The sequence below is a fragment of the Cannabis sativa genome, chromosome 1, assembly GCF_029168945.1.
Source record: "Cannabis sativa cultivar Pink pepper isolate KNU-18-1 chromosome 1, ASM2916894v1, whole genome shotgun sequence".
Lineage (NCBI taxonomy): Eukaryota > Viridiplantae > Streptophyta > Magnoliopsida > Rosales > Cannabaceae > Cannabis > Cannabis sativa.
In genome coordinates, this window is record NC_083601.1 from 20872507 (window position 1) to 20944595 (window position 72089).

General features: G+C 34.8%; 2 protein-coding genes, 1 long non-coding RNA gene and 1 other non-coding gene across 4 annotated transcripts; all 4 read right to left on the reverse strand.

The window, feature by feature from the left end:
• Window positions 1–7109: 7109 nt before the first annotated feature.
• Window positions 7110–8785, reverse strand: LOC115704873 (MOB kinase activator-like 1A). The gene is made up of 7 exons (XM_030632085.2): window positions 8548–8785; window positions 8355–8403; window positions 8174–8282; window positions 7986–8079; window positions 7769–7902; window positions 7530–7693; window positions 7110–7444 (listed from the first exon to the last, which is right to left on the reverse strand). Exons 1-7 carry the CDS (start codon window positions 8571–8573, stop codon window positions 7334–7336), a joined length of 687 nt encoding a protein of 228 aa, XP_030487945.1. The 5' UTR covers window positions 8574–8785; the 3' UTR covers window positions 7110–7333.
• Window positions 8786–19619: 10834 nt separating this feature from the next.
• On the reverse strand, window positions 19620–21316 carry LOC115704951 (uncharacterized). The gene is made up of 2 exons (XR_004009360.2): window positions 20891–21316; window positions 19620–20412 (listed from the first exon to the last, which is right to left on the reverse strand). It is a non-coding gene; the product is annotated as an uncharacterized LOC115704951 (long non-coding RNA).
• Window positions 21317–35553: 14237 nt separating this feature from the next.
• LOC115711785 (small nucleolar RNA R71) lies at window positions 35554–35660 on the reverse strand. The gene has a single exon (XR_004010660.2). It is a non-coding gene; the product is annotated as a small nucleolar RNA R71 (small nucleolar RNA).
• A 25050-nt stretch (window positions 35661–60710) lies between these two features.
• On the reverse strand, window positions 60711–61729 carry LOC115704500 (germin-like protein). Its single transcript, XM_030631704.2, has one exon. The coding sequence runs from the start codon at window positions 61560–61562 to the stop codon at window positions 60924–60926; it is 639 nt and encodes a 212-aa protein (XP_030487564.1). The 5' UTR covers window positions 61563–61729; the 3' UTR covers window positions 60711–60923.
• Window positions 61730–72089: the final 10360 nt, after the last annotated feature.

The following is a 72089-nucleotide window of genomic DNA, read 5'->3' on the forward strand; positions in this document are numbered from 1 at the left end:
CCAGAAACATCAACAGGAGGAAGAATTTTAGCTAGAAGGAATCGATCATTTTTGTTTAGAAATATGACCCGATATATCGTGCCATAATAATAAGGATGTTATTTTAATATAAGATTTCTTACCCACAATATTCACAGCATTGAAAAAGGAAGCTAAGGAAATCAATGATAATTTGAGAAGAATATCAGAGTAAAAACATTTTCCAATTATTCGGAGTCAAACATAATGTTAACACTATAATTGGTAAAACGAAAAAGAAAATTATTGTTTAACTAAACGCGGAAGCGAAACTGAATTACTTTAAAAGTAAGAATCAAGAAAGTACTGTTCAAAACAATCTGAACACTAAACTGTAATTCAAGAATAAATATGCCAACATAGATAACATCATTGCTAACATAAGTGCCACTTTAAGCTTTGACTCCTTCTCACTTATCTCTTGAAATCCCTTAGCCTCTGGTTGTGGTTGTTTCTCTTCATATTTTCTTTATCCTTTGTTGGGCTTGAGTTGAGAAACAAAGTGAGAAGACTCATTCTTTTCATTTTGTTAGCTTGCTTGTTTCAGCTACACACTGAGAATTTAGATCACTAAAACTCCATGTTTTATTATAAGTGTTGTAGGCTGTCTTGATAAGGCTGAAAGAGGCAGGAAGTTCATGAAGAACTTGAAGAATAGTGTAAAAGTCGGGATGAGAAATATTATGATCTTTCAACTCGGACTGAACATGAATAATTTTCAGATTAAAACCTCGCACTCCTTTGATTTTTCATACTTAATGGTTGCCATTTCATCCATAAAATGTCCAGCTTTAGCGATTTCACTAGTGTGAAATAGTTTTTCTACTACTTTGAAAAACTCATTAGTATTTGAGGTGTTTGGCAAACCATCAAAAGAATGTTATGGAATTGAACTTTCATAGCAATGAGACTAAGATGATTTGAATTTTTCCAATGTGCATGAAGAATTTTTTGGGCAACAATTCTGATATTAGAATAAGATCAGCAGATTTTTCTTCTCGAAGGCATAAGTCCAATCTATTATGCCTAAAGTAATTTTCACATCTCGTTTCCATATCTTAAAGTTGGAAGCATTCAGAATTCAGATGAAAACGTTATTGTTGTTCGCAGAAAGGAGACCAAAAAATCTAAAAATTAAAACTTGATCAAGCCATATGAGCCAAGCAATTAGAAAATATTGTAGAGTCAACTGGTCATTATAAACTCCCCTTTGGGGTGAGAATATAACACACACATGATCTACCTTCATGAAGTTAACAATAAAGAAAAAAATACATATCAATTAAGAATTTATTACCTTTGGGCAAATAAATTTCTTAAATAATATATATTAATTCAATCAAAAAATAATAATAAATATATATATTTAAATTATTACCTTTGGGCAAATAATTAAAATATACACATTTAATATTAACTCACTTCATGGAATGTGAACTAATATGTATAACTACTACCTTTGGGCAAGTAATTACACATATAGCCAACCAAAATAAATATTTTCTATAACATATGAAATTTGGTAATAAAATAATCATTAAAAATTTAATAATTTTCAACCAAATTTCCAAAAAGTTATATATAAATTGCTTGTAATATATTGATAATAAAAAAAATAAAGTGTCCACCATAACACATTATTTTTACATCAAACAATCAAGTTTTAAAATTTTAGAACAACAAATAATGGAAAAATGTGAAAGAAAGAATATTGGTGGAGATTACATAGTCAAGATAAATCAAGTAAGAGAGTGACTATGTCCTATGTAACGAGAAGAAACCCAAAAAATTTTCTATGATCGACAGATTTCGAAAAATCATCAAAAAATATTTTTAATAATTTTTTAACTACATAATTATTATTAAAATAATAATAATTATTAAAAGAAGTCAAAAAATTAATTAAAAATCATAGAAAAATCAGAAATTTAATTTTAAGCACGTTGGAAAAAAAAACGTCGAAAAACGACACCCGAGAGTGCCGCACGCGCCCCCACGCGCGGGCTGTGCGAGTGGGCATTGCGGCTGGGAGTCATCTTCAAGCTCCAGCCGGATCTCCAGGCGGGTCGCGCGATCTTCGGCCGCGAGCGTCTGGACGAATTCCGGCCAAAAAACACCACGAAAACTTGCAATTTTTGATGGGTTTTGTTCGGGACACGATTTCTCATCAATCTATGGTATTAATTTCGGGTATTAAAGATGATAAGGGTCTCGATCGGATTGTGTTCAATCCGAAAACTAAGAACAAAAAAAAATGGCCGATTTTGATATTTGTTGCACGCCGAATTCAAATTAAATGTTGTAGAAACATTGTAAATTAGTTGGTAATGAGATTTGTACCATCAATTTTAGTATATAAACAATAGAATCAAAAAACCTAAATTTAATTTCATAAAGAAAAAAAAATAAATAAATAAATGAATATATATATAAACCCTAAAACTTTAAACTTAAAATTCTCATAATATATATAATGATTTCATGCATATAATATATCAATTGAAAGAGAATTTAACGATGAATGAAACCTCTAAAGTTTTAAGATTTATAAACAAAAAATTTAACATAAAATAATAACGAAATTAATATGTAATTATGAATAATTAACATATACAAATTAATTATATTAATTATAGGTTCTAAATCATATACAATAGGCAATCTGATACCACATGTTAGATAAATTAACAATTAACCCAAGATCTATTTGTATATAACATAGAACACAATAGTAGTATATGATAATTGAGTATGTGTACCTGATTGATCCATAGCAATTATCTCTGTTTGATCCACAGCAGTTACTCCACTTTGATAGTACAATACTATCAACTAAGTCTTCCTCCCTAGATCTCTAAATCAGAAGCAGTTTATTTTATCTGATTATCAAAAGGTATACAATTGTGATGAGACAATATGTATTTATAGAGTTAGGGAGGGAACTTTGCTACAAAACCCTAGTTGGGTCTCGCTCATCAAAGGCTTCAGTCAACTAGAAAAGCCCACACTTCTGCTTCACCTAGACTTTACTCACAGATGCTAAGCCCATTAACAATTGATCACCAACAACATGGGCTAACACAGCAAAGAACTATCCAATCAACCCAAGTTTTAATAAAACCAATAAAACTTAATGTAAGCCCAAATAAAAAGTCTAACATTTACTTCTTCGGACGACCTACATGTTTCTTCTCAACATGCACTCCCGATGTGATATTTTTGATGTCTTCAAATAATTCCCAATTATCCTCTTCACCAAGTAAAATAATTATTCATTCATATGTGCTCCTCCAATACTCTGTTGTGTAATACTGAGAGCATAGTGCATACATACTAATGTCTCATTCTTGGGCTGCAACACATGCATGAGAATTGGGAATCTTCATGATTTGGAACAGAATGCAAGTGCTTGTTCGTTCCTGCAAGTTTACTACAACACCCTTCTCTACCAGTCCTCCAAAGTGAACATTGAACGTATAAGGTCCACATGTATCGAAGTTCAAATACTTAGATTTCTCAAGCTACAATGCCATGTCCTGCTCCATTTTTGGTGATAAAGTCTTTGTACACTTATTAGCTATTTCCTTTCGCATAGCAAACCACTCTTGAACTTTAAACCTAAAGAATTCAACAAAAGCAGTTATCGAGAAGGCTCTTGAGTCCTTAGTTGTGTTGTTGAAGCTTTCAGCCCAGTTGCTTATCATTACATTGTAACAATCCCCTTCAAATTACGACCGAGCTCACCTTTCAAATTTAATGCCCTCAAGATTTAATGCAATAGCAACATCCATTACTTTTATCTTCTTAAATTCTCTATGAAACTTTTTAATTTTATCATAAAATAGGTCAAAGAGTCGTGATTCTCCTTGTCAGCTATCGCGAAAGCAATCAGAAAAATATGGTCGTTTGAATCCAATGTCACTGCACACAACATGTGCTCACCATACCTAGTCTTCAGGAATGAGCCATCAACGCATACAACAGGTCAACAAAACCTAAATCCACGCCTACAAGGGCCCATAAAAAAACAATACTTGAAGTGACCATCCTCTAGCACAAAATTTGTAATGGTACCTAGATTTTTCAATTGTAGCATGTGCAAGTAACCAAGTAATTTTGAGTACAAAGCTTCAAGTGTACCCCAAACTAGGTGTAGTGTCTTTTCTATGCACCCCCAAGCCTTTTCATAACTTATTTTGATCTCATAATTGTTGTGCATATCTTTTTTTTTTTTTTTTTTTTTTTTTTATATTAGAGGCTTAATGATCCTAGCCGTCACTTGCAAATTTATCCTTAATTAGGTGGGCAATTATCAAAGGTGATGCTTGACGATTATCTTTTCTTCAAACATCAAGGGATGTGTGTAAATTTTGAAATGTAGTCACCTCAAACATGTCAGAAAGTACGTTCTTCTTCCCTCTTACTCTCCACTCGCAATCTAAATTTTGTATTAATGTACCAAACAGTGGTACCAGACTACTCAACGATGAAGTCAAACCCTTTATTCATTGCATACAAGCTAACGACCATATTCAAATGCTCTTTGTTTCTAAAAAACTTTCCTAAATGTCACTCCCCACTCAGTGTGCCACCCATAGATGTATAATGACTATTATCCTCAATGTCTTCTTTTGTATATATTTTTTCTTTGAATTAACCGTAATTTATCAAAGAAGAGAATGAATAACTAAATCCTCCAGCATCACTGGTTCCTCTAGCATTAATGGTTTCGTTTATACAACTACTACTAGTACCAGATGTTTGTCAATCTTCTCTATGGGGTCTTCTTCTACGTGTTGTTTGCCTAAGTATTTGGTACAATAATCGAGTCAAGTTCAAAGCTACAACATGGACCTATGTCTCTTGATTCTCTCTTACATCATCATTGCCATTAAAATAAGCTTCAGGGTTTGGACCATCACCAAACTTATCATGAAAGGGAATTTGTGCTACATGGTCAACTGTCGCCATGATAGTATTTAATTCAGGTAACACATCTGCTACCAACACCTGTGAATTTATTTATGGAACATAAGTTCCAACCTCACTACGAGTATCCTTAACAGTACTTGGTAGATAACCACGATCGATACATACATTATTCTTCACCAAAGTCACAAAAAGGGAAACAAATTCATATGGCTTCTTCAAAAGCATTGACAAATAGAAACTTAGACGATTATCATTACTTCTAATTTCAAGTTATATTGCACTTTGTCAACCACCAGCCTTGTACACAAATCCAGAAGCAAAAAAAAAAAAACACAAAATTTTAGAAGAACAACGATTCACATAAAAAAATCAGCAAAAAATACCAGCAACCCATAGATCAAACATCTAAACAATATTCTAAAAAAAAAAAAAATAACAACCAATAATAAAAAAAATATAAAAAAAATCATTTACCCATTACTCAAAACAATGATTCCCGTGGTTGCTGAAAAAAATTATCCTACCTCCAATCCGGCCACCTCCGATATGAGCTTGGAATTAAGTCTTCACTTTTAGTAAGATGTACAATGTGATTTGGTTAAGAGAAACAGAGAAAATGAGTGGGATAGTGACATGAGAAAAGAGAGAAAAGAGAAACGAAAGAGAAAATGATATTAACTTTTGGGAGTAGTATTTTGGGAGCAAAATAAAAAAGTTAGCCTAAAATACATATGGTGTTCAACATGAGTTAATTGTATTTTTTTTAGTCTAATGCATGCATATAAGATCAAATTTCTCATTTTTTAACCATTTTTTTTTTATATATAATTACAACAGAATAGTCATTCTAATAAAAATTTAGAAAATTACCACATATACTATTTTTTCAACTTTTTTTTTTTTAAAAAATTTACGGTTTGGGTTTCTAAAGTGGTTGCAGCGCTAGTTGCAATAGGGGTTTCTATACGATTTTTTATTGTAATTTAAGTTGCAGCGCTAGTTGCAATAGGAATTTCTATGTAGAATTTCGTAAAAAAAAAAAAAAAACTGTTTTGAAGTGTAAAAATAAAAAAAAACCCTAAAAATTTATATCTATAAAAGTATTTAAGAAAATGAATAAAGTAATTAATTTCATTTTTCATATTAAATTAATTAATTTATCAAACATAATTCAAAATAAAATAATATCTTATGTTTTATTTAAATAAAAAGTTAGAAACATACAAATTATTAAATAAATAAACAAATAATAGACAATTTTCATAAATCTAAATGGTATGTGATCACTACCAACCAGGGCCGGCCCTGAAATGTAGTGGGCTATAGGGTAAAAATTATTTTTTGGGCCCTTATTTAGAAAAAAAAAATGGTATTTTCCAAAATCAGCAAAAAAATTGTGTAATTTTAAAATGGCAAAATTTTTTTTTGGGCCCTTGGACTAGGTGGGCCCTAGGCACAGGCCTAGCCCGCCTATGCCCAGGGCCGGCCCTGCTACCAACAATAATGAAATAGGATTGCTTAGCAAAAATAACTTTTTTTTTTTTTTTTTTTAAATATTATTGTGCACAATATATAGATATTTGATAATTTTTTTTTTTTTTTTTTTTTTTGAGAAAAATAGATATTTGATAATTCAATGCAATGACATTTCAGATACACTCAATATTCTAATCTATAACTTTGTTTCATCAAAAAAAAAATCTATAACTTTGTAAAAAATAATTAAATAAAAAACGAACTTTTTTCACTGATTGTATAGGTCAAATTTAAAGTAACCACGTTACAAATAAATTATCAACTAAAAGAAGAAAAATAAGAAGAAACAAATGCAAAAGTTGGTCATTTTATTTTGAACAAATAAGTAGGACAAATTTTGATATTAAAGTACATAGCAATCTTGTATATATTGTAATGTAAGTTGCTATCGTTTTACATTATTTTTTCTTTGATTTTAGAAGTGTTCTACCACTACAATCAACAATATTGATAGCCACGTTTTACAATTATAATAATTTGTTGGTTTGGTCCATAATTCTTTGTTGTTGTTTGTTTGACTTATTATATATATTGGCGGTTATTTTTGTATTTTTAAAACATGGCTCTCTCGTGAACAAGTAAACTATTAGAATATACACACCATCACATCACCAATACCATACTTTGTAATCTAAAAACTTGTGCGACTTTGTATTTATTTTTATTATTCTGATCATGTCTAACTCCCAAAAAAAACTGCAAGTGATGAGTTGTTGGTGCTGGAGAGAAGAAGAAAATATATTTCACTCACACACTCCAACAAAAAATCACATATATATTGTGTTCCCAAATTGCAAAACTAAATAAAATAAATTAAAAAAAAAGTCCACAAAATTTGAGGGTGATCTCATTCCCATTCCCATTCCCATTCATCCATGCTGGTATTATATTGTCGAAGAATAGACTCCACAAGTTCGTGAAGAGGCTCAAGCTGTCGTTTGTCAATTAACTTGAACTCCTGCATTAATTAAATATAAATAAAAACAATTAATAAAAATATGAAAAGAAATAAGAATATAATGAAACACTTAATTATAACTTACCCTAGTAAAGAGAATAAAGTGCTTAAAGCAAGTATTGAGATGAGCTTCTTCTTTCAAACTCAGTATCTTCTCAAAATGGCTATGGTAAATGTGTGCATACACACGAAACATTCTCTTGAAGATTGTCTTCACCACTTCTTTGAAATTGGGTGGAAAAGGAACACCTATAAAGGAAAAATCATTGATGTAAACAAGAAGAAAAAGAGGTTTTCTAACTTTAAGGCAAATAGTTTACTAACCCAATCTTTGAGGGAATGTTGACTCATCATCAAGTTGAACTTCAATCCAATCCATTAACAGCTCAACATATTTTGGAGCAGAGACCTTTATTGGCTCTTTTATGGTCACCCCATCAGCCCACTTATATGAGTATCTATATACCAAGAATGAAAAGTACAAAAATAAGGATGAAATCCAGTTGTATTAATATATATGTAAATAGCTCTGAGTACTTACACTGGTCCAGCATTCATGACTGGACAATTGGTTTCAGTGCAGAACTCAGTGAGAGTACCATACAGGATGTTCACTTGGTTAAAAAAGTCCACAGCTACAGTAATAAACACAAACAAAACAAAGTTGTTAAAACAAAACAAAATACATATATGAATAATACTTTTTTTAAATTCTATCTTAAATCTTACTGTTCACAGCTAGCCATTCATTACTATCTTCACCAGGAGGAAGTCTAATGACTTCCCTTAAATTCCCATTTCCCAAAGTTGAATCAATGTGTTTCTGAAGTTGAGCTCCCTGTTAAATTTCATTAATGGTTATTACATATAACACATAAAAACAAAAATAAATAACAGTTGTAAAGGTGACCTTAGTCCTTGGGGTAGCATTCTTCTTAGGACGAAACGTTTTCTGGTTTCTGTGAGGACCAAAACAATTGTTCAATCAAGAATAATACTAAAGGGTTTAACTCAGAATCACTAATCCATGAAGATTGAAACTAAAAAACAAATATAGCTAAGGTTTGATTGAGAATAAATCCAAAGAAGACAACAAAAAGTACCTGCTTCCAAGACCAAATAGACTCATTGTGTCTCTATCTGAATGAGAATCTGGTGAAGCTAGAATACAGGGCACAAATTTGGAGAAAGAAAGAAAATTTATACCGACATACTTACAATTTTATTAATATTATTTATATAGAATAGAGTAGAGAGAGGGAGAAGGATAAAGAGAGAGTCTTTTTCTGTTGTTGTTCTTGACTTGGCTATTGCCAGTCTGTCACCTATCTATCTCTTTCAGAGCCAGCCAAGAACCTTACTCCTTTTCTTTCTATATTGACTGTATGCTGACCTGTTTTTTTCCTCATTTTCCATTTCTAATTAATATGAAATATTTACCGTTATCTTTTCGCCGAGCGAGAGTTACAAAAATAAGTCACGAGATACTCGTTTTATTCATATGAAACCTATTGTGAGAGAGTAAATTTGTAGTTATCTTTTATGAATATATATGATGTATCATTGACCGACGGACTCAAATTTGATTTTACGACATGATTTAAAGAAGTTATAAAATGAGTCACGAGTTATTCGTTTTTTTTCAAATGAAACATACTGTGAGAGTAAATTTGTAGCTATCTTTTATGAATATATATGATGTATCAGTGATTGACGGACTCAAATTTGATTTTACGATATGATTTAAATATATTGGAGAACACTGTCCCACTTGGATTAAATGTAAAAGTATTGAGCTATATATAAGAACATGAGCTACTCCACTCATTACCAATTGGTTTTGAAATGGAACCCCATGATTCTGATGGTATCAGAGCTATATCCCTAGTATTCAAGATTGCGAGCAAAAATAACCACCATCTTGAAGGGAGATATTGGAGAACATTGTCCCACATGCATTACATGTAAAAGTATTGAACCATATATAAGAACATGAGATACTTCACTCATTACCAATTAATTTTGAGATGAGACCCCACAAATCTCATCAAAATAAATTATAAAAAATGAGTCACGAGTTAATTGTTTTATATATAAAACGTATTATAAGAAAATAAATTATATGTTACTTTTTATGAATAATATATATAATGTAATAGCGATTGACTGATACAATTTAATTTTATGATATGATTTAAGTAAGTAAATGAATCGTGAGTTACTCGTTATATATACACAAGGTATTATCTTCTTAAATATATATAATGTATTAGTAATTGAATAATTTAATTTGATTTTACAATATGATTTAAGTAAGTTATAAAAATAAGTCACGAGTTACTCGTTAAAATATATTATAAGAATGTAAATTTATTCACTATCTTTTATAATTATATATGACGTATTAGTAATATCCTAACTTAATTTAACTTTACAATATGACTTGAGTAAATTATAAAAAAAAATGTATTACTCATTTTACATAATTATAATATATATTTATATCATAATTTTAAAATAATAAATGAGTCAAAAAAGACTTACATGTCAAATATTTTTCTTATAATAATTAAATAAATGAGTCACTTATGCTTCAATAATTTAAGATTAATGAGCATAAATAGCTATTATCTTAAAACCATAAAAAGATATTAAGTATCCATAACATATTTATAACAAGAGTTATTTTATTCATCACTAATTAGTTATGAAATATAATTTATATTACTTAGTATATCTTTCATGACTATTTTTTTTCTTACATTTACAATATTATTTACATTTTAAATTATTATATATGTAAAATAATTATAGTACCGAATAAAATTACAATGACTAGTTAGAATTGAACATTCTTGGTTACTAAAACTAATTGTATCAACTACAATAATATGTCACACATGTTAGATAATATTACTTAGGATTATGTATAATAGCTACAAACATAATATAGTTTATGTATCTAATACCTATTATATGATTTTGTATACTTAATTAATGATAGAATTTCTTTCTCGTGCTAATTATGTTGAAATGTCTCTAAATGAAAGAAAAATGGGAAAAAAAAACTTTGATCCAATTGCTAAGAAGAGACTAGCATACCAAAAGAAACTGATTTCTTTCTTTTTTTTTTCCTTTTTTATAAATGATTTTTTTTTTTTTTAAAAAAAAAATTGTAGGGATAGAGAATTTGATACCGTATATGACTAGTGTCCTAAGGTGGGACCAACAAAATGATATGTATCTTAGCTGTATTTTCACAAATGAAAAAAAAAAAAAATTGAAAGAACGGAAGCAGTATTATAATTTTGTTCCAATGTTTTTTTTAGTACTAGTGGGGATTTTAATTTTGCTATAGTAGAATAGTGGGGTTGTGGGGAATATAATGCTATTCGAACTTCTGTTGCATAATTGCTCCTTTTCTTTATTTTAATTTGAAATAAAGTCCTTTTTATTTTTATTTTTTAAGTGGAACATTTCAAGTCAACTCATAAACATGTTGCATACATATTGTATTGAAATGCATATCTTTCTGTCCTTTTGAATTGTGGAGCAAAAGAAGAAAACAAAAAAAAAAAAATCATAAAAACGTAAGGGAAATTTGATTTTCTATACTTATTAAACTTTAATTTTTTTTTAAACCAATACATTTTACACTATAAAAAATATGCCAATTTTTTGAAAACCCCAAAAATACTCCCTCATAACTCAAACCCTTTCTCTCTCCCTGAAACCGAATGAAAAAAATAAATAAATAAATAAATAAAGCCCAGGTCCGATGGTCGGACCATGGGGTCCGATGGGTCCGATTGGTCGGACCCATCAGACCCCATGGTATGACCATCGGGCCACTATCTCTCTTCCTCTCTCTGAAAACGATTCAAAACAAAAAAAAAGGCCCTGGTCATGGGGTCCGACCATCAGACCAGGCTCCTTTTTTTCAATCGTTTTCAGAGAGAAAGAGAGAGAAGGGGACTGGGGCTGGGGCTTCGACCGCGGTGGAGAAGAAGGCTTGGGCGGCGATTCGTGGGTGCCGTGGGTTGAGCGGGGGTTGGGATTTTCGTGGGTGCCGTGGGTTGAGCGTGGGTGAGGGTCGTCGGGGTTGGGGTTTTCGTGGGTGAGGGTGGTGGCTGCCGTGGGTTGCTCGTGGGTGAGGGTGGTAGGTGTCGTGGGTGGTGGGTTGGTGAGTTGAGAGAGTCGGCTGAGAGTGAGGGAGGAGAGAGAAAGGGTTTGAGTTATGAGGGGGGTATTTTTGGGGTTTTCGAAAAATTGGCATATTTTTTATAGTTTAAAATGTATTGGTTTAATTATTTATTTTTTTTTTTTAAAGTTTAATAAGTATAGAAAATCAAATTTTCCCAAACATAAACATGCTCCATACATATTAATTGTATAGAATTTCTCATCTATGTTTTTTTAATGATTAATATTTGAACTAATAGCAAAGACTAATTTCAGTCCATAAATCCTTGTTATAAAAGTAATTTTAGAATAGGCTATTCATGACTTTGTCCCGTAAACTATAACGTGTCTTCTGTATTTTCCAATCCGTTAAAAATAATTCTCAAACTATTTACAATATTATAAAGTGATTTTCTTTTGTAAAGTGATCCATGTGTGACAAGATTTAACAAAAAGACTACTTTACAACACTGTGTGTTGACTCAAAATCTCGACTAAACTTCTAAGCCACACCCGCTCGTTAGATTGGCGGTAATGAAATAGTTGTTAAATAACTGCAAGAGAGACAAAATAAATTTATAGTAGTTCACTCCCTATAACGCGACAGTAATAGAACTACGTGTACTTCCAGTTTTTATTTCTCACAAGATCGTATTACAGAAATAGGCTAAGTATCAGAAGCTCCAATTTCTAGAGAGAGAAACTAGATAGACAAGCTCTGACCATGTAGGTAGTTTTCTGACAGTGAAAAATGAGCTAAGGGTGGTCTCCTTTTATAGGTGAAGGAGACCCACAAAAATAAGAAAAAAATAAAAATCAAATATTTTTGACTGTAGATGATTGTTACGAAAAATATGAACAATACGCAAGTGCACGTAATCAAATAGTAAACTCACACAGGTGAGGTCGAACTACATGAAATTGAACTGAATACCACTAAACTAGATTTATGATTCTATTTAGCAGATTAAAATAATTTTGATAAAGTTCAAAATAAAGATAAACAAGAAAATTAAAGAAAGCAATAAAGTTGTTTAATCAAAGATGAGAAATTAAGGAAAAGAATCATGTTGATTTAATTACCCAATTATTAATGCTAATTACTACTCTCTTTCTCAATGTGAATGACAAATTATAAAATTAACCTAACTCTTTTCAAATCATTTAGGCCCTAAATTACATGTTATCTAATCATCTCTGAATTAGACTAACATATAATCAGCATTACGCAATAATCTAATTGTCACAAAGGATATGTAAATACTCTCGTTTCACATCAAAACCTAGTTTATCCAATTTTAGCATTCTCAATTCTCACTTTTCAGATTTTGAATTGAGATCATAAAGCATGTAAAAGGTGATCAATCTTAACATGTAATTAAACACAAATATGGATAAATTTCACAATCAAGAAAGGAAAAAGAACAATTATCATTAACTAAAGATAATGTCAATCAACAATCATCATCTCCCTAAATAAGAGTTTAGTTCATAACATCCATAATCAAATCCATAATTAAAATTGAAACAGAAAATAGCATAGAAAATTTAAAGAGAAGAGAAAGAACTAGTTGAATCAATTGATCTGGGTCGCCACAAGCCGCTCTTCAACTCTCCTCCTTTGTTTCTAGGGCTCCAAATCTGAATGAATATCAATTTTCACGAACTTCCCACTCTTTAAACCAAGTCTAATCTTTAAAATTCGTGAAATTATGAAACTGTCCAAAAATCCTGTCATCGGAGCTTCGTTGTGGCGAAGGATTTGCCCGTCGCGGCGAAGCTTTTTCCAAAATTTTCCAAAGCTCTCTGCCAATCCCCGTCGCGGCGAAGGATTTTCCCCGTCGCGACGAAGGATTTATTTTTTTCTGCTTCGACCTCTTTCAGTAAAATAGGCATAACTTTCTCATACGAACTCCAAATGAACTAATTCAAGATGCGTTGGAAAGACAAAAAAAAAAAGATCTAAAACTTTTATGCTTTGACTTTGTCCAAAATCGGATCAGAACATAGTCGAATTTAGGCTTGAAGTTTCAGCTTTATTCTCTTTCAAAATTTTCTCTATTTTCTAGATCACTGTTTTCCGAAATTTGTCCAATTTATACATTCCAAGCGTAGAAACCTGAAATCAAAGAAAACAAGTGTAAAATAGCCCTAAAACTAGAAACAAAGTGTAAAAACTACCTGAAAATACGACCCGAAACTTAGACTAAAATTAGCCGAACAATGATGATAATAAAAATCAACTTCTGATGGTGATAGTCATTTTTCGAAGCTCCATGGGACCCGCTGTGGGTAACTCGAAGCTTATTTTTGTAACTCCCTTAGGGGTGAAATTTGGTGCCGATAGCTTCAGAAGTACGATTAAAGTGTGAGACATGACTTGATAGAGCATGAATTAACTTCAAAACGCAAGTTGAATTGCGTCAATTGAATTAATATTGAGTGAGTTATAGCTGTTTTACTAAAACGAGTTCATGACGGCCAACACATAGGTTGACATATGACGTCAACCTGAACACTGGATAAGTGTGAAAATGTTCAAGGGATGCTCTTTAAGATGCCTAAGTAATATTTTGACATCACTTAGTCTATTTTTATGTTCTGGCAAAGCTAGTCACCAATTCTCAAAGATGTTGCTGTTTTGTAGAAAGGAGAGACTCGAAACTCTTTATTTTCGAGTGACTTTCTTATCTTGGAAATGAGAAATGCGAAGTTGTGAATTTGACTTCTCTAACTTCATGGATCTTAGTTATTGTGAAAAATTAGACAGGCAGTCGAAATAGAATCAGAATCGGATAAGCAAAACCCAGCACACCAGGTTATTTGTCAACCTGGGCACTGGGTACTCATTCCCGAACTCACGGGATCTCGTTTTGATACCAAGGTTCTTGAACTCGAGGACAAGGTCTCCTATCCTATTTTTGACCATTCCGAATTCATTGGTCGAAATAGATTTGACATTTGAGCAATCAAAAGCAGCACCCCAGGTTGATTGTCAACCTGGGCATTGAGCCCTATTTCCAAGGGCTCGACTCGAGTTTATGGTTTTCTACCCGAATTTACTTAAATCTTCATTATTTCTGATGACAGAAAAAATGCATAGAACACTTTTTTGAGAACTTGATAGAAAATAGCCCAAGTTGATAGTATGTCAACCTAGGCACTAGGCCCAGTTTCAGGTGTCAACTTGGCCGCTGGGTCGCAGTTATGACCCTTAGAAAGTTTTGGATGGTCCTCGAAAATAGTTAAAACTTAATCTTTTTTAAAAACAGAGAAGATGCCTGAAAGAGTTCTTAGAAAACATTATCGGAATCAGCGCAGGTTGACAAAATGTCAACTTAGGCACTGGGCCAGCCCCAGGTGTCAACCTGGGCACTGGGCCTTGCTTTTGACACCCAGGAAGTATTGTTCCTTCCTCGAAAGCACCTATTTCCCTATTTTTAATAAAGATGAAGAAGGTACAAAAGTCAGATCGTCAATCTGTTACTCGGAAGGCGTCCAGATTGATCAATTGTCAACCTAGGTGCTGGGTGCTCAAGCACCGAGTGCTAAAAAATGAACTTACTTCGAATCTGATTATGATGCCTCAAATATGTCCGTGGTATGTCTAGTTGATGTCCCAATGCAAAGTTTAACTCATTTGCACTAAGATAGTCGCGAAAACTAAAACCCTAGTTGGGAAGGTCAACTTGAGCCCTAGGTGAAACCCTAGGTGCTTAGGTTGGCTTATGAGTTGCAAATTCGTGTAATTTCAGCTCCCAGGGCCTGGATTAGGTTGCTCCATATCTTCATGGTACAAAATACTAAAAGACAGTGAGTTTGATTCAAGTTATTGAAATTCGAACTTCCATCCCGGAGTTCCCAAAGTCAACATGGGCGCAGGTTTATGGTCTCCTCCCAGGTCGACTGCTATGATTCGAGTCTACTCAACTCCGTGACATCATCCTTCTAGCCACGTATCAAATATTAATGTCCACATCACTAATTTTTTCTTTTTTCCTTTTTCAAATTAACAGTGTGAATAGTTAAAAAACCATAATTCATAACTCAAAGACAAAAACCCTTAATATTATAAAGTGATTAATATTTGAACTAGTAGCAAAGACTAATTTCTGTCCATAAATACTTGATATAAAAGTAATTTTAAAATAATTTACAAGTTTCCTGATTTGAAGAGAAGAAAATGTATAATAACTAAATATAGCTGCTATTGCTGTTGGTTTCTTTTCCTCAATTAAAATTTCCCACCATCTCAATCAGTGAAGACATTAGTCTATTACAAAAATGTACACAAAACACACATTTGAATTTTCAAATTTTCTTCCTTTTAATTTATTTGAACTTTAAATAACTATTGTGATCAGCTTAAATTTAAATTTACTTACTAACGACGTTTCTCCAAGAAAACCTTGCAGGTTACATAAGACTTTAGAAAGGGGAGCCGCTATTGTCAAAGGCACACGATCAAAAGCTTTCCAATAGAATTTTAAATAAGATTCTTGCAGTTAAGAACTTTAATGATTTTACCAGTAATCCATGCATGAACATTGTCCATTTTCAAGATGATGATAGCAGTCACAAACAACTATTTTTCTTTTGAAAACCTTTGAGACAAGCTTAATTGTAGAATGACAATCATTGCATATCCTAATATTCTTTACAATCCGTATTAATGATCCAGGCTTTGTGTACATTAAGCCAAAAGCAAGGGCTTCAATGTCGAAAACAACCCCTTTAATCTTGGCAATGTAGCTAAATTTTCTTAACAATTTCATCCCACACATGGTAGATATCCTCTGCCTTCTCATGCGATTTATCTCCAGCCAAGAACTCATGAATAACACCATTAAACTACACCCTGGAACACTTTATTTTTCTTTTTTCTCATAGTTCTAACTTCTTCACCGTCTTCTCCTTTTATGAACTCTGCTTAGATATTAGACAGTAAGACGTTGCGTCCATCGTGGATTTTATCAGATTGTATCAACAGATTTCCAACTGTGCGACCCATTTCAGCATTAGCATGAACCCTGCAAGCACCATGGAGTGCATCCCATATAGCAATGTCTGGTATAATCGGCATTGAAATAATTAAATGCTCTGCCTCTTCAAGCCAACCAGCACAACCTAAAAGGTCAACCACGCAGGCATAGTGATCCAACTCTGATCTAATTCCAACATTCAACATTGAATTAAAATAGTGAAAGCCTCTATCAACTCATCCTTCATGACTACATGCACTTACTACTGTAATATAGGAAATACTATCTGGTGAAATTCTTGCGACCATTCATTGCCAATCCATATATTGCAGCAGTGTAGGTGGAAAATTGATGAATTGAACACTTTGCATTGCAAGATCAATGGTGCCACATTTGGCATACATATTAATTAGGGTTGTAGAGTTAGCATCCTGGCCCATTAATAGCATATTTCTAAACAGAGACAACTTCTTTTCGTCGACCATTTTAAGCATAACCAGAAACCATGACAACCCCAGATACCAAAGTTCTCTGTGGCATCTATGTGAATGGCCCATAAGCATCATCCAAAAGATCAAACTTTTTACCAAACCACCAAGTACACTATTCCAAGATTTGTTATTTTTTTGGGCAATTTATCAAACAAGCTAAGAGCCTTGGACATATCTTCGTTTCTAACGTAGCCATTAATTATAGAATTTCAAGAAACAAAGTCAGTTTCATCACTTTGATCAAAGACTCTCCTTGCATAATTCATTTCCCCACAAATTAAGTAAAACTGAATGAGTGAATTGTGAACAAAAAACATCCATAATTATTAGAGTTACTCCCACATTATTGTCATATATAAGATGAATGAGCCCTATGGTCTCTTAAAAGTCGTTCGTTATACCAACACTTTTCAAACCCAGACGTAAGGGTGTATTAGAGTTAGTCCCACGAAATTATCATATATAAGATGAATGAGCTACTCATCCCATTACTAATTGAATTTGAGATAAAACCCCATTTATCTTAACCTCTTTTATTCCAAATTCTAACAATAACCAAAGGATTCTTAACCAACATACTATGAAACTGCCTACCCACATCAAATGCACAACAATTTGAGAAGTCTTAAAAGAGAAAAGTGAAAGTGAAGTTATTTGGAGAAAGATTGAGCTCGGCCATGCTGAAACCGGTTGATTTCACCAAAAAGGGTTGAGAGCAGAGAATGAGATTCTAGGTCTTAAAGAAGGTGATGGGTGGCTTAGACCCTTGAACTTCTTAGAATTGCTTCAAACTTTTACATTTATGGACAATTGATGTGAAAGAAAAGCTGCGAAACACCATTAATAGATCTAAAGCTAAACTCATCACATTAGACAAGCTTCTCCCTTCATTGCATTCCCGAAATTTTCCTGCAGTTCATGCTATAATTAAAATAACCAGAAACCATGACAACCCCAGATACCAAAGTTCTCTGTGGCATCTATGTGAATGGCCCATAAGCATCATCCAAAAGATCAAACTTTTTACCAAACCACCAAGTACACTATTCCAAGATTTGTTATTTTTTTGGGCAATTTATCAAACAAGCTAAGAGCCTTGGACATATCTTCGTTTCTAACGTAGCCATTAATTATAGAATTTCAAGAAACAAAGTCAGTTTCATCACTTTGATCAAAGACTCTCCTTGCATAATTCATTTCCCCACAAATTAAGTAAAACTGAATGAGTGAATTGTGAACAAAAAACATCCATAATTATTAGAGTTACTCCCACATTATTGTCATATATAAGATGAATGAGCCCTATGGTCTCTTAAAAGTCGTTCGTTATACCAACACTTTTCAAACCCAGACGTAAGGGTGTATTAGAGTTAGTCCCACGAAATTATCATATATAAGATGAATGAGCTACTCATCCCATTACTAATTGACTTTGAGATAAAACCCCATTTATCTTAACCTCTTTTATTCCAAATTCTAACAATAACCAAAGGATTCTTAACCAACATACTATGAAACTGCCTACCCACATCAAATGCACAACAATTTGAGAAGTCTTAAAAGAGAAAAGTGAAAGTGAAGTTATTTGGAGAAAGATTGAGCTCGGCCATGCTGAAACCGGTTGATTTCACCAAAAAGGGTTGAGAGCAGAGAATGAGATTCTAGGTCTTAAAGAAGGTGATGGGTGGCTTAGACCCTTGAACTTCTTAGAATTGCTTCAAACTTTTACATTTATGGACAATTGATGTGAAAGAAAAGCTGCGAAACACCATTAATAGATCTAAAGCTAAACTCATCACATTAGACAAGCTTCTCCCTTCATTGCATTCCCGAAATTTTCCTGCAGTTCATGCTATAATTAAAAAAACAATAATGGCAATAATGGTTGTTGTAATTTCACTTCCTAGTAATGGTACTGACCCCTTGTATGACTAGTAAAGCTTCACGGCAGACCAAGAGCAATCTTTTAAGCATAAAATATATTTCTTAAAATAATAAAATGTCATAATGTTATGATAATAACAAGAGGACAAAGTTCATCACATATAAAGAGTCTTTAGCACATTACTCATACAAGTATTGCGGCAATTTTCTCATCCAGAGGACAAAGTTCCATGAACCCAGCTGTTATAAAGGTATAGATGAGAATCAAATTTTCATATCTATCAGCAATAATTATTCCACTTAACCACCAATCTCAAACTAACAGAGCAATACAATTGAGTTGCCTAGATTTTAAATTTGACACTGGTGTTCTTAAATTACATGGCATATGACATTTTCTTCATCGTTGAAACTATCATCCAAGAGACTATCAAGGCACACTCTCTAACCAAAACAGGGTAAAATAGTTCAAGTTACTGAAGTTGTACTAATACCCAAGCTCCTAAAGTCGTTGATTGCTTCTCTAAACCCCAATCAAATTTATTAATGATATAAGCCTAGAGACAAAAGCAAAACACTATAATTGGGATAGAAATCCATGCAAAATAACTCTACAGCTACTATGATATTAATGGCTAGTCACACAAGCAAACAAACTGATCAATCAAACATAATTCAGATCATGGTTCTACAAGGAATGACAATGCATCACTATATGAGCTACCATAACAAAATGGTGGGGAATAACTTAGAAAACGTATCCATAGGCAGTATTGTATCAGAAAAAAAAAAGAAGCCAGAGATTCAAAGCTAATAAGTATAGGTTGTGTGAGTCATTTCTTTAGGCTTAGCCTATATAATCTACTGTTAATTCACCTTCTGCTACAAATTTGATGAAGGAAAGATAGCAACCAGCTCCAGCCCTTCTCTTCATCTCTCAGTTCCATGCATTCCGTTTCATCCACAACAGACAAAAATTAGCATTGCAATGAAATTAGAGTATACGAGTCAAATTTAACAGTTGTTATTGTAATCACATAGCAACCTTTAAAATTCCCATAATTTTGATTGAGACAAGCTAAAGCAAGACAAACGACAAACCCCATTATTCTTTTCATCATCACCATTAATGATAATTAGATCTCAGCCTAAATTTAATGCATAACACACTCTTCATATTTACAAGGGGCCCTTTTCTCCAAGGATAAGAATATTAAAAAGTGAATGTAATACATATTCAAATTGGTAGTAACAGTTACTAATTGATTTTCTTATAGAAGAATATATGAATTAACTAATGATAATGAACAGTGCTAATCAGGGCATTTCTATCAATTAATTTTCTCCATGGCATTCATAGCAGCTGTTTTAGAGCAGTAAGGATTAGCAATTACCGACTTCAGACTCCATAACCTTTCGTTTCACAATCCTTCAAACATTGCAATGAGAATCCAGTTAAAGATTGAATTGCAAAGAACAAATGCTGTAACATACTAAATCATACAGAGCTTCATGTATGGAAAAATGGACAAAGAATTAAAATAAGAGCACCAATAAAGCATGCATTTCTTGAGCATAGGCCTCCTTACCAATCGTTTTTTCAATGGAGGAAGTAAAAATGCAAAACACCGTAACAAAGCAAACAGATAGCAAGAAACAAATAAGTATAAAACTGGAAGAGGGAAAAACACAATATATTACAAGCTTAGACGGTTGGTATGATAGATTTCTCCATATATCTACTGACCTTATATAAAAGAGTGTTAATTATTACAAATCGACATTCTATATTTTGTAAAGTAAATTTTAGCGAAGGATACGAACTTTATTAACATGAATTTCAGAAAAAATTGAATAAATTAAAAATCCAACGTGACGGAGAAATGGGCTCTGAACAGAGACATTACCAAGGGGATTTTTATGTCAGACGGACGAAGAAACCTTTAGCGGAGATGGGTGTTCGAGATGGAGAGAGCTTCCCCACCACGAATGGGTGCTGTGGACAGAGAGAGCTTCGGTCCGGTGTCGTAAATGATGCATTGGACAGAGAAAGCTTCCGCGTCAGGGATGGTAGCTTTGGAGTGGAGCTCGGGGAGTTAAAGAGCATTTCCAACGAGCTCACTAAATTTGGTGTCATACTATCACTAAATTTGGTGTAAAAAACTATTTTCACTCCAAAGAGAAGGACATTCAGGCTCAGATATTGATAATACTTTGCGAGAGAAAGGATACAAGGGTTAGAGATCTGAGTGGAAGGAGACATTATTCTGCTGCAACCAATGTAAGGTTTTCTTAACTTTATATGTGTTTATTTATCGTTTTAGAAAGTTCATATTTAGGATGTTAAACAACATACTTGTGAGTAGATCTAAGATCCTGGTAAAATAAATTCCAACAACTGGTATCAGAGCCATGGTAATTGATTTTCTTGCAAGAAATTTGGACTTTAAAATAATTGTTTGTGTTTTGGATGGTTTCATGTTGTGTTGTGTGTTATATGATGATTGATTGATGTTTGTGAATTTTCGTGAAAAATAATTGAAATTCTGTTTCTGGAATTATTTTTATTGGATAGTATGTAAAAAATTAAGCAATTTACTTTTTTACAGAACTCAATTTCGATTTAATTTGAATTAGTTATGATTTTTTGAAGTTTTGAAAAAAATATCAGGGTCGTGCAACAGGCCACGCGCGCGGATGAGGGTGACACCCTCGGACAGCACGCGTTTGGACAGATGCTTGACCAAGGGTTTGTCTGAATTTCGTCCCTGCGCGCGCGGAACAGGCTGCGTGCAGCCTCCTACGCCGAGGGACCTCGACCATGCACTCCCATATGCGACCTGTGCATATTGTCCGTACAGCTCGCATTTTTTTCGTTTTTCTTCGATTTTTCATGCTATTTCATGGATTTAACTTCTGATTTTTTGTGCAGTTTTGTAATTAGATTTTTACTTTTCAATTTTCAAATCTAATATCAGAAATAAATTAATTTGAATTTTTTAAAATTAATCTTAGATATTAGTGTAATTTGAATTTGAAAACAAGTAAATATCTATCTTTTTGCTTGATTTTTTATCTTATTTTTTAATTTGATTATATCTTATCTTATTTTTAAATTTATGGTCAGATATTATTTTTTTTTTTAAATTAAATATTTTTTTTAAATTAAATATTTTTTTTTTTTAAAATTTGACCTTATTTAAATTTAAAATAAGATAACTATAATCATGATATTTTGTTAACTTTTAAATTATGTTATTTTATTTATTTAAATTAAACTATAAAATCTGAAAAGATATTTATTTATCTTTTTTAATTTTTATTGAATAATTAATTTATAAAATAATATTAATTTTTTAAAAGTAGTTAGCAAATTTTGAAATGATATTTAGATTAGTTGAAACCTAACTTTTCAAAATTGTAGGTTTAATTTTAAATATTATTTTATTAAATTCGAAAATAAATATTTTTTTTATTTAATTATTTTTTTTTTTTGAAATTTAATTATTTAAAAGTAAATAAATCCTACTTCCAACTATCCAGCTAACCTTGTTGCAGGAGTATGTGTTTTAGCTTGTTTGTAAGTTTTATAAAACCTATTATTGCTTGACCTAAATTGCCATGGTTAACTTGTTGACAGATCCAATGATCTGATTTTAACCCATGGTTCAATTGACGATAGGTCAAGTAAATAATTTGTAACAGGTAAATTTTACAATCTTCTTTCATCTATGTATGACCTAGCAACATGATATGATCCATCCAAATGTGTGCCTGTGTGAGCCTATATGTTTATTTTATTATATAGATGCATATAGGTTGTTGCTAAATAAAATGTCACACCATGATAGATTTTATTTAGGTCCATTTAGTTTTTGGACCTATTCAATTAATAATAGTTATTTATTTTAAGGTTAAATTCCTCTCTTTTGGGCCTTGTGTGAGAGTTGGGGGCCATTAGAAGTGGGTACGACATACTGAACCCAGCTCCCCCTCACATGAACTACCCCAATTGTGAATGCCCATTTGCCTGATTTGAATAAATGTGCTAGGTTAATTAAATTAGTTTAACCTAATAAAATTGATTAGCAACATAACTAACTTTTAAAATATATGAAATTTATTTTCATTTTAATATTTTAAAGTTAATTTTAAGAAAAACACTCTTAGTTTTTAGATATTATTTCTAGACAAACTATTTGTATTTTTCTTGTATTTAATTAAATAAAGAATTTTAACTAACTAGATTCTTTCTGAAGCTTATTTAATTAAATATTCCTATTTAAGTTATAAATTAGTTACTTTAACTTATTTTTCATATCTAACTTAAACTTGAATATTTTATTTAAATTTAAAATTAAGTTGAGGAATTCTAGGCATTAGTTATTAAAGATTCTTAAGATATTTTTTAAGTTAGTTTTAAACTTAAAATGGAATATTTTTCAAATTAAGTGGTTACAACTTAATTTTTGATATTTAATTAAATTTAAATTTGAAAATAATTAAGTTCTAGATTTTTTCTATAACAACTTAAATTAGATACTTTTTCAAATTTTTGTTGAAAAGATACTTAGTCAAATAAGATATTTTCTAGATAGTTATTTCTAGACTACTTATTATTTCTAATATTAAATAGGAAAATATTATACATTGTGAAATTAATTATTTAAATAATTAATTTTGGTACAATTTAATTTAAGTATATTTTTTCCTAGTATTAAAACTAGAGATTAATAATTAAGCCTTCTCTACACTTAATTATTTATTTCTTGAATTTAATACATTTAATTAAATTGAAAATTAAATATCTAAATTGCTTTTCATCATGATACTTAAATATTTCTTTTTCATGACACTTAATTAAATAGAAAATTATTTTTTGGTTGAAATTTAATTTTTCAACTTATTTTTAAATAATTTTCAAAATATATTTTCTTTATTTTATTAATCAATTTCGAAACTGCATTTAATTATGCTAGATGTTTTTGAATTTATTTGAAAAATAGATTAAGTTGTAAATTAATTATTTATTTTAATTAATTATTGGACCAACGTAAATCAATGATTTTTTTATTTATTGATTAATTTAAAATAAATGAATTAAAATATATTATTAGAAATTGAATTAATTAGTCGAAGGAAAATCTAGATAGGTGATATTTTTGTTTGAAGTATTTTTTCTAAGTAATTATTATTTAGTATTTCGAAAATAGTAAAGGTTTTATACTTTCTTTTTCAAAATACAATAAATATATTCTTATGAAAATTTATTTTAAGTTGCAAATTAATTTAAATTAATACAACTTAAATAATTTTCTTAAAATATTTATCTATCAAAATTATTACTAAGATGGAAATAATTCAATTTATTTCAATCACCATCTAAGTATAATTTTATAAATATTAAATTAAATTCTAATTTAGAATTTTTAATTCTAAATTTGATATTTAATGAATATATTTTATTATAAAATAATAAAGAAAATACATTTTAAAGAATGAGCTTTATTATTATTAAGATATTCGATCTCCATTGTTGGTTTTACATAGCGTTTGTTTTAGTGAGTAATCCTCCCTAATGGAGGAATGTTCATTAGCAAGTTCGCACCGTTTAATCTCGAAAGATAAGTAGCTTTGTAAGTGTTTTATATGGTATGGATCACCCTAATGGTGGCGACTATATTTGACTTGCAAAATATGAAACAATGGTAGAAGCTCATAAGATAGAATAGCCTTGACTCTCGCCTAAACGGGACAACGCTGGATTCCAATCTTGATCGAATAAAAGGTTGCTAGAATGTTTAACATTTTAGATGAGCTGACAACTCTATTCAATGGATGGTAGCTTTGACTCTCGCCTAAACAGGACACTGATATCAGTTTGTTGAAAACCTTGGAAATTATTTAGGATTGAATTTTTTTTTGTATTTTCTCTTATCATTCCTACATGCTATGTGCTTATAATTTCTGAATTGGATTTTGTGTTGAACCATTATTGATTTCTATTTATTATTTTGTAGTATCCTGTATAACCATGATGAATTCCATGTTATCACTCTTGACCGAAAATAAGCTAAATAGATCTAACTTTCCAAAATGGAATGAGAACATTAATATTGCTCTCATAGGAGAAAGTGCCTTGTTTGTGTTAACTGAGCCGCCTCCAGAAGTGCCGGGGGACAATGCAACCAAAGTTGTGAAAGAAAAGTATGAGCATTGGCAGAAAGCTAACGACAAAGCTCTATACTTCATGCTTTCCAGCATGGTTGACACCCTTAAAACTCAGTTTTCTAAAACCGAAAAGGCTGCTGAAGTTATGACGAAGTTAACTGAGCTATTCGGTAGGGCATCTCTTCAGTCTCGCTTTGACGCGACTAAGATATACATCAATGCACGGATGGAACCCCATCAAAACGTGCGTGATCATGTTCTCCTCATGGCAAGTTATTTCCAAGAAGCCCAGGATCATGGTGCCGAAATGGATCACACTACTCAAGTAAGCCTTATCTTGAATAGTCTGACTCCATCATTTCTGCCCTATACATCAAATTATGTCATGAATAAAAAGAACATAGACTTTCATGAGTTAGTCAATGACCTTCAGACATATGAAAATTTGATTGGAGGCCCTAAGAAGAAAGGGAGTAAGCCTCAAAATTATGGGAATGGTAATGGGACGGTTAAACCTGAGGCAAATGTTGCCTCTACTTTTAAACCCAAATCTAAGAAGAAGTGGAGAAACACCAAGAAGCGTTCCAAAGCCATGAAAAACAAAAAGGCTGTTGCTTCTGGTGATGCACTCAAAGGAAAGTGTTTCTACTGCAATGAGAAAGGTCATTGGAAATCCCAATGTCCTAAACTTCTTGCAAAGAAACAAGGTATTTCTTTCTATAAACTTTAAGAGTTTTAGTGAATTATTATTGTTGACCGAGATTTTCGGCAACTAATAAAATATTATAAAATTACTGAGCTGTAAGAAAGTGAGAGAAGAATTTTTACGTGGTTGGGGCGTTAATGAGCCTTAGTCCACGAGTCTTTGTTATTTATGGATGTATTTATACAGAGAATATGCTTGGGAGAATTTCACCCCTATAAATACAGAGAATGTTCTTGGTGAGTATTTACTCTACTTGCTCATATGCAGCCCAAGATTCTCGATCCCATTTAATGAGCTTTGAGGGGGTATTTATAGTGTTTTTGGTGGGGTAATCCCTAGTATTGTCCTTACAAGTGTATCTGTAAGTATCCATAAAGTTGGGTATTCCCAATGAATATACCATGGGTAATGCATGGTCAAATCCCTAGGTGCTGGAGGGTTTTTATGTGGAATGTCCTTTTTGCCTCTTGATTGACGTGACTCTTCACAGTGTAGCCGTCGCTAGACTTAAATGATCATTACTGTGCCGCTGCTGGTTGGAGGTTGTGCCGTCAGACTTTATTGCGTGTAGCAGTCCCAACACAATTCCTCCCATGCGGCATTTAATGCGACTTGATTACTCAGGAGAAGCCTGACACCTCGTAGAGATGCCTTAGCGTTATATGAGCTTCCAGGAGCATATAGAGTCCCATATGCCTTCTCCGGGGGCCACGTCCCGGACGCTACCTTATGGCATACACACTTAGCAAATATTGTGAATTGCTTGATCCACGTGTCCCTGTCTGATTGGTCCACGTATATTGGGCAAAATTAGGGGCAACATTTACCCCCAAGCCTTGTTTATTTGAAAAATGAAACAAGGCTTGTTCAAGTGCCTCCGGTTGACTCCTTGGTTTCCTGGCACGAGCTTTGAGCGCGTGAGGGTGTATTTAATGATAGCTTTTAATGCAGCGATTCGCTTTTTGCAGGGGTCGATTCGTTTCGCACCCGTTGATTGATACAGCGCATTAATGGTGTCAGACGTATTCTCAAGCGTTTCCACCGCCTTTATTGTAAATCAATCTGGTCCGTTGATCTTTGAGCATTTGAATCGTGCGCTTCCCCCACCATTCGATTGGTTGGTGATGACGTCTGTTCCTCATGCATTTTTGCCTGTAAAAGCCACCACCTTTTCTTCATTTCGGTTACTTCCCATTTCTTGCCAGCTTTGCTCAAATTTCCTAGAGAGAAAATTCTCAGACCTAGAACAAGGCCTTTAAACACTTTGTGATTTTCCCAGTTCTTCTTCGCTCGTTCTACCAGTCCTTCTTGTCTTTACTCGACTCACAGCAGGACCCCCAGTTTCAACACTTCATCGTAAGTTTTTTGCATCCTTTGCTTTATTGTTGAATGGAATGCTATTACTTATCTGTTTGTTCTTTTCTGGGTTTGCATTCGAAGTTTCTGGGCATGCAAGTGTTTCAATCCTTCATATAGTCTGTTTGAGTTTACTGCTCTAGTGATAGGATTGTTATTGTCACGCCTCTGTTGTTATTACTTTCTTTGTAGAAGGCTGTACGTCCTTCGTATAATGGTTGCTTAGGGCATAGGACAGACCTTTTTTTTCCTTTCTGTTTTCTTTATCGCGTAAAGCCGTCTTCTGTGAATTTATTGCACTTGACTCTTGTCCAGGGAATCCTTCCAGGGTCTCCTGTGTGACACGTGTCCAGAGGGGGCCTCTTTCCAGCGGTTAGGGGACCCCCATTCCCTTTTTCTTAATTTAGGGTTTGGTATGGGGCCTAACTGCTGGAATTTTACTCTTTTTACAGAATAGAAAAATGTCTGCTTCTGGCTCAAAGTCATCAAAGAAAAGTGGTAAGCGCATGGCTACCCTTGAAGAGGTCTCCCTGGGACCCGTTGCCCAGGAGGGGTACAAGTCCCGGGCGACCGGATGGGAAGCGGCTGAGCTTTACTCCACCTTGACCTGTCCCCATCAATTGGAGAACATTGTGGAGGTTGTTGGGATCAAGCCTTCCGCCTCAGGGACCTACCACCGGCCACCTCGTGACGCGGAGACGCCCAACCACAACTACGGCGGCTTCGGGGCCTGGAGCCAAACGCATCTGATGGCCGGGGCCATGCTTCCTCTTCAAGATTATTTTGTTAATTTTCTAGTTTTTGTCGGCCTTGCGCCATACCAACTTATTCCCCAAGCATACCGCCTGCTTTCAGGCTTATTTATTTTTTATTCCGCCCGGGGATGGGGATCTCCCCGCCTAGCGGAAATTTTGTATTTTTATGAACTTGTTTCCGTCCCCAAGAAGGGGGACAAACTTAAGGACGGTTTTTATGGGTTCCGGGCCCACCCTGCTAACGAAGGGGTGGTCCCGTAAAACAGGCAAACTCACGTTAAGGAGTATCGCCATCGTTTTTTCTTTTCCTCCGGGTTCCGGGCAGTGGACCATCCGGAGCTCCTTACTGAGTGGGTGAGGATTCCTCCCTATGAACGGACTGCACCTACTCAGGCCTTTCTTCGAGAGCCCAGGCCTTTGCCTTACGACCGGGCCGATCTTGACGTCGGGGGTCTGGTCACTACGGATAACTGCAAGAAGGCAAAACTCATCCTTCCGCATCAATCCGTGGAGGACTCTAACCTTTCCCGGGTCATCTGTCCCAATGTGAGGGCGCCAGTCGCGGAGAAGACCTTCCGGGACGAGATCATTGCCACGGCAGAGAAGAAATACCAGGAGTATCTCTACCGGAAGGCCCAGGAGAAGGCGTACTCTAAGGCCCAGGCGGCTTCCGGGAGGACGCTCCGCGTGGGGAGCCCGGTGGAGAGAAGGAGTCAGGCGATTCCCGGGAAGCCCCTTCACATTGGGGATTCAATGGAGAGAAGGGCTCCCAGGCCACAGCCTTTGGTTCCAGAGCCGAACACTGGGGCTCCTGGTGCCAGCACTTCCGGCGCCGGCGGTAAGTCTCCTTTGGTAGTTCATTATGTTCCTTCTGTTGGCGAGTATGCCAGTCGTAGGCCCGTAGGGTTCGACGAGTGTCTTTATAGGTTTAGGATGCCCTCGACCCGGTGGGGGGATCACTTGAAGGAATTTTATTTTTCAAACTTAGGAGATTTCCTAGGTCGGTCCCGGATGGGTTCGGGTCCTCCGGAGCCCGTTCCCTTAGGTCCTTCAGCTTACATTACATCCAGCTGGTTCCGGCCTTCGGACAGCTATCTTGGAGATGATGCTGCCAGCATAAAAATTCGGAACTTTGCTAGGGCCGAATTAGAGAGTCAGGGTAGGACTAGCTTATTTGCCATATCTTGTGCTGGTGGTTTCCCACGGATGTTCTAACAGTTGCTTTCTTTTGTTGTAGCAGGTATCTCCATGGACGCCATTTTGGACCAGCTCGCTGGGGTTCACACTCCTGAGGCTCCTCCTGCCTTTACTTCTTCCCCGCTGGCCCCTGCTCTAAAGATTTCTTCCAGCGCTCCTCCAGACACTATCGATTTAGTGGATGACGAGGAGGTGCTGCCGGGAGAAGGTCAAGAAAAGCAATGGGGCTTTTCTGAGGAAGTTGAAGAAGGTGCAGAGGGCTCCGGGCTCTTTCTGAGGAAGCTGAAAAAAGTGAAGAAGAGCAAGAGATTGCTCTGATTCGCAAGCGTAAGGGCAAAATGATTGCCCAGGAGGAGCCCAAGCGGCCTCGGAGAGCTGATACTTCGGCCCACGGCCTTGATGGTGGGGTCTCTCCCATGGAAGAGCATACTGCCCCTCCCAACATTGTACTGACTCCGGTTCCTGGAGACGAGGCGAGACGGGAGCTCCGGATAGCTAGGCACAACTATGCCATTGATGAATACTCCCGGGGGTTTACTGAGGTGGAAGCCCTTAGGAGGGTTCTGCGGGTTGAGATGCAAGACACCATCAACAACCCGGAGTACCAGGATCCGTGGGACCTAAACTTGGACGCCCTATCAGACTGGTTCTGTCGCTTCCTTGGGCCCACCTTGGCTCCCTTCGCTGCGGAGATGACTGGCGAGTTTGCGTCTCAGCTTACCCGGTGCGCGCCTAAGCGGTTCGCTACTTGTGCCTCCCTGAACTCCATCTTCCAGGTCCAGGATCTCAGCCACTCCCTCACTGTGGTAAGTGCTTCGTGATTTTGTTTTTCCCCTTATTCTTTTTTAGAGATTCTTTCTTACACTCGCATTGTTGTTTAGCTTGCTACTGAAGCTGGCCGCCTCTCCAAGAACATAATCAACCATGGCTTCGTTCTGTCTGATTTTGGGGACATGAACGAAGTTAGGAAGGTTCTTCAGGACCTTACTGCGGAGAGGCAGCTTTACCAGGAGGCTGCTGAGCGCCGGGAGGCTGCTGCCAAGGCCAATGAGGAGGAGGCTAAGCGGAGGGAAGCCCAGGTGGAGGCGATGATCCGGGACGAGGCCATGCGGAGAGACAGGCTGGAGGCCAAGCACCAAGAGGAGCTGAGGGCGGAAGGTGAGGCCACTGCAAAGGCTAAGCGGGAGCTCTGGGAGGCCAGGGAAGCCTTGGACGAGATGGTTGCCAAGGTGAGATCCTTAGAGGAAACTCACCAAGAAAACTTAGAGTTCGGGGCCGCTCTAGCCGCGGAGATGAAGGAGCTCAGGGACTTCAAGGAACAAGCCTCAAAGAAGGCAAAAAGAGCTGAGCTTCTTTCTCCCGTTTCCTGCGGCCGGTGCCCTAAGCGTTTTGATGATGGAGTCTTCATGGCTTGGTCTACCAATGACCAAAATATCAAGCTTACCTTCTACCCCAAACCTGAGGAGATGATCGCCAAATTTCGGGAGAAGAAGAAGAAGCTTGATGCCATGTTTTCACCCCACTTCTCTTATTATTATTTTTTTATATATATATATATTTGTTTACATACAGCTACTTTGAGACATACATTTATGTAGCTGTTTTTTATTTAAAGGGGAGACAATTTTTAAGGCTTGTCCCCGGGCCATATGTATATATTTTGACCTGCCCTTCGGGGCTAGGATATTTATATGTGATCTCTTTTGACGCACATATTTCTCTTTTTTGACCTGTCCTTTGGATCAGGATTTTTATACTTATGCTTTTTATTTTTGTGAATACTCTTTTTGACCTGCCCTTTGGGTCAGGATATTTTACTTAGTTTGTTTTCTGTCTGTCCGTGCGGTATACCCTAGTACCCCCCTGAGTGGCATAGAAACTTTGTTTTTAAGGCACTCAGTTTTATTCAACATGTGGAGGAGGTATACATTTGGACGGTACAAACTCTTTAAACAAAGTCTAAGTTACATTTTTGGCTATTGGTAATATTTTCTGAGGTGATCGGCATTCCAGGCCCTTGGCACAATGGTTCCATCCATTCTTTTTAGCTTGTAAGTGCCGGAGCCGATTTCGTCCTCGATTTCATATGGTCCTTCCCAATTTGGCCCAAGTACCCCCACTCCGGGTTCCTGGGTGGCTGGGAAGACTCTTCTTAAGACCATATCCCCAATAGCAAATTTTCTGTTTTTAACCTTAGAGTTAAAATACTTGGTCACCTTCCTTTGATAAGCTGCCATCCGTATTTGAGACTCATCCCGGAGTTCTTCGACTTGATCCAAAGCCTCTTGAAGCAAAGCTTGATTCGTGGCTGGATCGTAAGTCGTTCTCCTGTGGGATGGGAATAACGTTTCTACCGGGACCATCGCTTCACAACCGTACGCCATTGAAAAAGGCGAGTGACCGGTCGTGGTTCTGGGGGTCATCCGGTAAGCCCATAACACTCTTGGAAACTCTTTAGGCCAGTTGTTTTTGCAGGCCAGCAGCTTTTTCTTCAAGGTGACCTTTAAGATTTTATTGACTGCTTCCGCTTGACCGTTTGTTTGAGGTCTGGCCACCGCGGAGAAGCTTTTCACCACTCCGTGTTGGTTGCAGAAGTCAGTAAATTCCTCACAATCGAATTGCTTTCCATTGTCAGAGACTATTTTATGAGGCAAGCCATATCGACACACTATGTTTTTGATAACAAAGTCCAGTGCTTTTTTAGCAGTTATTGTCTTCATGGGCTCAGCCTCCGTCCATTTGGTGAAGTAGTCTACTGCTACTATCGCATACTTTACTCCTCCTTTTCCTGTTGGCAGGGACCCAATAAGATCTATTCCCCATACCGCGAAGGGCCAGGGACTAGTCATCAGGGTGATTTCATTTGAAGGAGCTCTCGGTATGTTCGCGAACCTTTGGCACGAAACACACTTTTGGACGTAGTCTATGCAATCTTTTTTCATTGTTGGCCAGAAGTACCCTTGTCTCAATATTTTCTTCGAGAGACTGGATCCTCCCCTATGATCTCCACAGAACCCTTCGTGGACCTCTAGCATGATTTGTCTAGCTTCAAGGTCCGATACACACCTTAAATAAGGCATGTTGAGTCCTCTTCGGTAGAGAATTTGATCCATCATTACATAACGATGAGCCTGATACTGAATCTTCCGAGACAGTGCCCTTTCTTGGGGCAACTCACCTTTTGTTATGTATTTTATGATGGGGACCATCCAGCTGGGTTCTTGCCCAACCGTTATCGTGGTCTCTTTTATTTTGATGCTTGGCTCTGCCAAGCGTTCCACTGGTACTACCCCCAGCTCTTCGATTTCGCTATCTAAGGCTAACTTAGCCAGACAGTCCGCGTGAGCGTTCTTTTCCCGGGGGATTCTTTCTATTTTGTAGTCCGTGAACTCGTGGAGCAGCTCCCGGACTATTGTTACGTACGCGGCCATTCGCTCGCCGCGTGTTTGGTATTCTCCGGATACCTGGTTTACGACCAGTTGGGAATCACTATAGACTTCCACTCTTTTGGCTCCTACAGCTTTTGCTAATTTCAGTCCTGCTATTAGGGCTTCATATTCGGCCTCATTGTTTAAAGCTGCGAAGTCAAACCTTAGGGCTGCTTGGAGTCGCAGTCCGGTTGGTGATATCATCGCCACTCCGGCTCCAGAACCGTTTTCATTGGAGGCTCCGTCTACAAATACTCTCCATGTGGGGATTGGCGGTACCGGCATATTCGCGGTTACCTCGGCTTCGTTGCATTCAATAATGAAGTCCGCCAAGGCTTGGCCTTTTATAGAAATTCGGGGCATGTAGTGCAAGTCGAATTGACTTAGCTCCATTGCCCACTTGAGGAGCCTTCCAGATGCTTCAGGTTTTTGGAGGACTTGCCGGAGCAGGTGATTGGTCAGTATCTTGATCGGATGTGCTTGGAAGTATGGCCTCAATTTCCTTGACGCCATCAGGAGGCAAAAAACCAGCTTTTCAATGACTGGGTATCTTGTTTCGGCTCCTATCATGCGTTTACTGACATAATACATGGGATGTTGAGTTTTCTCTTCTTCCCGGACTAGGGCAGCGCTGACCGCGTGTTCAGAGACAGCCAAATAAAGAAATAGGTCTTCTCCGAGAACGGGTTTTGATAAGATAGGGGGCTTGGCCATGTGCTCTTTTAGCTTTTTGAATGCCTCCTCGCACTCGTCCGGTGATAACTCTAAGATTTAGAGTTATTTTCATATCTTTAAGCTTGAAGTTAATGTGATTTGTGGAGAAATTAGTGTCTATACTATGTAATTGTGTTTAGTTTGTTGTGTCTTTGTAATAAATGGAAGTGTGTGTGTTAGTAAGTTTTAGATGGACTTATGTTGTTGTTTTTATGTGTTTTAAGCAGAAAAAAAAAATACAAGAATAGGTATTTGGAAATATTTGGGACAAGGAGAAAAAGGAGCAGGAAAATAATTATTGCTGACTGGCATTGCTATAGCAACCATCGCGTAGCAATTTGTCAGCCCAGTAAGTTTATTTTGGCAGATAGTCCAGCTGGCTTTAATGAAAAGAAAAACGAGCTGAGGTGGCGGAATTTGGCTATTGACTCAACAAACATGTGGAAAATGAAGGACAAGTGGGTGATGATTGGGATTTCCAATTAGGGTAAACTTTGGTACCCTAATTGGGGAGCAAAGAGGAAAAGAGGTGATGAATAGAAGGAGGCTGGCTGCACTTTGAAAGGGGTACGAAAATTACAGCAGCAAAAAGGAGAGAAAAAAAGTACAGAAAAAGAGAGTACAAAGAAGAAGAAGATTGAGAAGAAGGAGAAGAAGACAACTATCAAAGAAAGGATTTGAGCTCACCACTCATTTCTCTTGCTCTCCACTTCGTTTTGTATCATTTTCTTCTCTTTAAGCTTCTCTTTAACTTCATGAACAATACATTTACTGGTTTTGAGTTTTTAATTTCAGTTATGAACTAAACTTTTTGAGATTTGGGTGGTTCTAAACCCTTGTATGGACTAGTGTTTTGACTTTGCAATGATGAAGTAATCTTGACTTAGTTCAATTAGTTGTGATGAAATGTTGAATGAATGTTAATTTTTGGCCATTTTTAACATTTAGCAAGCTAGATCTTACTTGGAAAAGTAAGACCTAGTTGAACCCTTCTAATTGATGCATGATTTTTACCTTTTCTTTTAGGTATTAATTAGTAGTGAAATAGGAATATTTTGCTACCATGTATAACTAAGGATTTGATGCTTTATTGGGCCATTTGTGATCTAAACTGATGTAGGAATGCATTGTGAGATTATGAATGGTTATTTGCAAGTTTTGGAAAAAGCTTGCTGGTTTTTTTGAAATTTGTTAACTCTGCCAGGATTGCTGAGTCATTGCTGGGTCATTGCTGTATCAACTGGGACATACAAGTGGAAATTAATCACCCAAGTCTATTTTCTAAATCTGAAATTACCACCATTTTACTCACTTTTAGTTTCTTATTTTTTTAGTTTATTTAGTTTAAAAAATTAGTTCTCAAGTTTAGATTCAAAGCTATCAATTTTTATTGTGAATTAATGTGTGACTTTATTTTATTTTTATTTGAAATTCTTGGAATTACTTTTAGTTGATTTAACATTATTTAGTAAAAAGTCCCTGTGGAGACGAACTTTGATTTACTTATCATTGTATTACTTGTTTGTGATTGTGTACACTTGCGCAATTATAAAGCAATATAATTTTCACAACAAGTTTTTGGCGCCGTTGCCGGGGACTTTAAGTTCTAAATTTTGTTTTATCAACTAATTGACATTCTAAGAATTTTTGTGCTTTTAATCTTGCTGGTTTGTCTTTGGAATCTCAGGTATCTATAGTGTATGAACCAACAAGAGGACTTTGAACTTGCTCCTATTGATCCCGAGATTGAACGCACATTCCGAAGAAGAAGAAGGGTTCAAAAGGCTAAGGGTCGAGATATCATGGCTGAGAATTTTGATGATGATGGGGTTGCTCAACAAATTGTTAATCCCATCATATTGGCAGATGATCGAGCAAGGGCTATAAGGGAGTATGCAGCCCCCATGTTTAATGAGCTCAATCCAGGCATTGTGAGGCCTGAAATACAAGCACCGCAGTTTGAGCTCAAGCCAGTGATGTTTCAAATGCTCCAAACCGTGGGGCAATTCAGCGGGATGCCAACTGAGGATCCTCACCTCCATCTCCGTTCATTTTTGGATGTGAGTGATTCTTTCAAGATCCAAGGAGTAAGTGAAGAGGTGTTAAGGTTGAAGCTATTTCCATTCTCACTACGAGACCGAGCTAGATCATGGCTCAACACTTTGCCTCCTGATTCTGTGACCAATTGGAATGACCTTGCTGAGAAGTTTCTGAGGAAATACTTTCCTCCTACTAGAAATGCAAAATTCAGAAGTGAGATCATGTCTTTTCAGCAACTTGAAGATGAGTCCACAAGTGATGCGTGGGAGAGGTTTAAGGAACTTTTGCGAAAGTGTCCACATCATGGCATTCCACATTGTATTCAGATGGAGACTTTTTATAATGGCTTGAATGCAGCTTCTCGAATGGTGTTAGATGCATCGGCCAATGGTGCTATTTTGTCGAAGTCTTACAATGAAGCATTTGAGATTTTGGAGACCATTGCAAGTAACAACTACCAATGGTCCAACACAAGAGCTCCAACAAGTAGAAAAGTGGCGGGAGTCCTTGAGGTAGATGCAATAACGGCTTTGACAGCTCAAATGGCTTCCATGACGAATGTTTTGAAGAATTTGAGTATTGGGAACGCTAAAAATATTCAACCAGCTGCTGCCATTCAAAGTGATGATGTCTCATGTGTGTTTTGTGGAGAAGGGCATGTGTTTGAGAAGTGTCCATCTAATCCGGAGTCCGTTTGTTACATGGGAAATCAGAATTTTAACAGAAACAATGGGGCATTCTCAAACTCTTACAATCAATCTTGGAAGAATCATCCTAATTTGTCTTGGGGAGGTCAAGGAGCAAGCTCAAGTACCGCACCAGCCCAAGGAAGACAAGCATATCCACCGGGTTTTTCACAACAACCCCGACATTCACAACATGCTCAAAATGCCCAACCAAGTTCTTTGGAGAGTTTAATGCGGGATTATATGGCCAAAAATGATGCGGTGATACAAAGTCAAGCTGCCTCTCTTCGAAACTTAGAGTTGCAACTTGGACATTTGGCCAATGAATTAAAAGCTAGGCCGCAAGGTTCTTTGCCTAGTGACACGGAAAATCCAAGGAGGGATGGGAAGGAGCAATGCAATGCCATTCAGCTAAGGAGTGGCAAGAATCTGAAAAATTCTGAGGAGGAAATAAAGGGTAGTGGGGAGCCCACTTCAATCCAAATCGACGAAAAATTGAGTAACAAAACTGCCCAGGAATTTGCTGATACCAGTCCAGTTGATACAAAGAAAGTGGTCAAGAACACGACGACAAGAATCCGCACCAGTATGTTCTAGTCCTAAACCACCCCTTCCATTTCCTCAAAGATTTCGGAAACAACAGCAAGATGGACAATTTAGGAAGTTTTTGGATGTGTTGAAACAGCTCCATATCAATATTCCCTTGGTAGAAGCGCTAGAGCAAATGCCAAATTATGTCAAGTTCTTAAAAGATATTTTGACAAAGAAAAGGAGGCTTGGCGAGTTTGAAACGGTCGCTTTGACCGAGGGCTGTAGCGCTATGTTGAAGAATAAAATTCCACCTAAATTGAAAGATCCGGGCAGCTTTACAATTCCAATTTCTATTGGGGGACGGGATGTTGGAAGAGCTCTTTGTGATTTGGGAGCTAGTATTAATCTCATGCCCATGTCTATTTTCAAGAAGTTAGGAATTGGAGAAGCAAGGCCAACCACCGTCACTTTGCAACTAGCGGATCGTTCCATGGCTCATCCGGATGGAAAAATTGAAGATGTTTTGGTACAAGTAGATAAGTTCATCTTTCCGGCGGACTTCATTATTCTTGACTATGAGGAAGATAGGGAAGTTCCAATCATTTTAGGGAGGCCATTTCTTGCCACGGGAAGGACTTTGATAGATGTTGAAAAAGGAGAGCTCACCATGAGAGCTCAAGATGAGCAAGCCACATTCAAGGTTTTCCATCCCATACGTGGCCCGGATGCAATAGGAGAATGCTTAGCAATTGAAGATATGGATCCTAACATGGTTGAGGAGTCTAAATTCAAAGTTAGTAAGAAGGTGAGAAAGAAGATTCTCCTTAAAGAAATTGCTAAGGATCACGAGGCACAAGAAAGCAAAGACAAAGCATCAATTGACTCTAAAAAACCACCCAAAAAGAAGAGAAAGAAAAAGAAGCTTAGTAGAAAATTTCGGTCTCAAATGGTTGAAGTTGGGCAACAAGTGATTTTTTCCAATTCTTTAACGAAGGCTACTCATGGACGACTAGATTCAAGGTGTGATGGATCTTTCTTGGTGGTGAGAGTATACCCCGATGGGGTAGTGGAACTTCGTGATGCACTTTCAAGAAGAAAATTCTTAGTGAAAGGCCAAGGAGTGAAGTTTGGGGGTGGAGAGGTCAACCGAGAAAAGACCTCTATCTCTTTGAAGGATGCTTGAGACTTGTAATTTGGGGGTGCCAAAAGAAAAAAGAAAAAAAAAAGATTGAATTGAAAAAAAAAATGAAAAATTTGGAAAAAAGAATGAAAAGAAAAAAAAAATCAATGAAGGCACCCCTTGAAAAAAAAAAAAAGCAAGAAGAAAAGTTAAAAAAAAAAAAGAAAAAAATATATATATTATATAATTAGTAAATAATTGTCATGGTGAAATTGAGAAATTATTTTCTTTCAATGTGCAGGAAATCAAGTGAAGAAGGTTGTGGAAGTGAAGAAATTTCAATTTGGGCAAAGAAATTAAGTTTGGGGTAGAAAAGTTGTGCCCAGTTGCTATAGCAATGGTTCAGCAATTTTATTTGGCAGCAAGAGTGTTCTTATATCAGGGTTTAAATGACTGTTGGTCTGATAAAAAGGAACACGTGAGAAATGTTAAGGAGGCAATCATTTGGTATGATTTTACGTTCGTACAAATCATTGGGCTTGTACTTAGTTTTGCCTCTTGTGGATCAAGGATGATGAGTGAATAAACAAAGTTTTCAATCTCAGTCATTTAATCAATTAGTTATGGGACTTATTTTTTTTTTTTTAGTCAACTGGGCCCCTCTTGGATTAGTCAGCCAGCCCAAAACCTCATTCTTTAGCCCAATATTCAACCCTACCAACCAATTCACCATCTTCACTCTAATCACTATCCCAGCCGCCTCCATCACTCACGGTTCACCCTCACCAACCTAAACCCAGCTTCCATTCACCCGTAGCCATCACGCAAGTCACTCACCACCAGCCATTCTTCCACCTCTGTTCAACCAAATCGCGCATCACCATCTCAGCCCAAGCTCCACAAACCACCATTGCAAACTCAACAGCAGCCGCACCCCCGAACCAGCAAGCACCCGTCAACTTCACCAGTTTAACCAAACTTCCATCTCCCATCACCACGTTCAACCTCCATTTGAACACCGAATCAGCCACTGCCCAGTCGACCCTCACTCCACTCAGCCGCATCCTTCACCACAGCAACCCAAATCACACCTCCCAGCTGCTAACTCGAACCAAATCCCAGTTGAGAGTCATCTGTCGAGCCAAGTTGCCAGCACCAGCACTGGAGTCAAGTTTCCCAGCCGAGAGTCATCTGATCCATCACAACAAATCCCACTGGTTTGTCAAGAATAAATTGCTAATAATTTTTTCTATTTTGATTTGTTCTTGGCTGTCGAGTAGTGAGTGTTTATGTGTGGATGTTGTGATTTGGATAAAGCTGATATTTTGGAAATTGTTGGGAGGGTTCTGAATGATTGAAGTAATATTGGGAAATTTTTGGATGTGATTTTTGTGCGTGCAAAAGGGTGCCGTGATTTATAGGTGCTGATTGTTGGTGTGAAAATTTTCAATTTGAATTAGTGATCAAGTGTTGGGGTTTGTCGAGTGACATATGTGATCAATTTGAATTGGGGCTTGTTGATTGTTAGTGTGTTGTTGAACAATGGGCTGCTTGTTGTGTTTATTTGGTTGAAGTGTTGAAATCTTGGATATATGGAATTGTCAATCATATATACAGGGGGAATTTGTTGTGTTGGGGTAGTGTGCAATTGGAAAAAAAAAAAGAAAGAAAAATGCCTAACAGTCAAGAAGATCACGCCACGATTTGAGCCCAAGTTTCTACCGTTCCCTCAGCAAGTTCTAGACCCGTGAGGTGGACCATCAACTTCGAACACAGAGGAGCCCCACGAGGACTCCGAGTAGAGGGAGTTTTTCTCATACCTAAGCTATTTTTTATATTTTTTCTGTTTTGTGTTGTTTGCTTTTTTCGATTGTATTGTGCTAGTTGTGTGCTGTTTTTGTTATATTATTTATAATAATATAATATATAGATTAAATATGTGTAATAAACTTATAATATGTAACATATGACTATATTAGTTGTCATCTTTTTGTAACATTTGGGGAGTTGTTACTATGAGTAACCTCCACCATTATCACCAACATTAAGAGTGTAAAAGATGTTACACACCTTTATTTGAAATTCTTAATGCTATAGGAGTTATGGTGTGTGTAAGAGTTACATTTGAGTCCATAACATCTATAGGGGTTATGAGTTTGAATTTCAAATGGTGATATCCTAAACACTATATAAAGGAGGTCTATGGTGCTCATTTGGGAGGAAGAGATGAAGTTTTCTATCAACAAAGCACTTTGCTAGAAAACCCTAAGGCTTGATAATTCCCAAAGCTATTTCCTAGAGAGTTCCCTTAGTGCTTAGAGATAGGGGGAAATAAGCTTTTGGACAAAGGTGTAATACCTTGTTCAAGTCATGGTGATCCCCACTAATCTACACTCAAGGTTGTGAGTGAGTGTTTATATATATTATTCTCTTGTTATATATATATACATATATTATATTACATGTGTTGTAATATTCTCTTCTACCTTTCATATATATATGTAATATATATAGTGTATATATATGTATTGTAACATATATTTAATCAATCTCTTATTTTAATCCTTGTATTATTTTACAATAGAGTTGTAATAAATCTTGATTTTCTTCCATTGTTATAAAATCTCTAACAATCAAAAGCTTATTTCTTTTCAATGGAAGAGGTGATAAATCAACATTGTGAGAATACAAGGATAAGAGATTTTATGTAAAAACCATTCATGAGTGAGCATGGTGGTGTATATTATGTGATTTACTATATTTTATATAATAGTAATATATATTATATATATATGAGTTATATATTTGTGATCATGTGTTTATATCATATTATATATATGATATTTGAAATTTATATCATGTTATTATATGTATATATGTGAGATATATAATATATAATATGTATATATGAGTAATATATATTATATATATGTAGAGCATGTGATATAATATATATTAGTGAGATTAAATATGTAGAAATAATTATTTCTATGTATTTATATGAGACATGCATATATAATACATATATTATATATAATATATATCATGAATGTGTATTAAAGTGTATATATGTTATATATGTGTGAGGTATGTAACATATATAGTTGTGTAATTAATATATATTATGTGTATATGATATATATATGTATATTATAGCATATATATTATATACATATGAGATATGTAACATATATATTGTGAATTTAATATTGATATTATGTGTATGTTACATATGAGATATTGATTAGTAACATACATATTATATTAATATATGAGTTACATAGCATGATAATAATAAAATAGTGTTTATTATTATTGTGAGAATTATAATCATCTATTTTGTGAATAAAGAATATTTTAAATTCTTTTCAATTTGGTAGTGAACATCTCACTTTATGAGATAATAAAAGATGGCTTTTGAGAAGTTACATCTTTTATTGGGTTATAAGAGATAATCATCTCATATTTGAGATAAGAAAAAGTGGACTATGAGAGTTACACTTTTATTGGACTTGCATTGTCATAAGCAAGAACAAATGGATTAAAAGTGAAGCCAAACTTGTGAAATGAGCCATAAATTGGAAGAGCAATTTTGGACTCAAAAGTAAATGAATCAATGTGGATTCAAAAATAGTGAAAAGATAACAAAATTGGAGAAGCAATTTTGAATCTTAAATGATCAAAGTTGTGAACAAAATTGATGAGAATTTTGTTAACTTTGGTATAATTTTGGGCTAATCTCAATAAGGAGATAACCTTAAAATTATGAGTAAAAATAATCACATTATTTTATGAGTAGTAATGTGAGTTTGATATTTTAGTTTTGTTGAGAAAACTAAAAATGTCAAATGGTATTTTTAAAGTGGCCTTAAAGAGTCATTTGAAGAGGAAAATACACAAAAGTGATATTTTATATACACTTTATGGTAAAAATGTGGGGGTGAGCCACAAATTTAATCAAAATGTGTTGAGACGTTATTGATTAATTTATTTGATTTTGAATTCAAATTCTAAATCAAATTTGGCTATGTGTATATGTAAAATTTTGACATATTTTGGTGTCAAAGTTAAGTGAAAATAATTTCAAGAAGGAAATTAATTAAAAGAGTTATAGAGACAAAGTGGTCTTCTATATTTTAAAATCAAGATATTATCTTGATAGTGAAATGTGAAAGTGTGGGGGTGATACTCCAATGTAAAAAGTTTAAGACATGCTTGGTGTCTTAAAATAAAGTATAATTTAGACATGTTTGGTGTCTAAATTAGTGTTTAATTTTGATATGTTTGGTATCAAAATTATTGAGAATTTGAGTTGTGTGAAAATTAATCTTTTATGATTGAATTTTCAAAGCTTAAGTACTTAAGCAGAAAAGTGGTCGCAAAGTGAACACTATATTTTGGCATGCATGATTCACATGGAATCAATAGTGAGAGGTTATAACAAATCGCTTAATCTCCGTACAAGATTAAAGCATGAATTTTCGAGGGATGGGACCTAAACTCCCTTAGTGTTTTGCTCATTGATGGTAACCTATCTTAACACTAGTAAACATCTAGTCTTAAGTTCAATAGGTAATAACAAGTCAATAGAGTGAATATGGTACTCAATTGTCTCATCTATGAATGAGTACATGTGGTGAAAATTGAGGGTTAAAACCGAAAGGTTTTTTAATGGAGCTTAAGCTTAAGAAAACTCACTTAAGCTTAAGAAGTGTCTAAAGAGTGGTGAGACACTAAAACTCCACCTATATGGGCTAGAGGTGGTGCCGCCTCTTATGAGAATTGGGAGTCTTCTCTAGAGAGTCCATGAATTGGAATTTTGCACATGGCCATTAACGGTGCAAGAGCGAGACATGCGGTCTCAAGTGAGCATTAGCGAGGGTGTGTGTGTTATCACCGGTTTGTATTAAAGGAATAATGGTTCAATGCTACGGCAACCAAAATTTCATCAAACTTTGTGGTAACTACACTAAGGTAAAATTCAAGTCGAAAGACATTTTACCTAATGCACCTAAGCAAGACTTCTTAAAAGTGTGTATTTAGTCAATCAAAGTGGGGGAATGTTATATTTTGATATAATATTTTTGATTGATTAAATAAATGTTACAAATGTTACAAGTTTATTACTAAAGAGATAATATTTAATCTAGTGGGGGATTGTTATATTATTTATAATAATATAATATATAGATTAAATATGTGTAATAAACTTATAATATGTAACATATGACTATATTAGTTGTCATCTTTTTGTAACATTTGGGGAGTTGTTACTATGAGTAACCTCCACCATTATCACCAACATTAAGAGTGTAAAAGATGTTACACACCTTTATTTGAAATTCTTAATGCTATAGGAGTTATGGTGTGTGTAAGAGTTACATTTGAGTCCATAACATCTATAGGGGTTATGAGTTTGAATTTCAAATGGTGATATCCTAAACACTATATAAAGGAGGTCTATGGTGCTCATTTGGGAGGAAGAGATGAAGTTTTCTATCAACAAAGCACTTTGCTAGAAAACCCTAAGGCTTGATAATTCCCAAAGCTATTTCCTAGAGAGTTCCCTTAGTGCTTAGAGATAGGGGGAAATAAGCTTTTGGACAAAGGTGTAATACCTTGTTCAAGTCATGGTGATCCCCACTAATCTACACTCAAGGTTGTGAGTGAGTGTTTATATATATTATTCTCTTGTTATATATATACATATATTATATTACATGTGTTGTAATATTCTCTTCTACCTTTCATATATATATGTAATATATATAGTGTATATATATGTATTGTAACATATATTTAATCAATCTCTTATTTTAATCCTTGTATTATTTTACAATAGAGTTGTAATAAATCTTGATTTTCTTCCATTGTTATAAAATCTCTAACAGTTTTTGTGCTTGGAACTTTTATTCTATGTTGTTTATGTGGTTGTTAGTTTGGCATTGAGAGTTTTTTTTTTTTTAAGTTTTTTTGTGGCCTAGTGTTCTGCTCGATGATGATACTTTCCGCCCATTCCATTATTGTTGCTGCCTAATTTTACTTGTTGCCTTATCATGCTGCATGGTTGGATATTATGGATGTTTCCCTTAGTCTCTCCTCACTAGTTTATACTTGTATTCATTCAACCATGCTTTGCCTTTCTCATACGATTATTTCACATGTAATGTTAGCATCTAGAATTGGTTAGTGCATCTCCTTGAAGCGAAATCCTAGTTAGATTTGTCCCTTAGAAATAATTTAGGCCTTCCTTGGACGTTTGAGCCTTTCTAACTCTCCCTTTCAATCAATTTTGCCCTAGTCACCCAAGTTTGAGCCGTTAGCCTCGTTTTGTTGTGCAACCCGATCACACATATCACATCCATCCTAAATTGCATTTCCCCATATGTCCTAACTTAATTGCTCACTTGTCAAGAGCCAAGTTTCCCATTAAGTTTGGGGTGAGTGCGGTGAGTGTAATTTGTGGCGAGCTAATTCAATATTATACTTTTAGCCACATTGGGGACAATGTTGGGTTGTAAGTTTGGGGTGGGGGAATTAGCTCACAAGGTATATTAGTATGCATTTTTAATAACTTTCTCTTGCTATATATAAGTATAATATAGTACTAAATTCCTTTTTAGTTTAAAAAAATAAGTACATATATATATTCTTGCAAAGTTTGGGGTGTTCCACCATTTGAAGCAAAAAAAAAAAAAAAAAAAAAAAAAAAAGCAAGAGAAGTTAATTTTAATATCAAGTACTTGTGAGTATAATGAATTAGGGAAGTGAGTCAAAAGAAAAAAAAATTTATGGAAGAGGCTCGGTTTTTGACAAGTGAAGTAGTTAGGTGTTGAGCTAGCTAAAATACATCCTTGACCATACCCTAACCCAAGCCTAACATTACAAGCCTAATAAAGTCCTATTGATCAAGGGGATAAGTTTAGACTACATTAGTGGAGAGGAGTGCACTAATCCAACTTATGGAGCTGAAATGAATGAAAAAAAAAAAAGTTTAAGGTAGTTGGAGAGAAGTGCAAAGTTTAGGTGGGATATACTTGTATAAATTGTTGATTAGGTGACTTTTGGGAAATATTAATGTTATCCAATGACAAAAACTTTAAAGGGGCAGCATATAAAGTTACGGCAAGCAATTTCATATTCCATTTAATTCCATTTTTTTCTGAGAGCGTCAATGTTCGCTAGGCCATCTTGAATTTCTATAGAATCTCTCATGTGTCTTCTTTGTGAGTCTTTGTGTAAAATTTGTTGTGTTTTATTTTGTTTACTTTTTTGTTGTCATTGCTCGAGGACGAGCAAGATTCTAAGTTTGGGGTGTTGATAACTCTAAGATTTAGAGTTATTTTCATATCTTTAAGCTTGAAGTTAATGTGATTTGTGGAGAAATTAGTGTCTATACTATGTAATTGTGTTTAGTTTGTTGTGTCTTTGTAATAAATGGAAGTGTGTGTGTTAGTAAGTTTTAGATGGACTTATGTTGTTGTTTTTATGTGTTTTAAGCAGAAAAAAAATACAAGAATAGGTATTTGGAAATATTTGGGACAAGGAGAAAAAGGAGCAGGAAAATGATTATTGCTGACTGGCATTGCTATAGCAATCATCGCGTAGCAATTTGTCAGCCCAGTAAGTTTATTTTGGCAGATAGTCCAGCTGGCTTTAATGAAAAGAAAAACGAGCTGAGGTGGCGGAATTTGGCTATTGACTCAACAAACATGTGGAAAATGAAGGACAAGTGGGTGATGATTGGGATTTCCAATTAGGGTAAACTTTGGTACCCTAATTGGGGAGCAAAGAGGAAAAGAGGTGATGAATAGAAGGAGGCTGGCTGCACTTTGAAAGGGGTACGAAAATTACAGCAGCAAAAAGGAGAGAAAAAAAGTACAGAAAAAGAGAGTACAAAGAAGAAGAAGATTGAGAAGAAGGAGAAGAAGACAACTATCAAAGAAAGGATTTGAGCTCACCACTCATTTCTCTTGCTCTCCACTTCGTTTTGTATCATTTTCTTCTCTTTAAGCTTCTCTTTAACTTCATGAACAATACATTTACTGGTTTTGAGTTTTTAATTTCAGTTATGAACTAAACTTTTTGAGATTTGGGTGGTTCTAAACCCTTGTATGGACTAGTGTTTTGACTTTGCAATGATGAAGTAATCTTGACTTAGTTCAATTAGTTGTGATGAAATGTTGAATGAATGTTAATTTTTGGCCATTTTTAACATTTAGCAAGCTAGATCTTACTTGGAAAAGTAAGACCTAGTTGAACCCTTCTAATTGATGCATGATTTTTACCTTTTCTTTTAGGTATTAATTAGTAGTGAAATAGGAATATTTTGCTACCATGTATAACTAAGGATTTGATGCTTTATTGGGCCATTTGTGATCTAAACTGATGTAGGAATGCATTGTGAGATTATGAATGGTTATTTGCAAGTTTTGGAAAAAGCTTGCTGGTTTTTTTGAAATTTGTTAACTCTGCCAGGATTGCTGAGTCATTGCTGGGTCATTGCTGTATCAACTGGGACATACAAGTGGAAATTAATCACCCAAGTCTATTTTCTAAATCTGAAATTACCACCATTTTACTCACTTTTAGTTTCTTATTTTTTTAGTTTATTTAGTTTAAAAAATTAGTTCTCAAGTTTAGATTCAAAGCTATCAATTTTTATTGTGAATTAATGTGTGACTTTATTTTATTTTTATTTGAAATTCTTGGAATTACTTTTAGTTGATTTAACATTATTTAGTAAAAAGTCCCTGTGGAGACGAACTTTGATTTACTTATCATTGTATTACTTGTTTGTGATTGTGTACACTTGCGCAATTATAAAGCAATATAATTTTCACAACAAGTTTTTGGCGCCGTTGCCGGGGACTTTAAGTTCTAAATTTTGTTTTATCAACTAATTGACATTCTAAGAATTTTTGTGCTTTTAATCTTGCTGGTTTGTCTTTGGAATCTCAGGTATCTATAGTGTATGAACCAACAAGAGGACTTTGAACTTGCTCCTATTGATCCCGAGATTGAACGCACATTCCGAAGAAGAAGAAGGGTTCAAAAGGCTAAGGGTCGAGATATCATGGCTGAGAATTTTGATGATGATGGGGTTGCTCAACAAATTGTTAATCCCATCATATTGGCAGATGATCGAGCAAGGGCTATAAGGGAGTATGCAGCCCCCATGTTTAATGAGCTCAATCCAGGCATTGTGAGGCCTGAAATACAAGCACCGCAGTTTGAGCTCAAGCCAGTGATGTTTCAAATGCTCCAAACCGTGGACCACTTCGAAGCATTCTTCTAAGTCGCTTGCATGGCTGTTGCATGCTTTGGATTTGACGAGCATGTCGTCTACATAAACCTCCATATTTCACCCCAGGAGGCCCTTAAACATCCGGTTCACCATTCTCTGATAGGTTGCTCCGGCGTTTTTCAGTCCGAAGGGCATGACTAAGTAACAGTATACCCCCTTATCGGTCCTGAAGCTAGTGCACTCCTGGTCCGCCGTATGCATTTTTATTTGATTGTACCCAGCATAGGCGTTCGTGAAGGATAGCAGTTTGAATCCGGAAGTGGCATCTACCATCTGGTCGATCCTGGGCAGCGGGAAGCAGTCCTTCGGACAAGCTTTGTTTAGATCGGTGAAATCTATACAAACTCGCCAAGTTCCGTTCGGCTTGGGCACCAGGACCGGATTGGCCAGCCACTCCGGATAGTATACGTCTCGGATCATGCCGTTAGTCAAAAGCTTGTCCACCTCTTTCTCTAGAGCTTCGACTTTCACCGAGTCGAGCGGGCATCGCTTTTGCTGGACGGGGGGCATGTCCGGATTGACGTTAAGTACGTGGGTGATGACATGAGGGCTTATACCAGTCATGTCTTCTTCGCGCCATGCAAAGATGTCGATTGCCCCCTTCAGTGTTTTTATTATTTTTTCTTTTTCCTCCGGATCTAGGTTCTTCCCCAGCCAGAGTACTTTGGTAGAGTCGAGGTCGCACACTGATACTTCCTCGACGACCTCCATTGGTTCCACAATTCTTTCGGACCCCACACGGGGGTCTAACTCATCCTCTTCAGCCACTTCTGGCTCAACTGACTCCCGGACCATTAGTACGGGCAGGTGGGTTGCGACATTGTAACATTGTCTTGCTTCCCCCTGGTTTCCCCTCACCGTCCCAATCCCGGCCTCTCGGGTTGGGAACTTCAGGCACAGGTGCCGAATCGATGTGACCGCGCCAAAATCTACCAAGGCCAGTCGGCCGAGGATCGCGTTGTAGGCTGTCGGACAGTCCACCACTACGAAAGTGCAGTATTTAAATGTGCTCTGGGGGGTGTCCGGGCACAAGGTGACTGGGAGCCTTACTTTTCCCATTGGGATAAGTGTCGTCCCGTTAAATCCCGTGAGCTGGGACCCACTAGGTGAGAGGTCCCGGTCCGTCAAGCCTATCGCGGTGAAGGCTTCCTTGAAGAGTAGGTTCACGGAACTTCCATTGTCAATTAAGACTCTGGCCACCACTTTATTCGCAATGGGGGTCTCTATGACCAATGGGTCATGATGAGGGAAGCGCACTGTCTTGGCGTCTTCTTCCGTGAACGTGATGGGTTGGTCCATCAACCGGGGCCTTTGAGCTGGGAGTTGAGTAACTTCCCACACCTCACTGTGTTTCGTGGCCCCTGCGTACCGCTTAAGCTCTTTGCGAGTAGTTCCTCCGATATGGGGACCTCCGGAGATCATGGCTACCCTTCCATTAGGCTGGGGCGGCAGACCGGGGATGTGCTGGGCGTCGCCCGTGGGAGCAGCTGGAGCCAATACCCCTACTGTACCCCCCGGTGTTCCCTGAGGCATACCCACAGTCGCCTGGCCCGGATTGAGGTGGGGCAACCGATTTTTGATCCACTCGTAGAGGTGGTCTAACCGGATTAGATTTTCAATCTCATCCTTGAGATTCTTACACTCATTGGTGCTATGATCGATGTCGTTGTGGTACTCGCATCTTTTGCTCGGATCTCTCCGGGAGCTATCTTTGTACAACGGTTGTGGTCTCCGGCAGTGTGTATTTTGCCTAGTGGCAAAGTACACACGCTCTTGGGAGTCCGACAGCTCCGTGTATTGAGTATACTGGGGGGTGTACCCCCTTTTCTGGCGCTTCTCTCCCGTCCGGGTGCTACCCTTGGAGGACCTTTTACTCCTCGAGCCCTGGGAAGGGCCTGCCAGGCTAGCAGCCGAAGCTGAGTGCAAAGGAGCTTGTCCATTCACTCCGGACGGGTTGCCGAAGTGGGATGATGCTGGTGCCAAGGCCTGGCCCTGGCTATATCCGGGGGTAGCAGAGAATTGTATGCCACTTGTTTGTGGAGTCGCAGTCGGGGCAGTACCCGAGGGCGATACTCCGGGCATGTACCCTGCTATCTCGGTGGGATAGTATCCTCCGTAAGCCACGATTTGGGCTTCTTCGAGGTTGATATATTTTTGGACTCTCTTCTGGAAGTCCTGAAGGCTGGCAACTCCTTCTTGCTGCAGTTCATTCTAGAAAGGAGTGCCAGTACGGATGGCTGCTTGGAGAAGTGCAAGCTGTTGTCCATCGTCAACTTTCTTGGTTTTCGAGGCTTCCTCTCGGAACCTCTTTATATAATTCTTCAAGGTCTCGGTGGGCAGTTGCTTGATATTAGTCAAGGCACTGACCTCCAGATTGACCTTTCTTGCGGCGACAAACTGTCTCCGGAAGTTGGTCTGTAGTTTGTTCCAACAGCCCACGGATCCCGGTTCCAGTTTTTTGAACCATTCCTCCGCGGACCCACTTAGGGTAAGTGGGAAACAAAGACATTTGGCGTCATTGCTGACCCTCATGACCGTCATGACTCGGTTGAACCGTGACAAGTGGTCGCTAAGATCGGAGTTCCCAGTATAAGCTGCCATTTCGGGCATCTTGAAGTTCTTAGGGAGCTCCGCCTCTAAGATGTGCTTAGCACATGGCTCCTGATCCTCGCTGTCTGAGTCAGAGTCATCTCCTTTCTGTCTCCGGGAGACTCGGGCAATGTCTTTTCGAAGTATGGAGAGTTCCGCCATAATTCCTTCATTTAACGTACCCGTGGAGACCGCGGGTCCGTATCGTTTTTGGTCAAGGTGATCTCGGAGATCACCTTGGTTCCCATTGATTTGATTTCTCAGATCAGCGGGAGGACACCTCTGTCCTCTTCTCCCTCTACCCCCGGGTTCTTGGTGCACGGAAACTTGTTTTCGGTCCTCTCGATCCTGAGGGCCAAAGCTCCCTTTTTGGGGCTTGTCCCTCTGCGGACCTTTCGCGGATCCTGCGCCTTTTTCTTTCGCCCTGGGGTAGAAGTAGGGTTCTTTGTTTGGTTCCCTTCAGCAGGGTATCTTATAGGGCTAGGCTCCCTAGATTTCTGCTGTTGGGAACTAGGCGAAGACATCGCTAGCTCCTTGCCAAGTCCAGCGGTCATTGCCTTGGGGTGCACGTGAATGCCAGCTGCCTCCATGGCTTTTTGCATGGCCAGCATCACTTCTTGCATTTTCTGGTTTTGCGCTTTCTGAGCTTCGATCTCGGCTTCGTGATCGATAGCTTTTTGTCTGAGGCACCAGTTCCGAGTAACTACCTTCGTCATAGGCATACTCATCGAGGTTTCCCTTGTAGTCATCATCGGGGATTATTTCCTCTTCCTCGGACCCCTCTGCTGCTCTTGAGGCTACATCTTCCTCGTTCGGGTCTTGAGCGTCTTCAAGAGGGCGAGGCTGACGAGTACTTCTAGTCTCCACCATGTTTGTGAAGTCAAGTGTTCGTTTACAGTGGCTTTCTTCAGCTCTCAATGAAAGCACCAAAATGTTGACCGAGATTTTCGGCAACTAATAAAATATTATAAAATTACTGAGCTGTAAGAAAGTGGGAGAAGGATTTTTACGTGGTTGGGGCGTTAATGAGCCTTAGTCCACGAGTCTTTGTTATTTATGGATGTATTTAATACAGAGAATATGCTTGGGAGAATTTCACCCTTATAAATACAGAGAATGTTCTTGGTGAGTATTTACTCTACTTGCTCATATGCAGCTCAAGATTCTCGATCCCATTTAATGAGCTTTGAGGGGGTATTTATAGTATTTTTGGTGGGGTAATCCCTAGAATTGTCCTTACAAGTGTATCTGTAAGTATCCATAAAGTTGGGTATTCCCAATGAATATACCATGGGTAATGCATGGTCAAATCCCTAGGTGCTGTAGGGTTTTATGTGGAATGTCCTTTTTGCCTCTATATTGACGTGACTCTTCATAGTGTAGCTGCCACTGCTGGTTGGAGGTTGTGCCGTCAGACTTTATTGCGTGTAGCAGTCCCAACACGCTTCCTCCCATGCGGCATTTAATGCGACTTGATTACTCAGGAAAAGCTTGACACCTCGCGGAGATGCCTTAGCATTATATGAGCTTCCAGGAGCATATAGAGTCCCATATGCCTTCTCCGGGGGCCACGTCCCGGACGCTACCTTATGGCATACACACTTAGCAAATATTGTGAATTGCTTGATCCACGTGTCCCTGTCTGATTGGTCCACGTATATTGGGCAAAATTAGGGGCAACAATTATCCAATTGGATTATTGATTCTGGACTAACTTTGTTTATTTGTTTCTTCTTCTTATAGGCCAAGCTACTTGAACTCAGATGCTATCTTCATTAGTTGGATCGGAAAGCTGGATAAAGGGTGAAGATCGTCCAAGATGAAGATGAAGCTCATTTATCTATTTTTGAATTAATTGTTTTAGTTTAAAGACAATTTGGATTTCGAATTTTAGTTAGGGATTTTTATCCCTGTTTTTCTCATATTGTTGCAATTTTTTTTTTTATTAATAATATTTTATTTTATTTTCTATTCAAACAAATTGCAATTTATGAGATTGATTTTCATTTACTTTATCTTAAACCACAATTACCATATTATATTTATATATTTGTATGTGTAAGTATTTTTATTATTGATACAAATTCTATAATATTTACAACTCTTCATAGAGTAATATTAAATAAACACTAGAAATTATTTATGTGTTTATTAATAATTGTTAATTCTAATACAATTATTGAGAATCAATATCTATATCTATATATAAAGGAAAGATATTGAGAGTTGATGTGGCATTATATAAGAGCTTTCTTTCATGGATTCTATTTTCTCAAATTTTCTATTTTTTTTAATAAATTTTAATTCTATATATCATACAATGATTTTATTCATTAGTAAGTTTTATTGAAAACAAAAATCCCACATGGTTTAGAAACCTTTGTGAGTGTTGTGTTATAGCTTATATATAGTTTACTATTTGTTACACTTTAGTTTGTTCCAAAATTAGTGTTACATTATTTTTATGGCGATTAAAGAATTTAGTCTTGCTCAATTAGTTATAATATTTTTTTTTTATGAATGCAATCCTTTTTTCATAGTTTCTATTTTCTTAGTTTTTTTAATTAAGTAATTTTTCATTAGTTATTTAGTAGTAATTTTTGTAATAATTATTACTTCTAGGTTATTTTGATAATTTTTTAATTTTAGTTTATAATTTTGCAATAATTATTTAAAATAACAATTTTTATATTATATTTATTCATAAATTATCTTTTTTATTTTAATTTTTATACACTTAACTCCCTTAACTTCACTTTTATTTACAAATTTAAGATGTCAGTTAAATTTTACTGTCAAATGTTAACTGGAATTATCAATGTGTGCACATGCGTACACGTGACAGTAAAACTTCGAAGCCAATAAAAATATGTCACGTATACACGTGTACACAGTGATAATTCAATTGATATTTAACTGTGAGATTTCACTAGCGACTCAAATTTGCAAAAAAAAAAAAAATATATAAAGTTACGGGAGCTTTTCCACCTAAAAAAGATCAGGGGTTAAGTGTACAAAATTTGAACATAAGGGGATTTCACCACTAATTATCAAAGAACACCCAGTAAATCTAGCCACCACACTCTTGTCATATCCAAAGATAAGGCAAGTTTAGAAAGATTGTTAGCTAAAAAGTTCTCAGAACGATTACAAGAGCTTTCATAGATTCTATTTTCTCAAATTTTCTATTTTTTTTAATAAATTTTAATTCTATATATCATACAATGATTTTATTCATTAGTAAGTTTTATTGAAAACAAAAATCCCACATGGTTTAGAAACCTTTGTGAGTGTTGTGTTATAGCTTATATATAGTTTACTATTTGTTACACTTTAGTTTGTCCCAAAATTAGTGTTACATTATTTTTATAGCGATTAAAGAATTTAGTCTTGCTCAATTAGTTATAATATTTTTTTTTTATGAATGCAATCCTTTTTTCATAGTTTCTATTTTCTTAGTTTTTTTAATTAAGTAATTTTTCATTAGTTATTTAGTAGTAATTTTTGTAATAATTATTACTTCTAAAAATTTATTTATAAAATAATTTAAGTTGATAGGTTATTTTGATAATTTTTTAATTTTAGTTTATAATTTTGCAATAATTATTTAAAATAACAATTTTTATATTATATTTATTTATAAATTATCTTTTTTATTTTAATTTTTATACACTTAACTCCCTTAACTTCACTTTTATTTACAAATTTAAGATGTCAGTTAAATTTTACTGTCAAATGTTAACTGGAATTATCAATGTGTGCACATGCATACACGTGACAGTAAAACTTCGAAGCCAATAAAAATATGTCACGTATACACATGTATACACAGTGATAATTCAATTGGTATTTAACTGTGAGATTTCACTAGCGACTCAAATTTGCAAAAAAAAAATAAATAAATAAAGTTACGGGAGCTTTTCCACCTAAAAAAGATCAGGGGTTAAGTGTACAAAATTTGAACATAAGGGGATTTCACCACTAATTATCAAAGAACACCCAGTAAATCTAGCCACCACACTCTTGTCATATCCAAAGATAAGACAAGTTTAGAAAGATTGTTAGCTAAAAAGTTCTCAAAACGATTACAAAAGAGAAACTTAAAAATATTAATACGATTGCAAATCTATCAATCTATATATATATATATATATATATAAATTTATATATCTATATAAAACTAAATGTTAGAGTGATGATGTAGAATTTTATAGTATTCCTAATCTATTTTTTTTAATTTTGAGAGAGTTTCATCTTTTATAAAAAATATATATTATGTACATTACTTATTTTCTTCACATGTAATAGTAAACAAAAGTCCCACATTGTTTAAAATTTATTTTGTAATAATTAACGTAGTATACAAATAAAGTTTATATATTTTTTTAAAGATTAGTCTCTAATTTTATTTATATATCATATGTATAAATTTGAAAAGTTATTTAAAATTTTAACTTTTCATTAGTTATTTAGTAGTAATTTTTGTAACAATTACTTCTAAATTAAAATTATTTATATAAATTAATTTAAGTTGATAAGTTATTTTCATGATTTTTTATTTTTAGTTAATAATTTTGCAATAATTATTTGGAATAACAATTTTTTTATTATATTTATTTATAAATTACTTTTTATATTTTAATTTTTATACACTTAACCCCCTTAACTTCTTTTTATTTACCACTTAAAGATGCCAATTAAATTTTACTGGCAAATGTTAACTGGGATTGTACACATGTGTACACGTGACAGTAAAATTTCAAAGTCAATAAAAATATGTCATATATACACAAGTGTACACAGTGGTAAGATTTCATTGGCGACTCGAATTTGCAAAAAAAAAAAAAAAGTTAAGAGGATTTTTCTACTCAAAAAAGATCAGGGGTTAAGCGTATAAAATTACAATATAAGGGGATTTCAACACCAATTATCAAAGAGCACCCAATAAACACGACCACCACACTCTTGCCATATCCAAAGACAATGCATGTTAAAAAATTGTTAGCTAAAAAGTTCGCAGAACGATTACAAAAAAAAAACTTAGAAATATTAACACGGTTACAAATAGCAAAAATATCTTTAAAAATTAGGCCAAACTCAGCCAATCTGATTCGACCTCCACATTGTTGAAGCCAAGATGCTAACATAAAAGTAATTTATATGTTAATTTTACTATTTTTAGTATTTGTCACAAATAATATCACTATCTTTCTATATATTTTTAAAATAGCAAATTACATTTCTAATTTTAGTACTATTATTTTATTTATAATACACATACATAAAAATATTATATTTTAGATTATATATAAGTACAAAAAGAAAATATAAGAAGATTACAAAAGTTGAGCAACACCGCGCGACTTAGTTCCCTAGTATATAAATAAAGGAAAGCACAAAAGATCTTAGGTGGCATCTTATAATTCTCTCTTTCTATTTTTCTAATTTTGTGAGGCTTTCTTATGGTTGGTGAAGAATTGTTTGTTTAAATATTTTTACTACATTAATAGTGAAACTTTTTGTATTCTTCAATTAATTAAAGATAAATTGTATTCTTTTGTATATTTATGAGACTTTTTATTATCACAAAACTTTTCAACTTTCTTTCACAAAAAAATAATAATAATAATAAAAAAAACTCTTTCAACTTTCTTACTATAATATATCCGACTCAAACTATCCTATATATACTACAATATATATCTTAGAACTTTAAGCATTTTTACTATAGAAAAATTATCATCTTAGAATTGGGAAGAAGTCAAATTGTAAGTATATTTATGAATAATATCAAGGTATGAAATTTTTATTTTTAATTATTATAACTGGATGTTTTATATAAAATTTTTGTGCACATCCTGATTATTATATATTTATTATGAAAATAATATATTAAGGCAATAACATTATACATGTGTGTCAATTAAATATATGAGGAGAATCGTTTTATATATATGATATTAATTTTAAAGCAATATTTGAGCATGCAATCACAATGTAGAAGACTAGACTTAATTTTTGCTAAGATATATATATATATATATATAATTTTTTTTTCCTTTTCAAGTTTCAGTTCCTTAATTATTTTTGGTCCTTTTTGTTACTTTTTTTTATCAATTTTGAAGAGTTTTTTTTTTTTTTTTTTTTTTTTTTTTTTTTATCTCTTTTAAGATTATATACATTGTAAATATATATATATATATATATATTATTGTACTATTTATATGGAGAATGATAAATATACATACCATCCTTATATTTTAAGATTACTTTTTCAGAAAAACTGAGCCTTCCCTCTCTCTATAGCCGAACCAACCTCTCTCTCTTTTCCTCTTCTAAATTTCGAACCTTAGTGATAGAGTAAGTGCCCACACACAGCAAGTGGTACCTCAATCATAGATTGGAAGACTGTGAAGGATCACACACAAAGAGAAGGACATTCGGGCTCAGATCTTGATAATACTCTACGACAGAAAGGATACAAGGGTTAGAGATCTGAGTGGAAGGAGACATTATTCCGCTGCAACCAATGTAAGGTTTTCTTAACTTTGAATGTGTTTATTTATCGTTTTAGAAAGTTCATATTTAGGGTGTTAAACAACATACTTGTGAGTAGATCTAAGATCCTGGTAAAATAAATTCCAACACTTTCTACTTTTCCTTTGATTGTTCTTGAGTTTAGTTTAGGTTTTGGTGAAGGTTTTAACGAATTTTGGGCTGGGGTATAAATTGAAGTTAAGGTTGGTTCTTAGGGTTGAATTGAAGCTTGTTTAAGTTTAATTTGATTGGAGATAGGGGCTGTTTGGTTGGATTTGTGTTAAAAGTAATAAATTGAGATTAATTTTCATTAGAGAAAGTGATTTTGAGCTAATTGATGAATTGTGGTTAATTGATGTGTTGAATATGTTGTATTTGGTATGTTATACTGTTCTGGAAATGCTATTTAGGTCTGTGATGGTTTTGGTTCGAGCTGGGGAAGAAAACCCAGAATTTTTTTGGTCTGCCAGAAGCCGATTGACCGGTTTCTTTGGTGTGCTAGAACCGGTCGACCGGTTGCCTACAAGGGAAAATTCTCGGGTTTTCTCCGAACCCTGTTTTGGCTCGGGGTGGAACCTGGTAGTTGTCTTTGATTGTTTTTGAGCTATTTGATCTATTTTGAAGTTGTTTGGGGGTAAGTTATAATAGGTTTTGAATTTGAGTTTTAATCCGGAATTTCGAGTTAAGGTATTCATTGAGTTTTCAATTGTTGTGACATAGGACCGGGGATCGCCTAGCTTGTTTTTCCATTCAGGTCGGCCCGTACGCTTGAGTTGTAAACCAAGGTAAGAAAGTTGGTAAGCACTGTATGTGACTAAATATTAATGGTTGAATGATTATGGCCTTGATTATTATCAAGACTTTGATTAGATATTTGTTGAGCCTAGGTTATGACCTAGGGTTGGAAACAGTTAATACTGTTATGAGTAATTACTCTTGAAACCGCAGATAGGTTTCTTACTTATCGTTTGCTTCATCGGGCAACGATAATGACATATTCAGCTCGTGATTAACGAGTGGTAAAGGGTACTTTATAAAGTACAAGGATTGTGTGTTTATGATATTGTGTAAATGTGTAAGCATGTTGATATGAGATTGAATTGATGATTATTACCGATTATTGTTTTGTTCACTTTTCTTGCTGAGTCTCTGTGACTCACGGGTGCTTTATGGTGCAGGTAAAGGGAAGGCAAAGGTTGAGCAGCCATGAGTTCAAGGTCGTAGCAGCGATGTACATATCAGCCGCAGTGGCACGGCCCAGTGAACAGGATGCTCTATTTTGAATGTATTTTTGGGAATACAAAGTTTATGTTGTAAAAATACTATTAAACCAGTTTGTAAATATTTTGAAACAGGGGGACCTCGTAGTTAATATCACTATCTTTTATCATATAGTTTTATATGTCTAATTTTAATTATCAAAATTTAATTACCCACACTTTTGGTATAATTATATAGTATCTAAATAAGAATTTTACAAAAACACACACGTGGCGTCCCTGTTGGATAGGGCGTTACAATAATAATAATGGTGATGAGATATTTTATTTTTTAAAAACCCCGCAGGAAATTTTATTAAATTAATGGTCCTTTGATATTAGTTTTTCTTACTAGGCTTTATAAGCTCACCTCCTATTTTCTCCCATTCCAAGAACTTAGTTGAGGCTAGTGGATGAGGATGATACCGTTGAGGAAGAATGTCGTTATTAGTTTAGTCTTATTCTATTTATTAAATTTTCCCTTAAAAAACTGATTTTGCATTTAGACTTGAATGAATGGTCTGGATGACTTAATTTAAGTATGTACTAGTTAGACAATAAGGAATGATGGATGTTAGATATTTTTAATATTTTATTAACGTATTAAATCCATCTATTCGGCGACTACATATCTATGGTGATATTATTTGTTCTTTTATATTGATGAGTGGTCTTAGTTTTGTTACCAATATTTCCTTTATAGATATAGGAGTTATTCTATTATTTTTAAATAGAACAATTTGCGGCAAAACCCCCTCATGTTTTAAATTTTATATACTTAACCCTTTATCTTTTTTTTTTTTGGTGGCAAAACCCCCTTATGTTTTAATTTTTATACACTTAACCTCCTTATCTTTTTTTTTTTTTTTTTTTTGTGGCGAAACCCCTTCAAGTTTACTTTTCCTTGCAAATTTAAAGTTTTAGTTAGATATTACCGTTAAATACCAACTGGATTACTACTGTATCGACTTCGATGTTTTACTATTACATATACACACGTGTATACAGTGGTCATCCAGTTGATATTTAACGGTAATATTTAACTGACGTGTCAAATTTGAAAGAAAAGTAAACATAAGGGGGTTTTGCCACAAAAAAAAAAGGAAGTTATGTGTATAAAAATTAAAACATAAGAGAGTTTTGCCACAAAAAAAAAGATAAGGAGATTAAATATATAAAAATTAAAACATAAGGGGATTTTGCCACAAAAAAGAAAGATAAAGGGGTTAAGTGTATAAAAATTAAAACATAAGGGGGTTTTGTGGCAAATTGCTATTTTAAATATGTATTTTGTAATATAAATTAAAAGATTATTTACAAACGTTATTTTCCTACAAGGATAAAAGTGTGACATTTAACCACTCATGCTATGAATATTACATATCTAATACGGCCTTGACTCGGGTCGTGACATTAACCAAGTGATTGATAAAGTCAAAATATAATTTGAATTTTAGTTTTATTTAGGGCATAAAATTCAATTGAACGAACCACAGAAAGAGAAGGGAGGATCTCGATGGTTCCAGAGAAAGAAGAAAATAAATAGAAAAAAAAAAACATTTTTTTTGTAATTTTTTAAGTGATTTTTAAATTTTTAAAATAATTTTTATTATATTTAAGTAGTTAAAATTAAGTGGAACAATCAAAATATAATGTGTACAATTATATATACATAGATAATTTACTGAGCTACTTAATTGAGAAAATCTAATAAAATAGTAAAAACCAAAACATAATTGAGATTAGAGGGTATTATCCTCAAAAATTCAATTTATAAAGTCAAATGTATCAAAATATATAATTCAGGTAATATTCCCGTCATTATTCCGTATTTGTTCATTAAGAGAAAAAGAATAGCTCATATATCATTTAATAAAAATAATATATGCACAGTATATATGATATTAGATAATTTATTTTTTTTACATTTAAATTTGAAATCAATCATTATCCCTTCCCTCTCTTTCCACACCAAACAATATTATGGAAAGTGATAATTCATTCTATCCATCGTCATCTATGGCCTTTTTATCACCCTTCAAATATTTCTTCTTTCTTGCCAAACATAACCCTTTAAAATAGATTCAATTTTGTGTACATGAAGGAGGAGACATACAAATGACACGTTGTTGTCACCCGACTAAGCTAAAGGTAGTAGACAGATGTAGTAGTGTGATACTCAAAAATGGTTAGGATATTAGTATTCAAATATATATATTTATACAAAACTAGTTCTACCAAAAAAAAAATGAAGTAAAATAGTAAGAATATAAATTATATATGTTTCAAAAAAAAAAAAAATATAAATTATATAGTATATCTAAATGTGTGTCCATTAATTAGCAATACTCTTTTAAAAATATGTTAATACTATATTGACATGCTCATCAAAATTAAATCAAAAGTTTTACCTCACAAAAAGAATAACAATAATAATATATTAACAAGGAAAGAAAAATGGGACATAAAATTACTTACACGTAATGTCGTCAAATACACTTTTATGTGTTCTAAATTAAATATAGTCTAGCTTCTTACAAAGAAATTTAAATCTATTACTTTTATATATATGTTTGATACTAGGGTCCATATTAAAAAACTTATGATCTCCAAAGAGGAGAAGAAATAAAAGAGAAAAAAAGTTATTATAGTGAATTATCAAACTACAAATTTTATATTAAAATTAAAAATATTGTAATATAAAATAGAATTGTTTATATAATATTATAATTCGTAATTTATATGGTCCTAAACTTCAATTAATTTGGACCAAATTATTCGAGAATGAAACAATTATGATTCTAAATCTAGACCCCTTAATTATATTTCTCTGATTTTATTGGTTGCAGTTTTAGAATTCTCGTTAACAATTTAAACCAAACAAAATCGTCTATTTCTTTATGTGTTCTAACAAGGTGGAAGTGTAAGATTTAATTTTGAATGATATAGAGAAAAATAAATAGAGAAAGTGGTGTATTGTGTAATATAAAGGTCTGATGTTAAAATAGAGAAGCTATAATTTTAGTGATGTATTTTAAAGAATTGATAGAGAAGCTGAAGGGAGTAAGGTCTAATTACTTCACATTCAACCCCTTAATTTCCTTTTTTTTTTTTTTTTTTTTTCTAGCTTATTCATGGCCAAGAAAATAAACACATTCATTCTATAAATTTTTCCTGTTATATATTTCAATTTAATCCAATCAATCCCTATCCAAAAATGACTAGAAATATTAGAGCCAAACGTACACATGCAACAAATAACATACAATCACAACGAAATGCCATACGTACGTACGTACCAACTAGAAACACTTATCTTGTAAAAATAGAGTGAGAAAAAGGTACAACTTGAATATTAATTAAGAAGCACCAAACACGATATGAAGAATAGGAGAAAGAAGTACTCAACACTTACAGGTCCTTCTCAAACCAAAACATATATATAAACCAACAAACAACGTAGCTAGACAATATTACGAGTACACATTAATAAACATAATAATAAAACTAAAAATGGTAGCTGTAGCTCTCTCTAGCTTATTAATTAGCCAGTTCCACCAAGAACACCCTTTAGCTTTTTAATCTGAGCAACGTCTAAGAAAGTAGTGGCTGCCACCAACTCGGTGGGAAGATCGTTCTTGAACAAAGCAAAATCAGTGATTTGAAGACCCGGGTTTGGACTATTGAACCCAACAATGAACAATGCTTCACCTTTTCCTGAATTGAGTTGGAAATGAAGAAGCCCTTGTGGGAAAACCATTACATCACCTTTGTTAAGTGTCTTGAAAAACACTTGGTTCGCCGAGCTTGACACGAAACCGGCACAAAGCGTTCCTTCTAGCACAATTAGGATCTCCGAGCCACCGGGGTGCGTGTGGAACGGGATAACACCGCCAGGGGCCAAGTCAGCACGTGCCATGGAGATTCCAAGGCCATTTACACCCGGGAATTGGGCGTCGAAGGCGGGAGTTACCGCGGCCTTGATGATGTTGGTGGTGTTTCCCTTGACACCCAGGCCATGGTAGACGAAATCGTCTACCGTAACCTTGGTCTTGCAGGAGTATCCTGCAGGGCTTTGGGGACCTTTGAGGTCTCCTACGCAAAAATCTTGAACGGCTCCCAAAGAAGAGGAGAAAAGGAGAGAAAGTGTGAAGAAGACGAGAACACTGTTAGTAGTATTCATTTTCACTACTATTGTTCTTTTATTTTTTTTGAGAGTGATTTTGATAGGGAATTTGGTAGTGTTATATATAGGTGGGGTGATATAAAATATCTAGATAATATTTATTACCGTTGTGTGATTAGTATTTGGAATATATATGCTCATGCATGGAGAGAGTCACATGTGTGGCAATATATTTTGAACGTTAAATTTATATTTAAAACCATATTGAGATGATGAGATAAGATTCATAAGAATGCTACATAGATATTTGTTTGCCATGCATGTGAGTAATGGGATATCGTTTTCTCATATACCAACAATAACACTCTTTTTTTCTTTTTTTTCTTGCAAGGAACAATAACACTCTTTCTTGGTCTCAATATGAATTTTGAAACGCTCGATCCATCCCAACTTTTAGGTGTTGTCTATTTTATAACAGAAAAGTTTCTTTAACCTTATAATAACCTTAATTACTTTAGATATTTTTGTAAGGTATACTTTTTCAAAGTAAAAACTGAACCTAGCTAGCTAGGGCAACCATTCCAAATTATATATACTTAATTGAGTATTGTTACCTCTGCATATATTTTAAAGAAATATTCAACTTCCTATGAACTCTAATATATAATACTGATTTTTTTCTTACTGTTTCGCGAGTATAGTTAATTTAATTTAGGTATACAAAATCATGGTATGATTAGAACCATCAATATATAAGTCTGTAGATAGTAGCCAAATGGCCAGGATTAACACAAAAAATTCAATTATACTAAAGGAAAAAAGAAGTTTCACTAAATACATAGAGAAAAAGGGAGCGTACAAAAATGTTAAAGAGGATATATTTTGTGGACCATGATGATCACATGGGCCGGGAAGGTAGATTTGAGGTCACAACAAGACACAAAAGACAGCTCAAAATTAGCAGTAGTCTAAGGTGAACTTCGTCTTATATTATATGCTCGAGAGATATCTTCTTTTTGAAGATTAGCCATAAAATTGTGTGGACGTCTCCAATTCCCCATTTTCTAGGGTTGTCTATCTCTTTGGCCCAAGCTATACAATAAAAATTCAAAGTAGTTTTTCTTTTTCTTTTTATCTACTGGGTTTCAACTATATTATCTTCTTTAATAATTTATATAACCCCCAAATTATAGTTGATATTAAGGTATTTTTTTTTAATATAGAGATGAATATCATTCAACATGGAAAAAATAAGTTCTTAAAAGGTTTGGCAAAGAAAAATCCGCACAAATCTCATAAAGAGATGACCAAACAACGACACTCTACGACAATACTCTAGGAGAGGGGAAATACCTACAAAAATGGCCTAAAGCCAATGTCACAATAAACAAGGTGATAAACACCAAAATTACACCAAAAAAAGATTTAATACCTTGTAAAGTTATATAGATATTTAGATTTTTGTCATTTGGAAAATACTATTAGTTTGTACAAAAAGATTTAGAGTAATGAAACATACTTAATTCATTAAAAAAAACACCAAAATTACAACTTAAGAAAGGAAAACTAATATAAAAAACAAGAAAACAACATAAACATGCACAACGTGTTGAAGTTCCTACCTATGGATGAAAAACAACCAAGTAGAATAGAGAGAGAAAGGAAGAAGAAGAAAGAAAGACATAGATTATTGAAAAAAGAGTCTCATTAATTAATAATGATGTGTGTTACAGCTTATATACTAGCTCATTATAAGAGATTTAATAACATAATCCATAACAAACTAACACGAGCTAATAGACACGTGCTTAACTAACTCTAACAACCCTCTAACTATATTAATAGTTTTCAACACCTCCCCTCAAACTCATAATTGAACGATCTTCAATTTTGAGTTTGTGCCTAAATTCAGCAAATCTTTGACTTGATATATATATATAGATTTAGTTAATCCATATGCTAATTGTTCATAGGAAGAGAGGTGTTTAATATGAATAGTTTTATTAAGCACCTTTTCTCTGAAGTACAGGACGAGCTTTATGTGTTTTGTTCTTTGGTGAAGCACATGATTCTGAGTGAGCATTATGGTACTTAGATTATCACACCATATAGTACGAGGTTGAGAGAGTTGTATTTGAAGTTCAGAGAACAGATATTGCAACCAAGTCAGTTCAGCTGTAACACTGATAGCACTCCTATATTCAACTTCAATGCTTGATCGAGAAATGGTCTATTACTTTTTACATTTTCAAGCATTTAAATTCAAGCCAAGAAAGATAGCAAAACCTGTAGTTGACCTTCTATCATCTGAATCCGATGCCCAATCTGCATCACAGTAGGCTATAAGATCAAGAGTGGCTAGTTTTTACAGATGCAGCCCATACTTTGTTGTACCACTGATGTAGCGAAGTATTTGTTTAACAGATGACCAATGTGTAGACAAAGGTTTTTGCATAAATTGGAAAACTTTATTTACACTGAAGGAAAGTTCAGGCCTTGTGATGGTCAGATATTGCAAGGCTCCAACAACTGACCTATACAGTTGAACATCTTCCAATGGTTCTCCCTAGTAAGTTAATAAACGAATATTACTTGTCATTAGAGTGGGTGTAGGCTTGGCATTACTCATTTGGGCCTTTACAAGTAGATCTTTAGCATACATGGCTGCATCAGTTTGTGTCACTTCAATACCAAGGAAGCATCTGAGAGAGCCTAGATCTTTCAGAGCAAACTGTCTATTTAGAGTTGTGATAATAGCTTCCATTGTAGTGTGACCACTTCCTGTGATCAATCTATCATCAACATAGACTAATATAAGTGTAACATTGGAAATATGTTGAATAAACAGTGAGTGACCAGATTTAGATGAAGTGAAACCAAGAGACAACATACAGTTTTGAAGCTTCTCAAACCAAGCTCTAGGGGCTTGTTTAAGGCCATAGAGAGCATTGTTTAATTTGCATACTAGGTCTATTTTTTAAGGATCTCAAATCCTGAGGTTGCACCGTGTACACCTTGTTGGAAATTATTTTACCAGGATCTTAGATCTACTCACAAGTATGTTGATTAACACCCTAAATATGAACTCATAAAACAATTATAAAATAAACACATATAAAGTATGAGAAACCTTACATTGGGTGCAGCGGAATAAAATGTCTCCTTCCGTTCAGATCTCTAACCCTTGTATCCTTTCTGTCGCAGAGTATTATCAAGATCTGAACTTGGATCTCTTTCTCTCCTTTCTTTAGTGCTGAATCTCCTTCTTGTTGAATGTCTTTCTTCACGATCTTCCTCACTATGATTGAGGTATCACTTGCTGTGTGTGGGCACTACTCTATCAGTAAGAGGTTTTTCTCTGAAGAAAACAAGATGTGAAAGTTAAGTGTGTAAATTTCCTGAAGCCTTCACTATCTATTTATAGCATTCCACATAGGGTTGGGTTTGAATTATTTGGCATTAAAATAATGAAAATATCAGATGATAAAGCCTATAAAAGTGGCCGGCCATGGCTATATGGATTTGGGCCTCACTTTTTGCAATTTTGCAGTTTTATCATTTCTGCATCTCATTTTCTCAAAAACGCCAATTTTCAAATTCAACCATTTAAATGCCAATTTTAACTATTTAATAACTATAAATAATTATTAAATAATATTTTCATTTATCATATTTATTAATTGAACCATACAAAGTATCTTAATTAACAAATATGCCCTAACAACTCTTTCTTTACAATTTCGCCCTTACTTAGTGAAAAATTCACAAATAGACATAGTCTAATTTGAGAATTATAATTGATTATCAAAACCAATTAAATGAGTCTTACAAGTAATATTGTCTCAACTAGTGGGGGGGCCATGGGTCTATATAACCGAGCTTCCAATAAGCATATCAAGAATTTATAACCTAAATTCACTGACTTATTAATTCTTCGTTGAATCAACGCACAGAACTTAGAATTGCACTCTCAGTATATAGAACGCTTTATATGTTCCACCATATAGACACGTCATTAGTTATCCATTATTATAATCCTAATTTGATAAATGATCCTCTATATGAATGATCTACACTGTAAAGGGAATAGATTACCGTGACACCCTACAATATATTTTATCCTTAAAACACTTAACCCCGTATAAATGATATTTCAGCTATGTGAAATGAGTACTCCACCATTTATTTTCGTTTGGTCAAGCTCGAAGGAAATCATCCTTTACTCTCTATTCGCCAGATAGAAGCTATAGATTCCATATTTATGTTAGCGCTCCCACTCAATTGCACTACCGTGTTCCCAAAATGTACGTATCACCCTGACCCAAAAGTAGGCTTAACTAACAAATCAAAGAACACGAATAACACTCTTGAGATTGAGCCTAATCATATCAGGATTTAGATCATTTGATCTAGGATCAACTAGGCGATATTGACTTGAATAGATATTACGGTAAGTTTGATAAATCCATGTCAAAGTTCAATATCGGTCCCTTCCGATGCATACTCCATGCACCCAACCTGAGCTTTACTTTAACCAATGCTCTAGAAAGAACATAGCATTATGCCAAATGCAAGTAAACTCTGTTGTAGATTATCATATCAGTAAAACCCTGTGTCTGATAAATCTAGGAATCTTTATTCACATAGTCATGTTTACTTTCCAATGTGTTGACAACACAATAAACAGGATCGAGTATGTGAAAAGGGTTTCAGATGAATATATAAATCAAATAGACAAGCAATTGATAAGATGAACCAAAACATACACAAATGAATAAAAAATACTTCCGTTTCTTTATTGATGTTGAATAAAATGGATTACATTGAAATGGAATTTTATTTAGGGCATAAAACCCAACAAACTCCCACTTGCACTAATATAAAACTAATCAGTACATATCAATTAATCCTAAATTCTGACGGTGCTTTTTAAATGCAGTTACGGCCAAGACTTTGGTGAATGGATCATCTTAGTTGTCTTCTGTGTCCACTTTCTCAACCAGTACATCCCCTCTTGCCACATATTCTCTGATGATGTGATACTTCCTTTCTATGTGTTTGCTTCTCTTGTGACTTTGAGGTTCCTTACTATTGGCTATTGCTCCATTATTATCACAAAGTAGGACCAGAGGCTTTTCCATTCCAGGCACGACACCGATACTGGTGAAGAAATTTCTTAGCCAGACAAGCTCTTTAGTAGCTTCTGCTGCAGCTATGTATTCTGCTTCCATCGTCGAGTCTGATATCGCGGTTTGTTTTGCACTTCTCCAAACCACTGCTCCACCCCCAAGAGTAAACACCATCCCAGATGTAGATTTCCAGTCTTCAAGACATGCCTGGAAATCTGAATCAGTATAGCCTATGGGACTTAAAGCACCACCCTTATAGACTAATACAAGATTTCTTATACTCTTTAAGTATTTCAGAATATACTTAACTGCATTCCAATGTTCCTGTCCTGGATTAGACTGATACCTGCTCACGATTCCAACTGCATAGCAGATGTCAAGTCTAGTGCATAACATTGCATACATTAGACTTCCAACTGCAGAAGCATAAGGAATTTTCGCCATGTCCTCTATCTCTTGAGGATCAGTAAGAGACTGTTCCTTAGATAGACGAATACCATATCTAGAAGGCATATTTGCCCCATTGGTGTTGTTCATGGAGAATCTCTCTAAAACTTTGTCAATATAGGTTGTTTGAGAGAGAGCAAGAGATCTGTTCTTCCGGATTCTAATAATCTGAATACCAAGAACATAGGCTGCCTCACCCAAATCTTTCATATCGAATTGAGTGTTAAGCCATTCCTTGATGTTAGTCATTTTCTTGATATTGTTTCCAATAATCAAAATGTCGTCAACATAAAGGACCAGGAATACTACTACTTGGTCTTCCTTGAGTTGGTAAACACAAGGTTCATCTTCATTCTAAAGAAAGCCGTAGGTCTTGATGATTTCATCAAACCTTTTGTTCCATGAGCGAGAAGCTTGCTTAAGTCCATAGATAGACTAATTTAATTTGCAAACTTTCTTTTCCTGCCCTGGAAGAACATAGCCTTCTGGTTGCTCCATATAGATGGTTTCTTCAAGTACCCCATTAAGGAAGGCAGTCTTGACATCCATTTGTCAGATTTCATAATCAAAAGCAGCAGCTATGGAGAGAAGCATTCGGATGGATTTGAGCATGGCAACAGGACTAAAAGTTTCCTCATAGTCCACACCTTCTCTTTGGGTATAACCCTTGGCTACAAGTCTAGCTTTAAAAGTTTCGACTTCGCCTCCAGCGCCTCTTTTCTTCTTGTAAACCCACTTACATCCTATCGGATGATAGTCATCAGGTGCGTCTACATATTCCCCAGACTTTGTTCTTTTTCATGGAATCCATTTCTGAATCCATGCCGGCTGACCATCGTTTCCGTTAAGGACTAGCCATTGCCTGTTTATAGGTTAATAAGTCGTCTTCAATACCGTCACCAACGACCATATTGATTTCACCATCCAAGCCATAACGAGCTGGTTTTGTTGAAACCCTCCCACTACGACGAGGAGCGGTGATCTTCTGAACAGGAACTTTAGCAGTAGTTTTCTCAGTTGGTTTGACTGAGGGAGTGGGATTGTCCTCTTCTCGAGTGGAAGAGGACGAAACATTGGAAGGACTTATATCTGAAAGCATTTCCTCCAACACTACTTTACTTTGTGGTTTGAAATTCTTAATATAGTCATCTTCAAGGAAAGTGGCGTTTGTGGAAACAAACACTTTATCATCCTTGCGACTATAAAATAGTCCACCCCTAGTCTCTTTAGAATTTCCGACAAACATGAAAACTTCAGTTCGTGATTCAAGTTTGCCTTCTTTCTTTCTCAAGACATGAGCAGGGCACCCCCAAATTCTATAGTGGCGTAAACTAGGTGTTCCATAGTTCGACGGGTGTCTTAGGGACTGCTTTAGATGGAACAACATTTAAAATGTCATTTGCCATCTGTATAGCATATCCCCAGAAGGACGTAGACAGAGTTGAATAACTCAGCATAGACCTAACCATTTCCAAAAGAGTGCGATTTCTTCTTTCTGCAACTCCATTTTGCTGTGGAGTGCTAGGGGCGGTTAATTGAGATTCAATTCCAAGTTCAATTAAATGATCTTTGAACTGCATATCCATATATTCTCCACCCCTATCAGTTCGCAAGATCTTTAATGTTTTACCCAATTGGTTTTTAGCCAATGCTTGAAATTCCTGAAACTTTTCAAATGTTTCAGATTTCTTATGCATAAGGTAAATATGTCCATATCTAGAGTAATCGTCAATGAAAGTGACAAAGTACTCATAACCACCTCGGGCTTTATATTCAAAGGTCCGCAAACATCTGAATGCACTAACCCTAGGGGTTGTTTGGCACGCTCTCCCTTTGCAGAGAAAGAACGTTTGGTCATCTTTCCTTCTAGGCAAGACTCGCAAACAGGTAATTCACCTAAGACGACATTTTTCAATGGACCGTCTTTGGTTAGCCTATTTAGTCTGTCATAGCATATGTGACCTAAACGTAAATGCCATAGATATGTTTCATTATCATCATTGATCTTTTGTTTTTTGTGGTTTCTAGGTTTAACTACTTTAAAAAGTTCGTTATGTAGGGCAAATGGTGTTTCTGGTCTAAGAACATAAAGCCCATGTTCCATGGATGCAACACAAATATGAATGTCATTTCGAGAAATGGTAGAACCAGAACTCGAAAAATCTAATTTGTATTGTTGCAATTGTAAGCATGAAACAGAAACCAAGTTTCTACTGAAATTTGGAATGTATAAGACATTGTCTAATTCCAAAATTTTGTTTTGAAACTTGAGTTTGGCTTTTCCTCTAGCTCTAACCGAAGCCATTTCGCCATTACCAACCTTAAGTTTCAACTCTCCGGATTTCAAATAATTCCATTTCTCAAGCAATTGCAATGAACAACTTACATGGTTTGTAGACCCAGAATCAAGAATCCAAATGGATTTATCATTCTCTAAAACACATGATTCGAAGACTAAAGCATCACTGCTTATTCGTTTGTGAATTGTTGTTCTTGCTGGTTCATTTTGTTGTGAAGTATAACTTGAGGAAGTGGAATCACTTTCTCTTATCTTCTCAACTAAGCTTGAAATAGTAGGATTTATGGAGTTATGAACTATTTGCTCTTCAGAGTGAACAATTCTCAGCTTACCTGCTTTCTGGAATTTCATGTTCATCATGAGCACATTTGAAGTATTACTCTGACCAGGAGTTTTATTCATATCTTCAAGTTCATTTGCTAAGATATTAACTAGGAGTGGATTGGGATGACGGTTATTGGCACAATACATCAATAAAACAGAAGTAAGGTTTTGGTTCAAATTCATACACAAGTTCAGAAAATAACGAATAATCACTTATGTTATAAAAATACTAAATCTAACATAGTTTATTTTCCAAGGTTTCCAACATAATGAAATACAGTGTCCCGGTAGGCGAGAGTCAAAGATAACATTATTTGAATAGAGTAGTCAGCTCATCTAAAATAAAACCATTTTAGCAACCTTTTATTCGATCAAAATGAGAATCCAACGTTGTCCCGGTAGGCGAGAGTCAAGGTTATTCTCACTTTATGAGCTTCCACCATTGTTTCATGTTTTATGAGTTTATCTCTAAGTAGTCACCGTAGGGGAGAGTCTAATAGAGACGAAAACTCACAAAACACTTATCAAATGAGATCTTACGGTGTTAAAAGTTTTCAACGAATAACCATCCATAAGGGGGACGAAGTCTAGCGTCTCGAGGTTATATTGAAAAAATTTAACTATTGTAAGACCAACAATGGAGATCGAATATCTTTTTGATTAAAGCTCATTATTAAAAAAAATATATGTATTATATTTAATCATCTGTTCCATATTTTAATAATGAAAAATTACAAATTAAAGTTGGTTTAAATAAAAAATCAACTTTAATTAAATTTCAATTATTATTTAAATTCGAAAAATAAATTCAAAAATAATGGAACAAATTTGAAAATATCTTGTTTAAGTTGTTTAGAAGGATCTAAAAAATCAACTTAAATATCTTTCAAATTAGATTTAATTAAATATAAAATTAAGTTGTAACCACTTAATTTGAAAATATTCCATTTTAAGTTAATATTTGAAAAAAATATCAACTTAAAAATTATCTAAAGAATCTTAATAACCAATTCCTAAAATTCCTCAACTTAATTTTGAAATTTGAAATTTAAAAGATATTCAGAGTTAAGTTGATTAGTTAAAGATAACTAATTTTCAACTTAAATAAGAGTATGAAAAATTTAAATTAAACTTCAGAAAGAATCTAGTTGGTTATAATTCGATATTTAATTAAATACAAGAAAATACATATAGTTTAGCTTAGAATATAATTCATTAAACTATGTTTTTCTTAAATTAATTCCAAAATAAATGAAATTAATTATGTTGCTAATTAATTTTATTAGGTTAAACTAATTTAATTAACCTAGTACAGTTATCCAAATCAGGCAAATGGGCCTTCACAATTGGGGTAGTTCATGTGAGGGGGAGCTGGGTTCAGTATGTCGTACCCACTTCTATGGCCCCCAACTCTCACACAAGGCCCAAAAGAGAGGAATTTAACCTTAAAATGAACAACTGTTATTAATTGAATAGGCCCAAAAACTAAATGGGCCTAAATAAAATCTATCAAAAACTATGATATTTTATTTAGCAACAACAACCTATATGCATCTATAACAAAATTAAACATATAGGCTCACACAGGCACACATTTGGATGGATCCTATCATGTTGCTAGGTCATACACAGATGAAAGAAGATTGTAAAATTTACCTGTTACAAATTATTTACTTGACCTATTGACAATTGAACCATGGGTTAAAATCAGATCATTGGATCTGTCAACAAGTTAACCATGGCAATTTAGATCAAGCAATAATATGTTTTATAAAACTTACATACAAGCTAAAACACATACTCCTGCAACAAGATGAATTGGATAGTTGGATGTAGGATTTATTTAATTTTAAATAATTATTTTCGAAAAAAAATATTTAAATAATTAAAAAAAATTCGGTATTTAAATAAAATAATAAAAAAAAATTAAAATTAAACCTACAATTTTTGAAAAAATAGGTTTCAACTAACCTAAATATCATTTCAAAAATAATTGCTAACCACCTTTTAAATTTTTAAAGTTATTTTATAAATTAAAAATAACATAAGAAAAATAAATATTTTTCAGATTTTATAATTTAATTTAAATAAAAAAAATAACAAAATTTAAAAGTTAGCAAAATATCTTACTTCTATTTAAAATTACATGATTATAGTAATCTTATTTTAAATTTAAATAAGGTCAAATAATTTAAAAAATATTTAATATCTGACCTTTAAATTTAAAAGTAAGATAAAATAATCAAATTTAAAAATAAGATATAAAATCAAGCAAAAAGATAGATTTTTACTTGTTTTCAAATTCAAATTGCACTAATATCTAAAATTAAATTTAAAACATTCAAATTAATTTATTTCTGATATTAGATTTGAAAATTGAAAAGT

Bases quoted from the DNA above. Each gene is read 5' to 3' on its own strand.
- LOC115704873 (XM_030632085.2), bottom strand. From the start codon at position 8,573: ATGAGTCTATTTGGTCTTGGAAGCAG. The intron at 8,404-8,547 runs GTACTTTTTGTT...TGGTCCTCACAG, and splicing joins CTATTTGGTCTTGGAAGCAG to AAACCAGAAAACGTTTCGTC. The intron at 8,283-8,354 runs GTCACCTTTACA...GAAATTTAACAG, and splicing joins ATGCTACCCCAAGGACTAAG to GGAGCTCAACTTCAGAAACA.
- LOC115704500 (XM_030631704.2), bottom strand. From the start codon at position 61,562: ATGAATACTACTAACAGTGTTCTCGTCTTCTTCACACTTTCTCTCCTT.